General features: G+C 42.9%; 1 protein-coding gene across 1 annotated transcript; it reads right to left on the reverse strand.

The window, feature by feature from the left end:
• Positions 1-18,961: 18,961 nt before the first annotated feature.
• LOC136620203 (hormonally up-regulated neu tumor-associated kinase-like) lies at positions 18,962-55,222 on the reverse strand. Its single transcript, XM_066594909.1, has 10 exons — positions 55,101-55,222; positions 51,784-51,932; positions 32,311-32,378; positions 29,795-30,087; positions 28,877-28,932; positions 28,566-28,704; positions 28,351-28,464; positions 28,169-28,293; positions 19,259-19,454; positions 18,962-19,118 (listed from the first exon to the last, which is right to left on the reverse strand). Exons 1-10 carry the CDS (start codon positions 55,220-55,222, stop codon positions 18,962-18,964), a joined length of 1,419 nt encoding a protein of 472 aa, XP_066451006.1.
• Between the last annotated feature and the right edge of the window lie 16,867 nt (positions 55,223-72,089).

The following is a 72,089-nucleotide window of genomic DNA, read 5'->3' on the forward strand; positions in this document are numbered from 1 at the left end:
ATCGGCATACAATCTGCCTACTTACTGCTTGTAATCTGTCTGTAATCCATCCTACAATCTGCCTACAATCTGCATACAATCTGCCTATAATCTGCCTACAATCTGCCTACTTACTGCTTGTAATCTGTCTGTAATCCATCCTACAATCCGCCTACAATCTGCCTGCAATCAGCCTATTACTGCTTGTAATCTGTCTACAATCTGCATACAATGTGCCTGCAATCTGCCTGTAATCCGTCAAACGATCTGCATACAATATGCATACAATCTGCCTACTTACTGCTTGTAATCTGACTGTAATCCATCCTACAATCTGCCTACAATCTGCATACAATTTGCCTGCAATATGCCTACTTACTGCTTGTAATCTGTCTGCAATCTGCATACAATCTGCCTACTTACTGCTTCTAATCTGTCTGTAATCCATCCTACAATCTGCCTACAATCTGCATACAATCTGCCTGCAATGTGCCTGTAATCTGCCTGCAATGTGCCTGTAATGTGCCTGCAATCCGTCAAACGATCTGCCTACTTACTGCTTGTAATCTGTCTGTAATCCATTCTACAATCTGCCTACAATCTGCCTACTTACTGCTTGTAATCTGTCTGTAATCCATCCTACAATCTGCATACAATCTGTCTGCAATCTGCCTACTTACTGCTTGTAATCTGCCTACAATCTGCCTACTTACTGCTTGCAATCTGTCTGTAATCCATCCTACAATCTGCATACAATCTGCCTATTTACTGCTTGTAATCTGCCTACAATCTGCATACAATCTGCCTACTTACTGCTTGGAATCTGTCTGTAATCCATCCTACAATCTGCATAAAATCTGCATACAATCTGTCTACTTACTGATTGTAATCTGTCTACAATTTGCATACAATCTGCCTGCAATCTGCCTACTTACTGCTTGTAATCTGCCTACAATCTGCATACAATCTGCCTGCAATCTGCCTACTTACTGCTTGGAATCTGTCTGTAATCCATCCTACAATCTGCATACAATCTGCCTGCAATCTGCCTACTTACTGATTGTAATCTGTCTACAATCTGCTTACAATCTGCAAACAATCAGCCTACTTACTGCTTGTAATCTGTCTGTAATCCATCCTACAATCTGCCTACTTACTGCTTGTAATCTGTCTGTAATCCATCCTACAATCTGCCTACTTACTGCTTGTAATCTGTCTGTTTTACATCCAACAATCTACCTGCAATCTGCCTGCAATTTGCCTACAATATACATATGTAAAATCACAGAGGTAAGGAAAAAGAAAAAAACAAACACATTATTCACTGAAAAAGTCAAAAATACAATACCTGAAGGTCTGCAAAGCAGACACGGTCGCCATAGGCACGATCGCCATAAGGCAGGCACAATCGCCGTAGGGCAGGCACAATGGCCTTAAGCCCTGAAGATATGCAGTCAGCCAGACAATAAAGTGGAGGAGCAGCTTGTTCCTGGCAGGCTAATATGCAGTCACCCACTCAACCCAGCCCAAATTGGGGAGGAGTGACTGCATAGACTAATAGCCTGCGCATGTGAACGATACCAAAGATGTCAGCCATAGATGGGTGGTGACCCACCATACAGGATATCAACCCTGGCTGATATGACAGCGGGTTGCCCTGTATCTCTAAGGTGGGCCACACTGGCTGACATCTTGGGCTCCCCCACCAACTAGCAAACTACATACAAAAGTACTAATGCATACTGATAAAATGCGGGTGTTGGTACTGCATTTTGGCCAAAACGCATATGCTGACGGACCGCGTCGAGGTCACACCGCTTCCGTCAGTACCTATGCTAACTCACGATAAATTACATAAAATCACAGAGGTAAGGAAAAAGAAAAAAACAAACACATTATTCACTGAAAAAGCCAAAAATACAATGCCTGAAGGTCTGCAAAGCAGACACGGTCGCCATAGGCACGATCGCCATAAGGCAGGCACAATCGCCGTAGGGCAGGCACAATGGCCTTAAGCCCTGAAGATATGCAGTCAGCCAGACAATAAAGTGGAGGAGCAGCTTGTTCCTGGCAGGCTAATATGCAGTCACCCACTCAACCCAGCCCAAATTGGGGAGGAGTGACTGCATAGACTAATAGCCTGCGCATGTGAACGATACCAAAGATGTCAGCCATAGATGGGTGGTGACCCACCATACAGGATATCAACCCTGGCTGATATGACAGCGGGTTGCCCTGTACCTCTAAGGTGGGCCACACTATACATATGTAAGATGGGAATGGGAAATAGTTACATTTTCCATAACTGTTATAGCACTGCAATTAATTATTTGTACTTTGATTTTGTTTATTTAGTCAAAATCACACGCCACCATGTCCCACCTGGAGGAAGACCTTGAATTTGAAATTGAATCTTCATCCGATTCTGTTGGAGAGGTAAGACTTTGCTGCAAATAGAATTTGTTTAGTAATATGGCTTTGCAGCAAAGCATGCCAAAAAACATAATGAAACTAATGTTGATCTTTTTTTCGCAGGAATACATTTCTGATTCCGATGAAAATGAGGATGTTCCAGAAAGGCGGCAGTATTCTGAGGTAGGTGTTATAATTTTAAAAATTCTGATGGGTTTGTAATAGAGATGAGCGAACCTACTGGTTTCGAGTAATTACTCGATCGAGCACCACGATTTTCGAGTACTTCGGGGGGTGCCGGGTGGTTCGACGGAGCGGGGTGTAGCAGCGGGGAACAGGGGGGAGCCCAAGTGTGTATGTCTATATACAGTCACACGTACTTACGTGTGTGTGTGTGTGTGTGCATATATACACACGCACGTTTGTACGTGTTTATGCATACACACGTACGCACATGTGAATATGCATACACACACGTACGCACGTGTGTATGTGTTTATACAGTATTCTTCATATGTAATCCCTTCTTAGGTTCAACAACAACTGGCAGACTCCCTATATGCTCAGGCGGACATAAGCAGTGTCCAGTGCTTTCAAAATGATCCGCAGGGAGCAACAGAAGAGGGTGCGTCGGGATCCACTCAAGATCCATATGGCAGGCTTGCCAATACAGAGTGGTGTCACTGCGGGCAGTGCATTAGGATGCCCACAGTGGCAGAGTGTGTCTGCTGCAGAGAACACGATGTTGTCCTCCAAATGTTACCAGACACACAAGGCAATGCAAGTATAATTTTTAAAAAGGAAAAAGTTTATTGAAAAAAAAAAAAGTTTACTTATTGAAAAAGGCAACATAGAAAAACATAAGATATTATCAATGCACCATCCTTTTTCTCAGCAGAAAGTACTGTAATGCCTGTAATTCACTGTCCACAGCAATGTTGTGTTTATAGGTTTTTCACCTAAATATATATATGTGTGTATAAATGCGTGTACACACACATATATATAGTATACGTGTGTACGCGTACGAGTTTACGCTTGCGTGTATACGCGTATATGTATTCGTGTATACGTGTGTGTATATACACACACGTGTGTGTATATACATATATATATATATATACATATATACGCGTGTGTATATATATATATATATATATATACATTTATACACACGTGTGTGTCTATATATATATATATATATATATATATATATATATACACACACATATATACACACACGTGTGTGTAATATATATATATATATATATAAACACACGTGTGTGTGTGTATATATATATATATATACACACACACACACACACATATACATATATACACACGTGTGTGTGTGTATATATTATATATATATATATATATTTACATCACAAAAAAAAATTGCAATGAGGTATTGGTTAATAAAATGACCAAATTAACAATTTTTTTGCAAAAACATTTAAAAAATATTATTGCTATACATTTAAATACATGTGTCATTAATTTGGTCATTTTACCGTAAGCTCGCAATCCACGACAAGGATCCTCATTCTCTTGCGAGACCTATCTAAAAAAATTAAAAAGTCCCTAACTAAAAATTTTACTATAAAAGGACGAAAAAATGTTGGAGTAAAAATTTAAAAATAGTTAAAAACACTGGCGAAAATATGCGTAGGATTTATGGGATGAGACGGGGAACATTTCACATTGTACCAGTTATATATTCTATTAAAAAAAAAGGCATGTTATGGAGATTATTGCAAAGAGGAAAAAGGGATGTAAGGCCCCCATTTCAGGGTTAATCATGGTAACATTACAGATTTTACCATTTTTATAATCTATTCCAAAAATGCTTGTGCTAGAGATGAATGCAGAGCGGAAAAAGTGATGTAAATGAAATTTACAAAAGGGGCTGTAGCGCTGGGAGAAAAAAAAAGGAGGAGTAAGCACAAATTTAAATAAATAAAATCATACACACATGGAAATAAGACTGCAACGCACATGCAAACCACACAAAAGCAAACGTAAATAATAGAGACGCATAGAGAAAAGACAGACGTACAGTAAAAAAGTACAGATGATTTTTAGATAATTTTTTACACTTTTGTATAGACCAGCTAAAATTTTTTATTTACCTTGGAAATCTACTTTTGAATTTCTGAAGCAATTCCTGTTCACTTGGCCGCACAACTGGTGCAATATTTCTGGGCAATTCTGTGGCCATTGAATGCCATGAGATAGCCATCTCACCTTTAGCGAACTGCATGATTTCACGAATGATGTCACTTAGAAATTCCATGGATTTCGGTTCATAAAGAGCTTTCTAAATCCACTCCTTTCGTGCTTTTGAGTACTCTACTCGGTACCGCATCTGGTCTTCGCTCCCATCTTCTGATCCCGTTGATCTTCTGATCGACTGAATTCTACCAACGTTGTGATTGTGGTCTAGAACAGCAAGTTGCGTTCTAGCCACCATTCCATCATAAAAAAAATGTACACGTTTTGGTTTGTATTTCAGTACACTGGCGTGAAAAATCTCCAAATCACCAGTGTGACAAAAATGTGATAGGTGCCGGATGTCTTTCAGTAAGTTCTTATTTAGAACAACGGATTTCACTTTGACGTGGGCTGTACTGTTAGGGGCTAACCAAGCAGTGCCTGGTTCCAGAAGTGCGTGAGTGCAGCAGTGATATTGGGTATTGTTCTCCCACTCGTGCACGTCTATTATATGGCTTGTTAACGACTTCCATTTCTCGACCAGTAAATCGGGATTTTCTTTACTGGTATGCGAACTCCACCATAGATGATTTTTGATGCTGGATATCCATGGGGCTATGTTTGCACAGTGACCGGTTTTTGAAGCCCCAAGCAATTTCTTGCCTACTGCTTTGGCCACATGCCATACGTCAAGTTCGTGAATTATTTCGGGGAACTCCTCTCGCATAACTTTCCGGATGGAGACATGCCTATTGGTTGCCACAATTAGCACGTTGACTCCCTCGGCGATTTATTCACGGAGTGTTTTATTGGAATGCAGTAGTTTCCAGCGAAACAGATGTAGCTGGTGGAACAACTTGTTCCACCGTAAAGCCCCAAATTTTTTTGCTTCTAACCTCCAAAAATGTGTATACGGTGTACTTTGCAGAAAATCCTGGGCTATCAGATTGCCCGTCGCCAGCTATACACACGTGTGAGGATTTCATCTGTGCAATTAGATTTGCCCTATGCTGCATCCAATGCTTATCTATCACTGGGAATAATAAATTGTGTTGGTGCCGGTAAAAAGTCGCTTTCGAGATGCCAAGGAGTTTTAAAATCTGAGGCATATTTCTTACTTTTGCAAAATTGGAACCACTCAGAAGTATACTTGACGCCAGTAAAATATTCCCCGCCGGACAGTTGTGGATTAGGGGTTGACTTTGCCACAAATTGCAGGTGTGACCTCTTTGACAAAAAGATTTGACAATAACCATTGATCCCTTAGGAAAAATCCTGATGTGGGTTAGTTTCAGAAAGCATTGCTTTCTGTATGGGCAAGGGATCATGGCAAATAAAGCCATCAAGGAGCTTTTAAAGACCATGTATTTATCTTCTGCCGAAGGATCCATGTCTGTGGGTGCTAAGCTTTCAAATTCTGGTAAAGGGTTGGTTAAGGGGTTATCTGAATCTGACGGAATGGTAACATCTTCACTGCCAGAACTCTCCGATGCTTGTGAGAATCTAAAGCTCCTGTCGTTGGGATCATCGGAAATACAGATTGATACGCTTTCATCCAAAGTAGAATCAATATTGCTACTGGAAGGTTGCATATTGATTCTATCTCCATCATTTACAATTTTAAAAATTGGTCTTTCTCCGGGGTTCTCTAGGAAGGCAATATTACCGATATGTTGATATTGATTTTTATGGTGTTGAAGAGCATGGAGTACCCAGTGGAATTTTAAATAAACCGGGATTCTGGTGTATACTGGCTTCCATCGCATCGCATTGAATGCCAATACTTCTTGACTGTATTTGTGTCGTAGTTCAAGATTTATTTGAAGCTGCTTGGCAGGACTTGCATTTACCCCTCTCTGCATTGCTTGCTTCTGGGTCCGTTCTTCTTTCTTCTACATTTCTTTTAATATTGAGGATTAATTTTATTTCTACAGCAGAACCGTCGATGAAAATTGAAATAGGAATTTCTAGCTGGGTTTCTTAACCTTGTAAATATACGTCGGCAGTTGTTTCTGACACTGCGCGAGCTTCTTCATGGAAAGTTTCTGCCCGCGAAGTTTCTGCCGCTGAACTTTCCCGTTGCTGTGTCACAACACTTCTTCGACGTTTTCAAGAAGGTTCCCCTTTCTTCGTTAACTGGTTGGCTCGTGTCTCAATTTCCAACGTTGTTGGGAAAATGCTTGGCACAGCATTGGGCTTCAATTTCTTTACGGTTGCCAACTTGTATGTAGCAATCCTCCTTGAAATGTTTGCTGCATAACCGGGAAGCATCGGCACCTTTTTGTGCGGTAATCTTTGTAACCCACTCTTCGATGTCACCGAAGATGTGAGGAGCCTGAAGTAGCCAGAGTCTCGTTTTTTCCAAATTGATTGGAAACACATGTAGACTAACACTTTCACCTCCCTTCTTCCAGTAGGTGGTGCAGGTAGGAACCACACAGTTTGGCATTGTGCTGTTGTGTTTTAAAGAAGCTGTGATCTGCTGTGTGTGGGAATAAGAAGATGTGGTGCAAATACTCACCCTCTTGCAGTGACTTTGGAAGAAGATCACGAGTGTGAACCCGGGAAATCGACACTGGTCACCGCTGCGCTACGTCGTATAAGCTCTGCATTTTAAAATACAAGAAGAATTAGAATTACCTAGATGCTAAGCTATAACACCCACCCACCCACTGATAGCCACACAAACACAGACAAATTCATCCATCCATGCACAAATATACATGCATCCATTCATTCCTCCACACACACATATACACGCATCCATACACACACCCTCATCCATCCTGCCTCGCCCATACACGCGCCCGCCCATTCTTTCATCCATTCATCCTGCCTCATCCATCCATCCATCCATACATGCATCCCCGCAAACTTATACAAGCATACATACACACACACCCATGCACACCCCAAAAAAATTCAAAATTTTGGCAGTGTATATATAATAGTAAAAAAGGAACTGTCATCATGGATTACAAGCAACATGTAATACTGCTAGTGAACCAACTAATAGAGATGGACAAATAGAGAAAGAGAGAGACAGATAGAAAGAGAAATAGTTAGAGACAGATAGAAAGAGAGAAAGAGATACAGACAGATAGAAAGAGAAAGAGATAGAGACACAAAGAGAGAGAAAGAGACACAAAGAGAGAGACACACAAAACGAGAGAGACAAAGAGAGTGAGAGAGACCGATAGAGAAAAAGAGAGAGACAGTTTTATAGATAAAGAGAGACAGATAGAGAAAAAGAGAGAGACAGAGAGAGAAAGAGAGAGACAGAGAGAGAGAGAAAGAGAGAGACAGAGAGAGAGAAATATATATATATATATAGAGAGAAAAAGAGACAGATAGAGAGAGAAAGAGATAGAGACAGATAGAGACACAAAGAGAGAGAAAGAGACACAAAGAGAGAGAGACACAAAACGAGAGAGACAAAGAGAGTGAGAGAGACCGATAGAGAAAAAGAGAGACAGTTTTATAGATAGAGAAAGAGAGAGACAGATAGAGAAAAAGAGAGAGAAAGAGAGAGACAGAGAGAGAGAAATAGATAGAGAGAGAGAGAGAGAGACAGATAGAAAGAGAAAAATATAGAGACAGATAGAAAGAGAAAGAGATAGAGACACAAAGAGAGAGAAAGAGACACAAAGAGAGAGAGAGAGACAAAGAGAGTGAGAGAGACCGATAGAGAAAAAGAGAGAGACAGTTTTATAGATAGAGAAAGAGAGACAGATAGAGAAAAAGTTAGAGACATAGAGAGAGAAAGAGAGAGACAGAGAGAGAGAAATAGATAGAGAGCTGTATCGCGCGAGCACGCTGAAGCGGCTCGTCCTCAGAGCAGAAGACCCGTCTAAAAAAGCCAGAAGACACCAAAATTAGACGGAGCCATGGAGACGGGGACGCCAGCAACGGAGTGGGTAAGTGAATAACTTCTGTATGGCTCATATTTAATGCACGATGTATATTACAAAGTGCATTAATATGGCCATACAGAAGTGCTTAACCCCACTTGCTTTCGCGAGACAACCCCTTTAAGAACTGTCTTTTGTCATGTAAAGTCCATCTCTAGAGACAGAGACACTAAGATGGATTGCAAGTAATGGTGGTGGGGGGTCTTTGCTTGATGTCACCTTTTGCTGCCCACAGAAGTCTATAAGGAGGGGGAGGGAAAGAGAAACGTATACAGAGATGCAGCTGCAGATTTTAGTAAGTGTTTTCAATCTCACCCCAAAGCTGGATTCACATCTGCACTGCTCAGTACTGCTGTGTAATGTCATCCATGATGCTGTTACCTATGAGGATGTGCTACAGAGATGGACAAGAAGATATCCTGCTCAAAGTCACCAAACTCACCGTGTAGTCCCAGCCTTAAAGGAGATGTCTCGAGGCAGGAGTGGATTTTTTTTTATTGCCCAGTCCCCCTAATTAAGCATACATTACTAAGCCCCCCTGTAAATGACTTTTCTAGCTGGTTTGTACTTACCGTTCCAGCGTTTCAGCAACTTATAAAAATTTTCCCAAGATGGCCGCCGGCTCTTTTCCCGTCGCTTGCTGTAGCCCGACGTGCGCGCTCCCGAGACGCTACCAGCTGTGTCTCCATTACAACCAGACGACCCCTGGAGTGAACACGGCCGACCAGTCACCCACCGCCAGGCAGCAGGTAACCGGCGCAGCCCCCCCCATCGCAGCGACAGCCCCCCCATCGCAGCGACAGCCCCCCCATCACAGCGGCAGCCCCCCCCGGCACAGCGACAGCCCCCCATCGCAGCGACAGCCCCCCCATCACAGCGGCAGCCCCCCCCATCACAGCGGCAGCCCCCCCATCACAGCGGCAGCCCCCCCATCACAGCGGCAACCCCCCCATCACAGCGGCAGCCCATCTAGTCTGATCCCACCAAAGAGCTATTCTAGTGCAAATTGTTGAAAGAGTTACTGTGGGCTGTAAGAAAAAGGTGTTGAACATACACAAAAAAGACTGTATTATTTTCCAATGGACTCTCATGCTGTACTTGCATTTGGTTAAAAATGTATTCAATATAATAATACATTTCATTAAAAATTCTGTTTAATGAGAAGATCAGTATGGAAGTGTGTTATATGCATGAGGAAAAAACATTTACAGGCTTCCTGTGCAAAGTATTTCTCTGCCTCGCCCCAGAAGAACACACTCTGCCAAATGCATCAAATAGACTCATTCTTTAAAAACGATGTTCTACTTAAAATTGACACAGTACTGTGCCTAATGCAGCACTGAGCCCAGAAAAACATATATATTAAACATTAGTGCTGCACAAACTAAACATTTGAACCGTTTCAGCAAAAAGTTCAGTTAGGTAAGAACCTGAACCTCGGGTGATTCGTCTTGGCTGCACCCACTAAAAGAAACAAAAAAATCAAAAAAATGAGGAGAACGAAGGAAAAAGGATGGAATCTTTTTTGCTTTCTTTCTCTTTTTTTCCTTTGTTTCTTTCTCTCGACTAACTTTGCCTTAAAAGCAGCTCAAAAGTATTAGATATACAGCTGCTTTAGTAGTATTGGTGAAATTTGGGTTCAGTTAAACTAATTTGGACTGAACCAAACCGTTTGCTTAAATTCGGTGAACTAGCAAATGCGAACTGTACAAAAGTTCGGTCATGACGTACATTTTCTTTTAATACAGTGTAGTAGACATGATAATTAATTAGTATAAAATGTCTATCGATTTGCACTAAACTAGACGCATTATGTGTGTTTTGTGACTTCAGCCTAATGTGAAACTCTGCTGCATAAGGAAAGAGTTAAATCACAGTGTTATATGTTATTGCTTGAGGGTCTTCCCGGTCCTCCCCATCCCCCACACAGAATCTTCTTGAACAAAGAGATATCTACTTTCAGTTTCAGATTCGAGCACATGTTTGTGAGACAAAGACTTGCTTATACATTGGACTTGAGAGAAGGTGGGCAGGAAGGAGGGGGGATTCTATATGATCCGACAAATGAGAATCATAAATGTTACTGATGTAATCTGTTAAACGCCCATAAAGGGCAGGTGTTATCCTTTTCAATAAAAGGCCCTGTCTGGCTGTTTCTAGGCAGAGAGCCATTTTGAGCATGAGACTGATACCTCGTGTTTGACCTGGTCAGTGTGCGCATACTGCTTCTACACAATTAGGAAGCTACAAAATACCCCGAAACCTGCTGGAGAAAACCGTAATCCAGATCAGTGACGTCTCTGGGTGGACCGAGTTAGAGATTTTGATTTCTTTCATTCTGGAAACATACAGAGATCGGCAGATGGCACGCAGAACTCAGGGGCCCGAAAATCTACAGAACACGGTAAGATTGCTTTATGTAATTCTACCGATGTGATCTGGGTTCTGACTGCTTTTCTGCCTGTTTCTGATCCAGAGCGATAAATCAATGAAAGGCAGGTAATATAGTTCTTTCTTACTCGGAAAAAAGACCACCGTTTTAACCTGCTTAAGGGGTATTTTGTATGCTGTGGCTGCTATGTCTGAGACGGTTAAAAATTGTGTATACAAGACCAAGAGATAAATTCTGTGAGGGTTAATTTGTCGGAAGGGCGGACTCGGCTGTTTAGGTCTGAGGGAACACGCCAGACACTTGCTCCTAGGTAAACTAGTGTGAGGTTAGGAAAATTTATGATACGTATATTTACCTTTTATGATTGAGCGTGTTATGTTCTCATATGTGAAAAGGTATATACGTGTGAAGTATAGCCTGCTTTGTGACGGCTGACTCCAGAAACTCTTGGTCATTGAAAATAATCGTCAGTCTCTGTGTATAGCTAAAATGTCCTGTCCAGACGGATTACTAGTAGGGTTGATATAAAGGTAGATGAGATATATACCTTGAGCCGTTGTGGGTATTCTCCAGTAATCCCGTCTGTTTGGTATTATAGAAAGAATGTGCAGTGTTTATTATTGGGGGGGAGGGTGCTGATAAGAGAGTGGACTGAAGTTAAGCCACTGAGAGCATTTCTCAATTAACCCTTTCTGTTTCCTTTGTCTTTCCCTGTGTTTTGTAGAATTAATGTGCATTGTAATGTGAGTGGGAAAGAGAGGTTATATTGGAAGGATTTGAAGAAAGCAGATTTTACAAGAGAAACACTACTGTGTCCAGAAACTTTGAATAGGATAGAATGAGAAGGTTAGGCATAGACGCAGGTTGTTTAGAGAATAGAGTTGAGCAGAGTTTACTGAACAATGGGAAAGGACCAGGAAAAGTTGCAGAAAGAAATGTCAGGTCATGGACAGATAAGCAGAAATGAATATGGTAAGATAGATTGTAGAAGGTTTTCAGAAGATGAGCAGGAAGCCTAGCAGAAAGAAAGGCGTTTTTAGCTAGTTTTTTGGTATAACGTAGTTAAGAGATTCAAGAGGAGAAAGCATGTAGGGGGGTATGTGTATTGCTTATGAACAATGTAATGCCTTTGTGTTGACTACAGCCCCTCCCTGTAATGGCGGCCGCACTTGCAGTGTTTACAACCCCACATAGTGTGACTCTGCAGTAAATGTAGTGAGGCCTGCCCCCACCCTGAAGTTACTTCCCCCCATGTTCTCACTTTCAGGGTGTGTGATGTTACTTCCGGTCCCTCCCCATCCGGGACAGGACCTGGCCCCGCCCCTTCCTCCTCCAGCGGCCATTTTGCCTCACCTGGAAGTGCTGCTGCCCCTGGCCCCGCCCCTTCTTCCGGCAGCCATTTTGCCTCACCTGGGAGATCTGTAGCCCCGCCCCTTTTCTGCCTCTGGCGGCCATTTTGCTGCACTTGGGAGGCCTATATTCCCCAATGCCACTGTATCCAGTGCTAACATCATGATTGTCTGAAGTAATGTTTTGTTTGACCAGACTTTGTTACGCTCCAAGATGTGGCCACTTTGGATGCGTGATAAGTTCAGGGAAACAAACCTTTGTGAAGATGCAGCTTGGGACATAGTAGATGACTAAGCTGATTTATAGTGTATGGAAGATTGGAGTTGATGCATGGGGGGGCAGAGGCCGGGAATACATGACAGGGGACGCTCTCTCATGTTCCCAGGGGCTCTGTTTTCCACTGCCCCCTTCTCCAATGGATACTCAGACCGATGATGTTATGGAAGGCTCCTACAGATGAAATAATTTCCCTATAGCCACCCAGCAAACTTTTTCACGCAATTTGGTGAAGTAATTTTACTTTTTATGTGAAGAAAGAGGGACTGAATTGCCCAGAGTAGGATGTTAATTCATCCGTATTCTTTAGTTTTTCTTTAAGTCTTTTGTATATTCTAGTGTCAGTCTACACTGAAGCTATAATTATATTCCGACAGGAGAGTAAAAGCTAAACGCTGGCCATACCCTGAAATACTATTACACTGGGTGACGTAAAATTTGACTTGTGTTGCGCCCCCTTGTGTTAAAAAATGCTAACTGCGACCTGAAAAGAAAAAATTTTTTTTTTTTTGTAAGGAGATTTTCGCTCAGACTTCGCTGCATACAATGTCACCTTGACCTACAAAGTGTTTGTTTTTGTGCCTCTTGGTTTACTAGTTTGAACGCAATTACTCTTTTTTTTCCATTGAGTATTCCGGTTCAAAAGGGGGGAGGCATAGATGATCTGGGTCATAGATGATCTAGGTGTTGTAGATCAGCTGTTGGGTTTTTAAAAAAATAAATGGAATAAGATAACAAGATTCCGAGCCATGTGAAATAGAACATCAGCACGATTATTTAGTACTAATTCAGTAAGAAACTGCAGGTATGCAAACAGTTATCAGAACCTCTGTTGATAATGCATATGTTGAGCTTTTTGCAGATGGTACCAGGGTGAGGATTGATGACTCCACATCGGATATGCAGTGGTCACACAACAAGATGTCCTAGAAGCAGAAGCTCTGCCTCCGCATGTCTCAGCACAAGAAGCGGAATTGAAGGCCCTCACTGAGGCGAGTAGAGTGGCGAGAGGTAAGACCGGCAACCCTTTACAGTGACTCCTGGTATGCATTTGGCATAGCTCATGATTACGGCCCAATATGGAAGGCCAGACAGTTTTTTACCTTAGCAGGACAACCAATTGAGAATGGTGCAGCGGTACAGAGTCGCATGGAGGCCCTACTGCTACCTGACAAAGTTGAGAGTTCGCACCGATTCCTACACTGGAGAGGTGAGAGACGACACCCTCGCTGACAGCGCAGCAAAGGCAGCGGCCCTTAAGCCGTGGAAGAAAGAAGAAAAAGATACTGACGGCATGAGTCAGTGGTAAAAACTTTGGACATTGACAAAAATTTGGACTTTGATATGCTAAAGACTTTTACAGTTACAAGCCAGCAAGGAAGGAAAGGATAAATGGACTAATATGGGAGCAGCAGAAACAGGACAGCGTGTGGTGAACAGTCAACAGCACTTGCCTACCACAGTTCCTGTATCCCATGATGGCCCAGCTGATGGACGGAAAGACCCACCTAGTAAAGCAGCAATGACGACGACGCTTGAAAGAGGTTGGGCGACTTCTAGGTTCTCTGTAGCTGCTGCATCATTTGTTCGGTTTAGCATGATCTATGCCATGGGTGAGTCAGGGCAGAAGTAAATTTGCCACATCACACTTGCCTAGACCACTCTACTCATTTCAGGGATTGCAAATTGACTACGTTCAGCTCCCACTTGTTGGGAAGTATGAATACGTGCTTGTTGTTGTTGATGTCTTTGCAGGTTAGAGGCTGACCCTGTTACCAAGGCGTACAAGTAGGTAACCCCAAAGAAGCTCATGAACGAGGTAAACTGTGAATATGGGGTACCAGAAGTGATTCAGAGTCAGACAGAGGTACAAACTTCGCAGGTGAATGTAACATGTCATGTCTGCTCTGGGTGTATCCCAGGCCTTTTACATACTGTACCATCTTTAGAGTAATGGAAAGGTGGAGAGACATAGTGGCACGCAAAAAGTAAGATACTTAAAAATGACGCCACTTTGGAAAGACTGTCATCCAATAGCCTTATACAGTGTTAGATATGAACCCAGGGGGGATTATACATTATCTCCCTATGAGATTGTTTGGGCTAGCCCCAAGGCTAGGTCGTTACTATCCTCAGTAGTTACAATTACAATCTGATGTGTTGACTGAGTATGTGATTTCCGTTGTTAAAGAACTAACCAAAGCCTATGCACAGGTGTTCTCTTCCAGACTCAGAGGCAGACACTGGGACACATATCTTGCAGCCTGGGGATTGGGTGTGCGTCAAGAAGTTCCTCAGGAAGCACCCTCTTGAGCCCCGATTTAATGGCCCCTACCAGGTGCTTCTGACTACTGCCACAGCTGTGAAACTAGCCGAAAGACTTACATGGATCCATGCTTCATACTGTAAGAAAGCTTCAGATCCGGGAGACCAGTCTTAGTTGTGACAAAGACATTACTCTGGTTAGGGCTAGTGAGAGAGGGGGGTGGCAACTGGAATCCTTAGTCGGAAGAATATGAGGGTATGGTTACCTTCTAGTATAACTCGTCCAATGCTCAAGTAGCTGCATATTCCTTCGACTATTGTACTGTGGTCCCGTGTCTAGGCGCAAGATCCCACCGCAGGCCAGATTTAGCTCAGTCCAGCTGGTTATAGGACTTATATACCCGGGGAATACAATATGTTTGCGCCACTGATAACGCCTGGGGAGAAGACTGCCGTTATCGGGGATTAGTGGGATGTAACGCAGGAATAGACTGGTCCTATAAACCGCAAAGTGCCTTAAATAAGAAAGACAAGAGCGGGAAATCCCTAATTAGTCGTATAATCCTCCTTGAGAATAATAAGGACAGCGGGTATTGGAAGGCTGAACTTAGTATGCTGCTTGGTTTTAATGCGGTTTTTACACTAACCATGGGAGATCCAAGCCCGGGGGACGGAGGGACTTATAGTCTGTGGACATACCGGTACGGGAGGACAGATCCCTTAGGGAAGTTTAAAATAAGGGGTATGGTAGATGCACCCGAATGGAAGCCTTCACTTAGTCCCGTGCCCATAATTAACCCCCTCCGCCGTAAGATAAAGACCTTGACGAACATGATGATCATAGCTGACCCTACCTTTAGTGGACACCTTGACAGTAGCGACTGGCTACTCTGACCAGAATCTCTAGTTGGAGTTGATGAGGTACAATGCTAACAGGAGCAACAAGTCTAACTGTTGCGTGTGCGGTAGTGCCCGACTACACTCGGGGATGGTCCCCCTAAATCTCCCTGTAGATGCTGAAGAGTGGTTTATTAGTCTCTTCACGAACATTTCCGCTAATTACACTGTCCGTGAGAAATAGAAGAAGGAATACTCTATAACTACTTAAGTGTTTTGTACCGGAGAGAGTATTACTGACTACCCTGGAAACTACACCTGCCAGGCAAATAGGCAGGGTGGAGGGAGATTTTTTTTGGGGGAACTCACCAACGGGTATTGCTCCTCCTACAGTACGATAGGAGGGGAATGGATGCAGAATCAGGTCCAGTCCTTAGGAGACGTTTACTGGCTTTGTGGAGACATGAGGTAGAGGACCCGCCTGGAGGGTAATTGGACAGGGGAGTGTGCCTTAGTAAAGCCCTTATGCTCCTCCACATCCTGTCAGACAGCATTGAGGATAATGAGGTTACCCCCAATAGTTAATTTATCTTGATCCAACTCAGTCTGTGTTCTGTGGTTATCCTGTCATGTTGGTCTATCCTTGTTTTCCGCATAGGTACGGCGGTTCCTTCCAGTCTTGTCACTAGCTAGTGTAGGGTCAGGGTGAGGCGACCTGGACGTGTTCACCATTAGGACTATCTCCAGGAGGGACATTGGTGTGGGTGAAGATTAGGGAGTCCCACACCGTGCGTACCTGTGCACACTACTAGTATTGTAACATTATACTAGAGCGAGAAGAGAGACCCCTGGTGGTAGTTTTGATCTACACGTATACATTGACGTCATAGGATAGCCAAGGGGGGTACCTGACAAATTTTAAAAATTAGAGACGAAGTTAAAACTAGATTCAAGTCCATTTTCCTGATCATTATGGTAAATAAATGTTGACTGGATTAATTATGTTTTATTATAATTAGCAGTGGTTTATAAATTATACTAGAGATGCCTTATAGGGACTAGTCAACCAATAGGACCTACCTCGACTATGACTTTTAAAAAAAATTAGAATGGCCTTAGATATGACTTTAGCTAAAAAGGGGAGTGTCTGTAAGATGATAGGGGAGACTTGTGGTACCTACATCCTAGACGACACGTGACCCGCGGGTAAAGACGCAGTTGCCATTAAGAAGCTGACCGCGCTAACTAAAAAGAGCTAACTTTTGGGACCAGCACTCGCCATGGATGAGCGGGTGGTAAAGGATCCTGGCACAGACGGGCGTCGCTGTTGTATGTGAACTGATAATTACCTTTTCTGTTCTAGTCTGCTGTGTTATCCCCTGTGTCAGAGAGACCTGTGAAACTGATGCTGGAAAAGCCGCTCCCACCATGAGTTTGCTGGATGCATCCCCAGAAGGAGTGGACAAGTCCTACACCCCCTTGAAGACTCTAAAACGAACCTTCAACGCGCTCCAGTTATAGGCTTACGCGCAGAGAACTGTGAAAATCAGATAGAGAGTTAAAGGATAGACATTTTAAGGGGGGATTGTAGTAGACATGATAATTAATTAGTATAAAATGTCTATCGATTTGCACTAGACGTATTATGTGTGTTTTGTGACTTCAGCCTAATGTGAAACTCTGCTGCATAAGGAAAGAGTTAAATCACAGTGTTATGTTATTGCTTCAGTGTCTTCCCAGTCCTCCCCATCCCCCACACAGAATCTTCTTGAACAAAGAGATATCTACTTTCAGTTTCAGATTCGAGCACATGTTTGTGAGACAAAGACTTGCTTATACATTGGACTTGAGAGAAGGTGGGCAGGAAGGAGGGGGGATTCTATATGATCCGACAAATGAGAATCATAAATGTTACTGATGTAATCTGTTAAACGCCCATAAAGGGCAGGTGTTATCCTTTTCAATAAAAGGCCCTGTCTGGCTGTTTCTAGGCAGAGAGCCATTTTGAGCATGAGACTGATACCTCGTGTTTGACCTGGTCAGTGTGCGCATACTGCTTCTACACAATTAGGAAGCTACAAAATACCCCGAAACCTGCTGGAGAAAACCGTAATCCAGATCAATAGTAGTCTGTGGGTGATGGATGACACAGAGCGTGATCCGTGAGCAATTTATCGCTGGGAGATCATTGCCCGTGGACAGACAGACTAAATGAGAAAATATAGGCTTCTACCTCATTGATTTTTTTTTTTGGCTTCCTCTGGATGGACATTGGGGGAAAATAAGCTGAAGTGGTTGGACATGCATCTTTTGGCCTTACACACTATGTTGTTATTTTCCTTTTGCACATGAAGCTGTTAGAACAAGCAGGGGCGTAACTATAGAGGATGCGGTTGCACCCAGGCCCAGGAGCCTTGGGGGGCCCATAACTACTCTCTTCTCCATATAGGGAGCCCAGTACTATGAATAAAGCATGATAGGTGGGGGCCCTGTTACAGGTTTTGCATTGGGGCCCAGGAACTTCAAGTTACGCCTCTGAGAACAAGTGTGATAGAGCCACCCTTATTGTGGCAAATAGGACACAGCGAGTCTTCCTGTTCTCTGGGTCTCTGGCAATTCTGTCCCTAAAGCTACTCACATACCTTAAATTAGCTGTCAACTCAATTAGTCAACAATAGAGATGAGCAAGTATACTCGCTAAAGGCAATTGCTCGAGCGAGCATTGCCTTTAGTGAGTACCTGCCCGCTCGAGACGGAAGGTTCGGGTGCCGGCAGCGGGCAGGGAACTGTGGGGGAGAGCGGGGCGGAACGGAGAGGAGATCTCTCTCTCCCTCTCCCCCCCCCCCCCCCCCCCCCCGCTCCCTCCTGCTGACCGCTCCTTCGCGCCGGCACCTGAACCTTCCGTCTCGAGCGGTGAGATACTCGCTAAAGGCAATGCTCGCTCGAGCAATTGCCTTTAGCGAGTAAACTCGCTCATCTTTAGTCAACACCTATTAACCCTGACTTCCCCACACGAGTTAAGCATGCATGTATTCTCATTGGGCTTATCACCCTTGAGAACAATGTTCCCCATCCTTCTTTGAGTGACAGTGAATATTGGGAAGAGTTGGACATTACTGTACACAACTTGATGGGTTCATTTAACTTTTTTCTAATATGCTTTCTTCATCTTTCATTTTTAGATGATCTCTACTAAATCATAGAAGCAAGCTGATTGGTTACTTTTCAGCAGTGAGACGCCCACCAATAAGCAAGTTATCCTCTATCCTGTGGAACTTGTGATTCTGGTACAACCTCTTTAAAAGAAACTAGGTCTGGAATGTGACTAGTCATCTCGCTCAGATTTCACCTTCTTGTTCTCAGGGTTTTTTTGAGCCCATTCCAGCAGGCTATGATACACATTCCCATCATACATCCCAAGAGCCGATAACAACTGTTCATCTGTGAAATCAAAAGCATCAACCAGTAGAACTGCATCTTTCCTACAAATAGAAAAAGAAAATGTTTTAGAGTTGAGTAAATTTAAGTTTCTCCTAAATTTCAGTCTATTAATATCAATAGGATGCAACTCTAGTCACTGCACTTCAGGTGCCAACCTGCACCAAACCTCATGGTTACCCACCAGAGCTCAGCCAGGAGGCTCAGGTAAGCTGTAGTGACCACGTCCAGCTGTTTCCCTGATAGGTACCCATGTTGTAAGAAGTCACCAGCACTTGTGACTATTCCATGTAAAGCATACAGGTCACAGAGCCGCTTCAGAACGGCTTTAACATCAGGCTGATCGGTGAGTGAATTCAGAGCCGAGATGAAAACCTTCACTGATAAAAAGTGTGAATGAGCCTAAAAGACATATAACCCCATTGACTGGATGCACTCAATGGGAAACCTAATGTATTGTGTTCACCGTATATACATAACTCACTAATGCTGGGTTTACATTAGCATTTTTAGGTTTCTTAAATCTCATCTACATGGCTTGTAGTGTAAATGCTGCAGATTTTCCATCTGGAAATTCTGCAGCATTTCCATCCTGTGTGAAAATCCCCCTAGGGCAGTCTTGGAGACTGGAGAAAAAAAATTAATTTCACATTCTCTGTATACATTGCAAAAACACGTACCGTACATTCATTTCTAAAAGACTTCTAACTGAGGTTAAAGGGAAAGGGTAACTAGGGTTACCTTACAGTTCTTCTTACTCATGATGCCACCGTTCCTCCCTGTGTGGTGAACCTTGAGACGGAAATAAAGTAGTCCATGCACATGGATAACTTTCTGAGGAAAATGGGGACAGTCTGTAATGCCTGTTTACTTAAGTCCAACAAAGTTCCAACAACAACAGTGACAATCCAGAAGAAGAATACTTTACATTTTCAGAAGGTGATGTGACAAGGAGGACTCTTGAGGTAATCCAATCAATCCACAGTCTCAGTTATCTGTGAGATTCTGCTCCAGGCAACACTCTCTCTCTCCTCTCGTACTCTCTATCAGTCATACAGCAAAAGTGGAGTGATTTACCACAGGATACCATACAGAACCTGTATGCCTCCATGCCCTCCTGTATCACATCTTACATCCAAGCTAGAAGCAGTACAATAGGGTACGAGAGCCACCATGGCCGCCTATATCACATCTTGTATCCAAGCTAAAGGCGGCTCAACAGGGTACTAGAGCCTCCATGCCCTCCTGTATCACATCTTGCATCCAAGCTAGAGGCAGCCCCACAGGTTACTAGAGCCTCCATGCCCACCCGTATCACATCTTGCATCCAAACTAGAGACACTACAACATGGTACTGCAGCCTACATGCCTGCCCATATCACATCTTGCATCCAAGCTAGAGATGGCCCAACAGGGTACTAGAGCCTACATGCCCACCCATATCACATCTTGCATCCAAGCTAGAGGTGGTACAACGGGGTACTAGAGCCTCCCTTCAAATGTTCGGATTCCATAATAAGTTATCCCTTTGCTCTGATATTGTAATCACTTACTTATATCGATATTACAATCACACAGAGAAAGTTACATTCGATTCTGACAACTCCTTCTAGGTGTGTGTTTTTTTTACAATGAGTGTATGTTAATCAGAGCTGGCACTCGATTAACCATTGAATGACATAATTGAATGGCTGTGATTGGTTCATTGAGCGCCGCTTCTGATTGGCTGACATGGCGCTCGATGAACCAATCAGAGCAATCGCTTGCTGAAGGCGGGGTATTCCATCCCCGCTACCAGAAAGAGAATACTTTGTAGGCGTTCAGGAGTACACGGAAGCCTGCAGTAGAACCACAGCCCAGCACGAAGGATCCAAACACAGTTTTTCAATGTAGTTTTGCTAGGGCTTATTTTTGGGGGAGGGCTTATATTTTTACTATCGGGGAAACACAGTATGAAGCTCAGCCAAGAGACTAAACTTCATAGGCCACCGTAGCTGGCAGACCCAGAGGCTGTATTCAACCAACCCATCAGGACCTCACGATCACATCAGGGTGGTCTGATGAGTGACAGAGGGAACCTTTTAAATGCCGCAATCACACTGACCATGACGTGTGAGGGGGTTAAACACCTGAAATCGGAGGTTTCTTCGATACTCGGTGTTACAAGTACCAGGCTGTTATCCAAGCACCCGCTCCCCCTGGCACAAGAGCCCAGCCAAGCTTCTGATGCAGCTGCCATCAAAAGATGTAAGGGCGGTTATTAAGGGGTTACAGCGACAATTCTGCTAAATTAGGCAAAAGAATAGGGCACATGCTTTTACAGAAAGAAATTGCATGCACAGCAATTCCTTAATTACCTAGTGATAAAATCTATTTCCCGCTGTCCTCTTATGTGAAGGAGCTCCAGTCAGAAGTACTGCAATGCATTACCATAGCGATCAGAGTTTTCGCAGCGTCCGAGGAGCGCGTCTTGGCCTAGGAGACAGCGGGGTTTAGGTTAGGGCCTCGTCACGGTGGCACTACCATCTCCCACCTGGAGGGTAACCCGCTTGCATTGACCCCCCAAAAATATCAACAATACAACAATTAAATTAAACCGTACCCCCTTACACAGTCACTTATGCCCCATTTACATGGGACAATTATCATGCAAATTTCATTTAATCAAATTGTATCTAAATGCAAACCATCATTTACTATTCGTTTGTTTCTCACTTTCAGCCAGCATAAAAATCCTCGCTGTTTCGTTCACTTATCGCCGCGTCTAAACGCTCCCCGCTCAATGTGTCACATAGAATGGGAAGCACTGAGCAAGGAGTTACCAACAAGTGAGCGATTCTCAATGATGATCTACCTGTCTAAACGTTCTGCAGGAGTGCGAACAACTAGCGGTGACGTCACCCGCTCCTGCAGAACATGTAGCTGACAGTTGTCCAATGTTAATGGGTCTTTAGAAACACGGATGTAGTTTGGGTAAGAGCATAAGTAGTGTGCAGCAGCTATATGTTTCTATAGGGCGCTCTTGTACAAAGACAACTAAACCAATTGAGATACAAGAGGTCTTGTAAAAAGCGTTCAGGGTGTCCAAAGCAAGTGCAGTGAGCTACCTAGAAGGGAGGGGGACACAGTTGTCACTTATCACGTTAGTTCTACCATTTCCTTCCCTGTAAGGGTAGCATGGGACCTGTCCAAGTTACTACTAGGGGGAGGTCACGGGAAACCGCGGTTTTAACCTACAGTTTGTTGCCACAGGTGACGCCACCGTTCCTTCCTCTGCGGTGAATCCGGATGATGGAATAATAGTCCACACACACAGGGGGTCGTTTGAAACAAAGCCAAGAAAGGATGGCAGTGTTACTTTACCTGTAAATCCAAACAGAACAGTTCAACAGGTAGATAGGTCAAAACAAGTCACTGGTGCAGATGCAGTTTATGGTGCAACAGGGAGGAAATCACAGGATGAATATCGGGCCCACAGTCTCAGTTATGTGTATGACTCCGCTCCTGGCCAAAACACTGACTGACTTGCACATCATCTTTGCAATCACATATATGAAGCATGGTCACCTGACTTCCAAACTCACAACATAAAATGATACATTTGCAGACAGAGACAGCTCATTTGCAGACACTAACCTTTTCATTCCTGCAAACTGTAATACACATTCTGCTGATTCATTTCCCATTCCAAGACAATGTACAAGACAATACAGACAATATACAGCAGACATTTTATAGGGGTCCTATTAATTCTTTGCCACTACACAATCAGATCTCGCAACTTATTTCCATAGTACCAGATACAAAATCAGAACTTTGGTCATCACAGCCTGCATAGTCACTTCTCTTTATCTAAGCTCTTTTGATACATGAAGTCTGTTATAAAATTCTATATCATTCCAAATACTGACATTGACAGCTCTAAAATGGTTGTCATTTTGCTCATATTAATAGCTTAGTTAATTATAGCTTAGTTAAACACAAATCATCCTTCCCATGCACAACGGAGGAACGGTACATGGTAAATGGTATTTAGGGACCAAACCCCCTGAAGAAATGCAAACCCCAGAACAGACCCCTATATGACTTCCCAGCCCAGATTCTCTCAGTAATGGCGGCATCACACGAACGTTTGTGCTGCGTAATTGTACATGAACGAGGTTTGAGTAGGATCATAATCAGCGTGTTGCTTGCGCTTCTGCACATATTACTGTAATTTTTGTGCACACAAGGCCCATTCACACACACTCTTGAATTTAATGGCTGTTTAAGCCTTATGAGGTTCAGCTAGGATGAGGTTCTGGGGTCGGTGTGAGGGTTCTTTCTCCTCAAGACATTGCATTGTGTATTTGTGCTACAAAGTTCCAGTTTTGTCTTCTCTTTCCATAGAACATTTTCCCAGAACCATTGTGGAGCATCCAGGTGTCTCAGGAAAGCTAGATGAGTAACAATGTTTTTTTGGATAACAGTGGCTTCCCTCATGGTGTCCTTCCATGAATACCATTTGTGTTCACTTGGTTTTCTATTAGTGGACACATGGACAGAGTTTATTTAGCATTTTCTGGAATCTTCTGTAGGCCTTTTGCTGTTACTCTTGGCTTCTTTGTCACCACTTTTAGGATTACCCATTGTGCTCTTGGAGAAATCTTAACAGGACACCCACCCCTAACATTATATTCACACTGCAGATATTTGCAGCGGATTTGACATCGAATTTACATCAAATCTGCAACAAATCCAAAATGCTCCATTGCTGTCATTGAAGTCACATTTTTTTATGCCGGCTGATATGAATTTTCTTCATTTGTAGATAATTTCTCTAACCATGGATTGATGTACACCAAGATACTTCGCAATTTCTGTAGCTTTTTCCAACCTTATGTGTCTCTGTATTATGCATTGTGAGGTCTTCTGAAAGTTGTTTGCATGAACCAGTCTTTCTTGAAAAGACTTTGTGTGCTTTTAATTAATGGGCAAGGCACCTGTTTAACCCACGCTTCCATCTCATTTCCTTAAAGGGGTTTTCTCATAAAAAAATAAATAAATCCTATACTCACCTATTCCTCCACAGGCGGTCTTCTTACAGCATCTTCTCCTTGCTCATCTTCTGCAGTCACCAGGGTCACGTCTCCTCCTGCCGTGCCGGTTTGTTATGAAGCCGGCATTGCTCACATTCTTCAGTGAAGGTCACATGACCATGACATAGCCTTCACTGACTAGGAAGGAATCCCAATCTATTGCCGAGATTACATGCATGAGTAGTCTTTGCAGAAGCTCGGCATTTCCCCTGCTGGCCTGTGAACTGTGACGTAGTGTACATTGGCTGTCAGGAAGGAGACTGCCTGTGAATGTACGCTTTGACACAGGAAGTAGAGGAATCAGCCAGCTGGAGGGGAGGTGACTCCCCTGTACTGCAGGAGACAGGAGAAGATCAGGGAGGTGAAGATCTGGTAAGTATACTGACAGGGAACGAATAGGTAAGTACTGAATTTTTTCTTTTTAATGACAGAACCCCTTTAATTGAAACTCTTTTTGCCAATTAGCTCTTGCAGAAGTCACAGAGGCTCGCTTAAGGGCCATTTACACGGAAAGATAATTTTTCAAACGTTTGAAATTTTTAGCGATCTTTATGCATAGAGTGTTAATGGACACTAATGTCCATTAACACTTTATAATCTTGATTTGCAGGTAAAGGGGCCTCCAGGAGCTGTTTGCAAAGTCCAGCATGTGATTACTCACACACCCAGCTGTGCACACAGCTGTACTGCTCTCATCAGGGCTGCCAGTAGAATACAATGTAATCTCTGGCTCCTGTGGAGAACACAGCATGCAGTCTGTTGAGAGATTCTTTTTCTCTCTCACCTTATAATCATTGTTTAGACAAAAAGTGCATGATGGCAGTATTTACATGTAGCGATTATCACTCATTTTCAGTTGTTTGAACAAATTTTGAGTGATAATATTGCATGTAAATGGGTGTTTTCTTTTTCTCTCAGCACGGTGAATATTTAGTTAAAGGGGTTCTGTCACTAGAAAAAAAAACAATGCTTACCTATTCCTCCCCAGGCAGCCTACTTACCACATCTTCTCCTCACTGATCTTTTCTTGGCTCTTGCAGTTTCCCATCGATCCACAGTCAGTGGGGAAGCTGGAAAGGTGCACGCTTGTTGTCCAGACTCCGACTCCAAAGAATTAACCAGTAATCATCAAGACAAGTAGAGAGCATGCAGTACTCAGGAAACTTCTTGGTAGAAAATCATATGTGCAGATGTATTTTTATTCGGTCCACTAAGCCACGTTTTGACCAACTTGAATGGTCTTTATCAAGCTTGAGTGCTGCCTTCTCTCTACTAGTCTAACCGATTCTTCGCTGTCTTGTCGCGCAAGTTTCTATACTTTTGCAGAGAAACAGAGAGCATGCACAGTCTCTGCAATAGCTCGGCATTCCCTGCTAGGCAGTTAACGTTACGTCACTACTGAAGTAGCGAACATTGCCCAGCAGGAAGAAGAATGCTGGCAAAGGACACATCATAACAAGATGAAGAGGATCTGGACGGTTTGCAGTGAGGTGACCCAGGGACTGTAGGAGATGCTGTAAGAAGATGGCCTGCGGAGGAATAGACAAGTTTTTTTTTCTTTTTTAATAACAAGACCCATATAATGTGCTTCACCCTGTGCCAGCACTGTATTGATGCCTCCACCCTGTACCAGTCATTGTTCTGGTTGCCATCCACTGTAGGTTACAATATAAACTCCTTGCTCTCATCCATAAAACTCTCCACAGCGCTGCACCACCCTATATCTTCTCCATATCTATCACCCTACCCTGCTTTGCAACTTGCTAATGATTGTACTCCAAGGGTGCCTTTACATGGGCCAACTGTCATTCTAATAGCAGCTGGAAACAGTCACTTGTGTATGGTTTTAGCATAAGAATAACTATTGTTTTTGCGCTTTTACACAGAACAAATGTTCTTGATTTGTTCATTTTGCGGGTGCTGAAGCGCGTCTCTCTGCAAAATTATTGGCTCGTTGTTGGAAGACGAATGATTAACCGCTTATACCAGATGATAAGCAACCAATCAGGGACTATTTTTAGGTGAGCTGAAACCAAGTGACCAGTGAACAAATTCTATCTCATCATCCTGCTGGTGGTCTTGTTTATACGGCGCAATGATTACTTACATTCACTGTTTTGAGATATTATTTGAAAGACAGTTGTCCTTTGTAAAGACGCCCTAAACTCATCAGACAGAGAACAGAAGAATTGGAAGAAACACAAACTAAGGATTTGTTTTAAGTAGAGGAACTCTTTTTTAATTTTTCAATTTTTTTAATTATTAATATATCAATGGTAAAAGGGGGAAAGGGTAGGAAGAAAGGGTAAAGGGTAAAGAAAGGGTAAAGGGAAGTTAGGAAGTAGAACGAAATGTTCCGCTGTTTTCTTTTTCAAGATGACTGTGTTTTCCTCTTGGGATCATCAGGCCAGTTTCAGGTGTAGACTGGACCCTAGAAGAACAATGAAACATGAGAATACCTGAGTAGATGCAAGTAACAAAGCCATCTGTTATATCATCACGATAACATTATAATAAGCCACCCTTATAAAAGAGATACCCGTGTGAAGGTACTCTCAGAGGGAGAAAATCGTGCGAGTTTTGTGCATTGTAAAACGCACAAAATATCCTCGAAAATACAGCCCGTTATTTCTGATGGGTATATTTACATTGGAGATTTTTCTCTGGCAGCGATGCTGTAAGACGGAAAAATCACAGCATGTTCTATTCTCATGCAGATGTGCATCTCCTGCTCGGCACACAGACAACGGGGAGTCCGTGTGTTGTGCGATGCGACTTCTGTCCGAGAATGTTGGGTGGAACACGCTCTCGCCCATGTGAATTCAGAGCTCTTCACAATAAATCATGTGGCACATAAGTAGATTTGGTTTTGCTAAAAGATTTTTAAAGTTTTATCAGTCTTCATCCAACTGAAAACAGCAAACTACAAGTTCAAGTTTGTACAAGTATATTAAACTCCTGCTCCCTCTCCACCCCTCTCTGGCTGTCAGCAAGGTAGAAGGCAGGAGGGGGCGGGCGCTAGTGTGCTAATTTCCTGCCCCCTCCCCTTGCTGGAAGCCGGCAAGGGGAGGAGAGGGGGAGAGAAGAGGGAGGGAGTTTAGCAGAGCCTCTGATAAAGTCCCTCCCACCTCCCTTTTTTTAGCAGCTCCCATAGAAGTCTGAGGGACTGGCTGCCTTATTCTGGCTGGAAGATAGTTCCAGAACTGTCGTTTTTGACCGGTGTAAAAATAGCCGGCCAGAATGCACACTATATGCTCAATTTTTTGTGGCCGGCCTTTTTTACAGACAGGAGAATCATCCATCTGAACTGATGCATTGGGATTCAGTGCATCAGATGGTCGCATATATCGGCCAGTCGGGAAAACTTGGCAGAAATACGCTGCCGTGGAGAAAAGAGAAAGGGAGAGATTTGAGCGATGACGATATCTGTATAGCTGCAAAATATGATAAAGATATAAAAACAACAGGAACAAATGATTACCTTTATTTAGATGGAACGCTTGTCATTCAGCCATTTGTCTTTGAGGAGTGTCTTCAGAGTAGGTCTTTTTCGCGGGTCTGGCTGCAGGAGTTTCCTTATAAAGTTTACAGCTCCTGATTTAAAATTACATTTACAAAATAAATCTGAGTATATATTCTTGTTCTAGACTATAGATGAGCGAGCATTGCCTTTAGCGAGTATCTCCCCCGCTCGAGACGGAAGGTTCGGGTGGCGGCAGCGGGCACGGAGCTGCGGGAGAGAGCGGGGTGGAAAGGAGGGGAGATTTCTCTCTCCCTCTCTCCCCCCCGCTTCCTCCTGCTGACAGCCGCCACTCACCGCTCCCACGCGCTGGCACCCGAACCTTCTGTCTCGAGCTGGGGAGATACTCGCTAAAAGCAATGCTCACTCGAACAATTGCCTTTAGCGAGTATACTCACTCATCTCTATTCTAGACACTACAGAGACAAGTTCTGAAGGCAATGCTTTATGTCCCATGTTTGATGGTAACAGCCCCCTGTCATACACTGAATGTTACCTTTAGACAGTTCTGTTGGGAATACTATTTGCCTGTCTTTCAGTTGGTTGACAAAGTTATTTCCGATGTTTAGCTCTGAATTATAAGGGAACTGGCCAGTCAGCATTGCGTAGACGGTGACTCCACTGAAATAGAGAATACAAATCAAAGAGGTAAGTTAGAAATTATCCATATTGTTGTACTTGTACAATTGGGCTAAATGGAAGCTTTTAATAGAATCCATCATCAGTTTTCTGCTGCCGAAGGACGGTACTGGCTTCTTCTTGCCCGGATCATCTACTCTGCCAGGTCTCTCCCTGTTTGTGCATAGAAAGAGACATGTCCGTCTAGGCGAACTGGGCAGGGAGAAGCCTGCGGGGCCTGAGGAGTCCTTATAAAACCAGCTAAGTCTACTTACATTGACCAGACGTCAACTTTCGCATCGTACGGTTTGCCCATAAGTAGTTCTGGGGCCGCATAAGCTCTTGTCCCGCACTGGGTTCTAAGAGGCTGGGGGCATAAGCCATAATAGCTGATGGTGTTGCTTAGGCCAAAATCTGTAAATTATAAATAAATATTCATAAGAAGTGATTCCTAATTCTATATAGATTCACATCCTACACAAATCTAGAAGGAATTGTATCTAATTTATCTACAATTCTGCTCTTTCTATGCCTAGGAGTCTTCACTGAAGGCGTTGTGCGGGGCATCAGCAGGAAAGTTACTTACCCACAAGTTTGATTTGATTATCCTCATCCAGCAAGATATTTTCCAATTTGATGTCTCTATGAATAACAAAGGAAATCGTAAATCAGTTCAGTAGTAATAAATTACAAGCTAAGTACAAGGTAATGGAAATGATCTTTAGGGCGGCTGCACATGAGTGTTTGCAAAAACTGCTCGCTGCAGCGCATGAACGAGGTGTGTCTGCGCAGAGTGCTGAACTTTTTGGGCATGCAGGGCCATTTCACACACGACACACCCTTTTCATGGATTAAAAGTCCAGATGTGTTCTTTTCCTTTTACGCAGTGTTTCACAATTACCCCTTTCGTATTTGCACACCTGACGTAGGCCGCTATTGGATCTTTGTTGTGCAGAATACAGGAAAATAGAGCAGGTCCTACTTTTTAACGGGCGTGCAAAACACAAACCTATTGATATCAATTGGTTCTATTCTATGCTTTTTGCTGTGCAAATACGGTCGTGTGGAGAAGCCCCTACTTTATTATATGTATGGCATTTTCAATTCGCCATGAAGTAACTGCATTGCATTATGTATCCGGCTCTAGTCCTGAATTTTACAACCCAGAGCCGCAGTCACAGTTTTGCTGGTTTATGTTGGAAACCGACAAGAATCTTGCTGGCGGACTCCTCCATAACAGCTTAGCTGAGTCCCTATATAACGCAGTGAGGCGGTTATGCTTCATAGACCAGATCATTGCAATAACGCCACTTTCCAAAATGTCAATCACTGGAGGAAGCTTTGAAAGAACATTGACTTAGTGAAAAATGTCAGGAGGTTTCAGCTCTGAAGCCTCCAGAAATGTAAAGCTAGAATCGTAGAATTCAGTATCAGAGCACAATAAGTAATGCAATGTATATAGAATGTGAATGTATGTAATATACAGTGCATAAAGATGTTTTACCTGTGCACAATCCCCTTTCTATGGAGATGCTCTACGGCGGTGACAATTTGCCTGATGTAACTTTTGGCTTCCCGTTCTTCAATTTTATTTTTTTCAGATAACTTATCAAGGAGGTCACCGCCCTCGCAGAGCTCCATTACCAGATAATATGAACTGCCGGTCTCATAAGCTTCATATAAAGGCACGATGTTTGGGTGCTGAATCATTTTCTGGATCTTGATCTCCCGCTGCAAGTTCTTTATGGCAGTCGGGGTCTTCAGGGTATTGGCCTTATTAATGATTTTTACTGCGACCTATATTACAGACAGGATACATGATGTGCAGTTAGCAAGCGGAAATGAACCCAAACATTATATATTAACTATACTAGGATATAGCAGAGGTGAATTTATCATTATAGCCATTCAGTTCTTCACCTTGATCACTCAGATAACTGAGAGGGTTTACATGCCGTCCTATGAACTTCAGAGATACCATCTAGCAATATGATGGCACATGTTGGCACACTGACGCATGATTAACAGCTCTTCTGCATTAAAACAATTCAGCTCTGCTATACCTGTGTGTGTATTGGTCTGCGTCGTTCATTATAATGTAATGTAGGTGATGAATGATGCTACAATAGTCTTCTTATAATAGATAGAAATAAAAACTGTACCTTGTGGCCGGTTGGATAGTGCAGGCCTTCAGCTACTTTCCCGAAGGAACCTTGGTTTATGGTTTTTCCGATATAATATTCCCCCACACGCAGCCTATGGGGGTAGTGTGGCAGACTGGGCTGCCCACCTCTTGTGCCGTCCTTGACAGGCATGTTTCTGCTAAAGAAGAAAAGATTTCTTTGCATGTTAGTCCCAAAAAACATAGGGTTTTAATGAGGCAATAATGCCTGTCCTGAGTTATAAGCCTATACATATGCCCATATAACCATATCATTCAGTGCCTAATTAACTATAGCATACAGGCTGGTGCACAAATAACACCTATACATTGACCAAACATTACACTTCTAATGTTTATCCGGAGGAAGGCAAAAAAATCAGGTAAAAGCCAATTTTCCCCATTAAAGGGGAAAAAATCACTTGCTGAGCCCAGCCTGGCAATCGGAATAATCCCCGGATCATGACCCTTCTGGAGTAATTAGTGGCTATAACACCTAATATTGTATTGCTCAAAAAAGGCGTCTTGGACCCTCTTGTACTTTTCAGTGATTTCACCATCACCCAGACAGCTGTTTCATGGTTTTTGCCCCTCATTAGTGTACAGTAGGTCAAAAACCCAGAAGCAGCTGTCTGTGTATGGTATTCTGGCTTAGTTAACAATTCCTAGTCATTATTATAAGGCTTGTCTAAAAAGTCTACATTGACTTGCAGGAATGGTGCCTTCCAATAGGGGGCGATGCAGAGGTATTGTTCCATCTCCCATATTTGCAAAATTCCCAGAGGAGCACACGTGGCCTTATAAGTTTTTTCACTAAAATATACCCTTCCTGACCCATGTATTATGGCCGAAAACAGAGCTGAAATCTGGTCCCGGCCAAATGTTGATGTTGCAGCAAATGAGACCATTACTTGCCCACTCAGGAACTGATATCAATTACAAGACAGAAAAAATGTGAATTTTTCCCAGCAAACAGTGCAGATTGTATACATGATGATGGTGGTCTTACCTCAGTATGCAGGTCAGGCACTTTCTCTCTTCCAAAATGGAGGAGGACAATCCGTCCCCTCGCCCCCAAAGGGGGAGCGGAGGTAAAGAAAGCTCTGGAAAGTAAAGAAAGTGGATCATTTACTGAACACAGGCCCCTGGGCACATCTAGTAGCCCCCAGTATCAGCCCTAGGAGCCAAAGTGCTCCTTATCCCCTTCACGCCCCAGGATGGACATTTATGTCCTCTGGGTGTTGGGTCAATATGACGCACGATCGGAAGCCGAGGTCGCTCCATAATATGGATTTTGTGCATATGTGCTGCAAACTTGCAGGTTTCCTGCATATGTCTGGCGCATTTATGCTCTTGCACTGTGCAGAAAATAGGACATGTCACATATTTGTTTGTGCTACCAACATGCCCGTACAAAATACGCATATGGGGACAAACCCGTTGTAATCACTGGGTTCTATTCACTGCGTGTCATGTGCGCTGGTTTTGCGCGCATTATACATAATGCAAATATGACCATGTGAACCCGGCCTAAGTGTCAAGTTGAACTTTGCTACATCTGTACACATCTGGTCACTGAGCTGCCAATAATATGAGGTAAATTATATACGGCAATCTGCTATCATATTACAACCACTGACAGAGGAATTAAATAACATCAACTATCTCATTACACGGACACCATAGTGTTACCTTATAGGAGGGGATACAATTATAACATTGACTTGTACATTCCCACCCCCTAAATAATGCATTTGCCAGCACCCCATATTTTGGACTATGATACAAATGATCTGATAGGTCGGTATTGGCAATTACTCCAGCTTTTGCTTGAGGTCCTTAATAATAAAAGTTCTTACCTGATGAGCTTTTCTCTCAATAAAGGTTTTCACCAGATGAGTTTTTCTCTCAATAAAAGTTTTCAATCCTATGTAGGAAATGTGAAAAGTGCGAGCACAGTGTCACCAAGATGCCACTGCGTCCCACCGTCCACAATGTCTGGCCAGCCAAGCGGCTGCTAGAATGTTAACCGCTGTCTGGATTGTGACATCATCATGGTAGTGATGCCATACAGATCGTGGCATACTGCGTATACAGCACTGATACATGTACTGCTTAGGCTGCCTTTACCATCATGGCATTCATTTATAGTGACTGTAAGACACCATTGTTTTATAATGGCGGCCCTTTAGGTTTCTGCAATGTTTCCATTGTTTGGTGGCATAATATTGCTGCGTGCGGCGCTATTCATTGCAGTCAAATATTAAAATCCGCAGACAAAATCCCCAATACCCTGAAATTTGTGTTGTTTTATTTCTGTACAATATCTGAGTGCGGCTCTAAAACCCCATTCACATGTATTATAGTGTAAGTTCTTCCAGCGTATCGGTGCAGAACCCATGAGACGCCCACCATGGCTGTCTGGTAACTTAACCCCTTAGTCACGGGCCCATTTTATGTCCCAAGGACGATCTGATATGTCAGTTTTTTTCGTTGTGACATTCCTAGAGCCATTACTAGGGCTCATTTTTTGCGGGATAAGTTGTATTTTTTATTACATCATATTGGGGTAGATATAATATGTTGGGGGGTGAGTTTGAGAGAAAAAAAATCACTATTGTTTCTTTAATTTCCTTTTCTCGGCATTCAGCATGCAGAATAAATAATGGGATGACATTATTCTTTGGGTCAGCATGCTTCTGGTGATACGAAGTTTATACAGTTTTTTTTAATTTGCTATTTTTGTAAACTGAAAACACTTTTCTTTATGAATGATTAGTTTTTACATTCGAGGAGCTCTATGAGGCTTGTTTCCTTGCGGGATGAGCTCTAGTCCTCATTTGTTCTATTTTTAGGAGCATTTTTTGTCTTACGGTGTTCACCATGCAGTATCAACAATATGTAAAATTAATTCTGCTGGTCAGTACGATTCCATCAATATGAAACTTATGTAGTTTAAAAAATATTTTACTGCTTTTTTCACCCTTTTTTAAAAATGTTTTTTTGTATAATCGCATTCATAGACCCCCCACATTTATTTTTCTTTGCTCAGCTGTGCAGTTTGAGGCTTTTAATTTTTGCAAGACAAATTCTAATTTTTGTCCGTACCATTTGGTGACTCATATGGCTTTTTGATCACTTTCTATTTAATTTATTCTGAGGCGAGATTTACAAAATTAGCTATTTTTGCCATGTTTTTTGTGCGGGCAAAATAATGTACTAACTTTTCTTTGTGTGTTATTACAAACGCGGCATCACAAGATTTGTAATGATATATATTTATAAATATATATTATTTTTGTACATAATGAAGTGGGAAAGGTGAAGTTTTAACATTTTTATTTTCCTTTTCTCTTTAATATTTTTTTACTTTTTAATCTTTGTTCCATAATCGGACTTCAATATCTCTACATTTGATGTTAAAATACATTAAAGAGGTTTTCTGAGATTCATTTTTTTGCACATACGTACTTATACAAGTTTAAAAATAAGCAACTCAGCTATATATTTTCATTATTGGTTTGTCTTTCGCTGCTGAATGCAGACGGCTGGGTCAGATCCTGCTGCGAGAACTCCCACAGCGGGATGCGACCCGTGCTCCTGCAGTGATCCGTGGCTCACGTGGCGCACTACTATGTGCGGCTGGCGCATAGCGCACATAACAGAGCAGAGCCAGCGCGTCACCAGTGATGTTTCTGTGCAGGCCTCTGCGAGGCTCACACAGAAATAGGGCATGCCGCAATTTGTTTACCACGCGACTTTTCACAAGGTCAGATTGCGGCTGCCCGCATAGGATTGCAGGATTGTGTGCATGTATGCAATACTATGCCAGAGTGCACGGGTGGAAATTCTGCGGAAAATATCGCTGCGGAATTTCCGCCTGTCTGCATTCACCCTTAGTTAAAATACTGCGTTTACATGCAAACAATATTTCCAAGATCCAGCAGCTTGTGCCATGTGCTGAAGTGCCTGCTTTGTGAAGGTGCATTTAGACACAACGATGATCGCTCAAAAGATGGCTTTTGATTGATCATTTTGCATAATCTACTAATTGGTACTAATGCCTATTAGTGCCCATTAGTAGCGTGTGTGCCACTGGGAGTTGAATTTATTTAGGGGACCGCACACTGTTCTCTGAATAAATTCTCTTTGTTCTGCAGGGCTGACAGCTGAGAACAGTTGAGACAATGTAATCAGCTGTTATCAGCACTCACCAGCAGAGCACAGCGTGCGGTCCGTCTTATCAGCTGTTCTGCTGAACTACGGATTTCAAGCCAAACTGAAATCCATCGTCCAACAGAAAACTGAAAGATGGGCACATTTACATGCAACAATTAGAGCTCAAAAGTTGTCTTTTGAGCATATTTTCAGCAATAATCGTGTCTAAATGGGGCTTAAAACCCTGGACTACGCAGCCACTTCAAAAAGAAAGTGGGCACTAAATAGAAAAACATTCAACTCCAATTTATACCATAATCTTTATTAGTGGCAAAGACACAAAGATTTTAGGAAAAAAATCAAGATGAAAAAAGTCTATTTTACATTATCAAGTTGTTTATTAGTGGAAAAAATTAAAACATACAATAAAAAAAGTACAGAATTGGACTCTGGATCTGTAATGACCTAAACATTAACCGTTTTAGGCTATTTGTTCCACATAGTGAATACCATAGAAGCGAAAAACAAAAAAACAGGAAAACAATACCAGAATAGCTGTTTTTTAGTCACTTTGCTTCCTAAATATGGAAAACTGTGTGATCAAAAAGTTGCATCTACCCAAAAATGGTATCAATGGAAACCTCAACTCATCCCTCCCTCAAACAAAATCTCTCACTCAGCTCCACTGATAACAGAATAATGAGACTTCAAAATATGTTGACAAATCAGTTTCTTTTTGTTAAATTTCATCCACTGACTGGGGGGTCAGTGTTGTGTTCTTTAGCTTCCATGAAATAGTGGAGTAGAAGACGCACCAGAGTGCCTCTGTTAACACAACACTGGGCACAACACCGCACCTGGGCTTGTTAAGTTGCTAACTGAACCCTAGAAGACTGGCAACATATCATGGCCCAATGAGTCATAGAATCATGGAATGGTAGAGTTGGAAGGGACCTCCAGGGACATTGGGTCCGACCCCCTGCTCAATGAAGGATCACTAAATCATCCCAGACAGATGTCTGACCAGCCTCTGTTTGAAGACTTCCATTGAAGGAGAACTCACCACCTTGATCACCATCACTATCAAAAAGTTTTTTCTAATATCTAATCTGTGTCTCCTCCCTTTCCGTTTCATCCCTTGTGCAAATGAGAATAGGGCTGATCCCTCTGCACTGTGACAGCTCTTCAGATATTTGTAGACTGCTATTAAGTCTCCTCTTAGCCTTCTTTTTTGCAAGCTAAACATTACCGGATCCTACAACTGTTCTTCACAGGACAATTTGCAGACCACTCATCATCCTGGTAGCTCTTCTCTGATCTGTTTGTCTATGTCTTCTTTTAATTCTGGGTGCCCACAACTGGACACAGTATTCCAAATAAGTTCTTGCTAAGGAAGACTAGAGGGGGATAATTACCTCATATGATCTAGACTTTAGGCTTCTCTTAATACATCCCAGAATTTTGTTTGCCTTTTTTTTGCTGCTGCAATACGCTGTTGACTCATATTCAGTCTATGCTCTATTAGTATACCCAAGTCTTTTTCACATGTGCTGCTTAGTTCAATTCCTCCTGCAGCATCCGAGGAGTGGATCCACAGGCGAAAAGATAGCGGGGAAGAGTTAGTCCCTGTCAATTGGCTCTAACATCTCCTCCCCTGGGGGTAGCATGGGGCCCATCTAAGTTACCGCTGGGGAAACTTTCACGGGGGTAAACCAAAAGTAGATTATCTTACGAGTCCTGTCACTTGTGACACCACCGTTCCTTCCTCCGTGGTGAACCCAGATGATTAAATAAATGGTCCAAACACAGGAAAACGTTTAAGGAGCAAAGTCGGGAACAGTCTGCCGTGCTCGTTTTCTTGAGAAATTATTCACAGTCCAAAAACAGTAGATTCACGCGGCAGCAGGGAATGGTGTATAACACAAGGGAGGAAATCACAGGATCACAGAAGAATCCACAGTCCAAAGTTATCTGTGGAATTCTGTTTCCCGTCACTCTTCTTCACTCTAGCTCTCTACCTATCAACACTCACATTTGGAAGCAGAAATCACTCAGCGCTGCTTGGCGGTTTCTCTCTCTTGTTTCACTCACAGTGTTTTAGGGGTAACACTGACATCTCCCGGGTAAAGTAGGCCCAGGGAAGACTGTTGGATATCTCTCAGCCTCTTCCATTCCGGCCCACACAGAACAGATGGTGTCTGTGTGATTCACATGCAGAACTCCACACACTCCTCTCTCTTGCAAGACTAGAAGAGACTCCTTGCAAAACACCTTGCAAACACATATACATAGCACAATCACATGACAAACAACAAGATTCATTTTCCAGACACTTCACATACCAGACAGTTAACCCACTCAGTGCTGCAGCTATGCAATACACATCACATTCATGCAACATATAAGACACTGACAACACATAGACACAAGACAAATGCATACATACATTATGGAGGGGCCCTGTTAACTCCCATTCTGTAGGTGCTTTTATTCTTTTTTTTTGCCTAGATGTAGGACCTTGCATTTCTACTCATTAAATATCATTCTTTTAATCGTTTCCCACTGTTCCTGCTTTTCTAGATCTTTTTGAATCCCCTCTCTCTCTCTTCTATCCAACACAGCTTTGTTTCATCTGCAAATTTGATCAGTTTCCCATCAATCTCCTCTTCCAGATAATTTATAAAAAGGTTGAACAACACTGGGCCCAGGACAGAGCTAGCTTTGTCGTACCCTACTTGACACATTCACCTAATTGAATGAGCAGCTATTTATGACCACTCTCTGAGTATGACCACGCAGCCAGTGGGGAATCCACCTAACATTTGCTTTGTCAATCCTATTATTTGGTCATTTTTATCAATAAGGATGATATGACACATTTTGTCAAATGCTTCACCAAATTCAAGATTTACTATATCCACCACATTTCCAGTCAGTGATTCTGTCATAAAGGAAATTAGATTTGTCTGGCATGACTTGTTTTTTTTACAAATCCATGCTGGCTCTGGTTAATTACTCCATTCTCATCCAAGTACTTGCACATACCCTGTTTAGTAATTTGCTCAAACACCTTACTCAGTATAGAAGTCAGGCTCAAAGGCCTGTAGTTTCCTGGATCCACCTTCTTCCCTTTTTTGAAGACTTACTTCATTTGAAGGAGATATTGCAGTGTTCCTAATAAGAGCGCATGATAACGTTTTTTCATTATCAACCCCTTGTTATCCAAAATTCAAGAATAGCATAATCAATGCCTCCTAAGGTCCCAACCACCCGTACTTCCTCAACCATTTCCTCCCTACCAGTTGTTTCAGGCTAATGGTCAGGTTCGTGTGTGGTGCAGACCCCTTGAAGCAATGGACCCCAGTTGTCAAGAAGTGGTTGCATACTGGTGTACGGTGTGTTCTCATGGCATGGGTTGGGTCCACTGATCCATGTAAACACATCATTGAACAGTGCCTGCTACATTTCCCTGCTTGGTGACCATTTGCAGTCCTTTATGGATTTCATGTAGCCCCAAGATGATAGGATATTTTAGCAGGATAATGCACCATGCCATGAGGCTCAAGTTTTCCAGAATTAGTTTGAGGAGCGCTTGTGAGAGTTCCTATGAATAGAAAGGCCTGCACATGTGCCCATCATGAGCTCAATGGATCATGTATGTGGAGGATAAATCCATTCACACCCTAGATCATGCACAAACAAATATCCAAACAATTATCATAGAGGGTGTCCTATATGATAATAGTTCCTATCCCATGACTTTTGGCATATCAGTAAGATGCCAATAGTATACCTTTAACACAAGTGAGAAACTGGATACTCCAGGATAAAATTTGAGATATTTATTCAAGTTGGATTAAAAACAATGAAAATGGCTAGTAGACCCCAGGTTCGTGAGTGCACATGCATGGACCTGGGTCTGCTATCCATTTGCATTGTTTTTAATCCTTCTTTAATTAATGGAAATGTTCATTCAATGTTTGTCAATATTGTGGACAGATATGCACATCTGTATGTATCGGAATCTCTGTGCTTGTTTATAATGTACTTTATTTCCACTGTGAAAATCAATAAAATTTATATTTTTTTAAATCCTTCTTTAATAAAAATCTTGGATATTTCAGGCACAGAGTAAAAGCCATTATAGTTGCTACTTCCGCTTGCTTCAGCAAGGAATGTATGAACAAGGGCTAATGATGTCATGAGGTGATCACAGGTGAGAAGGACACTTATTCACATCCACAGATATAGGTAACACCAACCAGTATTGACAACAGTCATGAAATATACCAGAGGCTATTAGTTTATTCATTATTTTACTTCTTGAATAGATGCGCTCAGATATATACATACATAAATGGGAATTTATACTATTACGTTGTGCAACAGAAAACAAGGGTTTTGGTAACATTACAGGAGCAGTCCCATGAAAATAACGCATCTCCTATCCACAGTACTGAAGTTAAGTATCTAATTTGTGGAGTACTACTGACACACACAATGGTCACGAGGATGGGAAAGCGCAGTGGCAAATGGCTCAGTTTAAATGGGAAAATATTCCTGATAGCATAGTACTGCTCTATGGGCTTCTATTAGATGGTTTGTCATACTTTAATTATCCAGATATGATATGGGAAAACAAAACCTGTGAATCTCACAAGGGTGATAAATTATTGAGAACAAATAAACATAGCTACTAGAGATGAGCAGTGTAGTGTCTTACGCGAGTACCTACCCGCTCATCTCAGAAGATTCAGGTGCCGGCGGTGGAGTGCAGTGAGTTGCGGGAGTGAGCAGGGGGGAGAGACGGGGGGGGGGGGGGGAGAGTGAGATCTCCCCCCTCCGTTCCTCCCCGCTCTCCGTCGCCGCCCCCCGACGGTACCCGAACCACCAGTTACTCGCATAAGGCACTACTCGCTTGAGTAGTTTGCCTTGGCGAGTACCCTCGCTCATCTCTAATAGCTACCTTACCCAACTTGTATGGGAGCCTGCTAGAGGGAGCGACGCTCTGGATTTATTATTAATAGTTAATTTCCAGCTGTCATTCAATAGGAAGTCTTATCAGGAAGCGACAAAAAAACAAAACTTTAGTAAAGCAAAATTTGATCAGAACTACTATCGGTAACATTAATTGGGACTGCGTCCTCAAAAATAAAAGTACAGACGACAAATTGGAGAAGTTTAAAAACATCCTAAATACCTCATGTGAGCAGTTCATACCCTTTAAGAATAAAAGAACTATAAGTAGAAGGAAACCAATGTGGCTCAACAAGACGGTAAGGGGGGCAATAAGCAGAAAAGAAAACTAAAATTATTAAAACAAGAAGACAGTGAGAAACCGCTAAAAACATACAGGAAGAAAACAAATGATGTAAGGAAAAGATAAAAACTGCAATAAAGGAGGCAGAAAGACTGATTGCAAACAGAGCAAACATAACCCCAAAGTATTTTTCAATTATATAAATGGTAAAAGGATTGGACTGGAAGCACTGGCCCTTTAACAAATAATGCAGGAGAAATCATAGAAGATGAAGGGGAAAGGCAAATCTATTAAATGTTTTTTTTCTCAAGTGTATTCACGAAGGTAAAAGAAATTTCACATGAGATTCAGGAGGATAAAATGTACCCCTCACAAAAAAGAGATGGTTCAAAAAGATTAAAATCGACAAATCGTCAAGCCCAGATGGAATACACCCAAAGGTTCTAAGGGAACTAAGTGACGTCATAGACAGACTGCTATTTCTTATATTTAGGGACACTATTGAGACCTGGGTTGTACCACTCGATAGGTGTATTGTTAATGTGGTTCCATTATACAAAAAGGGGTCAAGAAGAGAGCCTGGTAACTACAGGCCGGTAAGCCTCACTTCAATAATTGGAAAAATATTCAAGGGGTTTCTGAGAGATGCCATCCTGGAACACCTCAAGAAAAACAACTGCATAACTCCTCATCAGCATGGGTTCATGAGGGGTTGATCATGTCAGACCAATTTGATCAGCTTCTACAATGAAGTAAGTTCTAGGCTGGACCAGGGAGACTCTATTGATGTTGCATATCTAATTCCTTCTAAAGCATTTGACACCTGGCTGAATAATAGGCTGGTATATAAAATAAGACAGCTCAGACTGGGCAAAATTGTGTGTAGTTGGATAAAGAACTGGCTCAGTGATAGAAAGCAGAGAGTGATAATAAATGGTTCATACTCTGATTGGGCCACCGTTGCTAGTGGGGTGCCACAGAGTTCAGTAGTAGGCCCCATTCTATTCAATAAATTTATCAATGACCTGATAGAGGAACTGCACAGTAAAATATCGATTTTTGCATACGATACAAAATCATACAATGTGATTAATACAAAGAAGGACATGTACAGCTGCAAATGGACCTAGATAGGGATATACTGCATATGTAATAGTCTGGAGGAACAGAATTTATCTTGTGATAATTTGCCCTGTTCCAGTCTATTCAGTGCAAGCTAATGCCTCCATAGATTCATCTCAGGTTACTTATTGGAGAGTACTGATGCAGTGTGCAAGAAGTGAGCCCACAGCCGAGGAGATGGCAGGGTTGTAACTTGTCATGGTAGTTCTACCATCTCCTCCCCTGTAAAGGTAACACAGGAATCGTCCAAGTTACTACTAAGGGGAGGTCTCGGGAAACCGCAGTGTGGTTTTAACTTGCAGTTCGTTGTCATGGGTGACACTACCATTCCTTCCTCTGAGGTGAATCCGGATGATGGATTAATAGTCCACACACACAGGGGGTGGTTTGAAACAAAGTCAGGAATGGACGGCAGTGTTACTTTACTTGTAAATCCAAACAGAACAGTTCAACAGGTACGTAGGCTAAAACATGTCTCTGGTGCAAATGCAGTTGATGGTACTAGCTGGGAGCAGGGAGATTTTAATTCTCCCAGGCTCCCCTGCCTTCTATGCATGTGCCAAGCATTTAACATGTGGGACATCAAGGAGGACGGAGGTGAGTGGGTTTTAGCACCCCTCATTGATCCAATCCATGAGGGGAGTTGAAACTTTAGCTTTATTTCACTTTTTGTTTACTTTTATGTGATCACTGTTATCCATTGGATAAATCAGTTTTAGCTTAGTGTCTGAAGGAGGCAGACCTCCTGCTTTGCAGGATTTCTATTTTTCATTATTTTTCTCCCTTCTTCTAGCTGGGCATCAGGGACTGGCTAACAAGTGGGGAGAGGTCAAACAGTGCTGCCAGATACACTGTTATCCCCTCCTCCCAGAAGGTAAAGTAGACCAGACATCACTAACGACTCTGCTTCCAATCAGCAATAGGGTCATCTGAGTGTGCCTGACTCCTACCCCCAATTACAGTGACTTCTCAATGCAACATCACTGAAGCAGTGACATTGCTGGTGGCAGAGAGAGCTGAAGGAAAGAGGATTAAGATACGTGAGTAGATGGAAGTAGGTGAATATTGCACCATCGTCCCTCCACTCCTCTTCCCCTTCTCACCTTCCCTCTTAGATCTATCCACCACCGCTCCAATGACTGTAGTTGCTGGCATGCTCCTCCCTCCCCCATCAGTGCAGTGATGATGTACCTTTGCGGGCAGGGGGCAATATCTGGGGTCCCATTAGTATGCAGGGAGGGAGTGCAATTACCCGTCATCCCTGCACTTTCCTTCACCATCTCCTCTCAGTCCGGCCACGTTATGCTCCAGCGAGCCCCTAGCCTCTAGACCCCTAAAGGATGCAACTAGGGGTCTCCCTCTGCCCATGTGGCTATTTGAAGATGGAGACGCCTTTGGCCTAGGCTTAACTCAAGCCTCCAGCTCTAGGCTGGTATACCACAACTGGAGGCAAAACTCCTGACGGATGGGGTGTGGGTGAAAATTGCATGAATCCTCTAGGTATCCAGCCTAGCCCTTGCTCCCAACCATGAGTGCTACTGGCCTCACCTCTAGGCAGGGGGTGGAACCTTCTCTCCATGCATGTCTCGCTTACAGCACTGAAAATTGAGCCCCTTCCCCTCAGCTTCCAGGCCTTTTTAGGCGGCAAGGGAGGGGAGCAGAGTATAGAAAGCCAACAGAACTCTAGCTGCCCGGTGGACAATCATTCGTCATCTGTAAAGCAGGAGACGCATTATAGCTCCTCTGCCTTCATACATTGAGTTGTATTGTGAGTCGGAGTATTTGCGCCCTTTTTTCTGAGGTGCAAATATCCTGTTGATAGACCCCATGTCTGACAGGACATATGGCCTTTCAGTATCTGACATCATAGTTATATACGCAATGGTAAGGGAATCTTCTATAGCCTAAGAATGGTATCCTTCACATAGCAGTATCTTTACTATGCTTAGGCATGGTATGTACGGATAATTAACATTTCCATCCATGGTAGTAAACTTAATCCTGCGGCAGTCTGCATAGCCTCACTTTACATTCCCAGGAGTTTGAGTGGTCAACATCTACCACGGTTTATGACAAAACTTTATTTGTATGTGGTGTGGCAAGTGGAGTTCTTTCGCCTCTGGATCGTCAACCTCTCTGTTAGGAAATGGGCACCACAGGTGTACAAAACAGCTCACGAGACTTCAGATCTCTTTAAATCTGGCACCTGTCAGTTTTATTTTGTGCCAGAGCAAAGTAAATACAACATATCATAAAGTCCGATGCATCACTCTGAATCTCTTCCCTCATCTCGGTCTACTTCCCCTATCTATGCTCTCCACTCTGCTAAGAACTTAAAGTAAATTTCTCTCTAATTCAAACCTCCTACTCCCGCCTCCAAGATTTTGCACGAGCCGCACCAGTTTTCTGGAATGCACTATCCCAGACAATCAGGTTAATTCCCAACATAGTAACATAGTAACATAGTTTGTAAGGTTGAATGAAGACAATGTCCATCTAGTCCAGCCTGTTTATCCTCCTGTTTTGTTGATCCAGAGGAAGGCAAAAAAAAAACCACGAGCAGAAGCCAATTAGCCCTTTTGGGGAAAAAATTCCTTCCCGACTCCCTAATGGCAATTAGACTAATCCCTGGATCAACCCCTAATAGTTCCTACCTGCCTGTATACCCGGATTAACAATTAACCTAAGATTTATATCCTGTAATATCCTTCCGCTCCAGAAAGACATCAAGTCCTCTTTTAAACTCCTCTATGGATTTTGCCATCACCACTTCCTCAGACAGAGAGTTCCACAGTCTAACTGCTCTTACAGTAAAGAACCCCTTTCTGTGTTGGTGATGAAACCTGCTTTCCTCTAAACGTAGCAGATGCCCTCTCGTTACCGTCGCAGTCCTGGGTATAAACAGATCATGGGAGAGATCCTTGTATAGTCCCCTCATGTATTTATACATAGTTATTTGATCACCCCTTAGCCGTCTTTTTTCTAGAGTAAATAATCCCAATTTGGATAGTCTTTCTGGGTATTCCAGTCCCTTCATTCCATGTATTAGTTTAGTTGCTCATCTTTGAACCCCCTCCAGTACTGTAACATCTTTCCTGAGCACCGGTGACCAGAACTATGCGCAGTATTCCATATGGGGCCTGATAAATGCCTTATATAGTAGAAGGATAATGTTCTCGTCCTTCACCCCTATACCTCTTTTAATGCACCCCAAGACTTTATTAGCTTTTGCAGCAGCTGACTGGCATTGGTTACTCCAGTTTAGTCTACAGTCCACTAGTACCCCCAGGTTTTTTTCCATATCACTTTTCCCTAGCGGTACCCCATTTAGTGTATATTGGTGACATCCGTTTTTGCTGCCCATGTGCATAACCTTTCATTTTTCAACATTGAACTTCATTTGCCATTTTTCTGCCCAAGCCCCCAGCTTTTCCAGGTCTGTTTGTAGCCGTACCTTGTCCTCCGTTGCATTCATTATATTGTATTATTTTGTGTCATCTGCAAATATTGATATTTTACTGTGCAGCCCCGCTATCAGGTTGTTAATAAATATATTAAACAGAATGGGGCCTAATACTGAACCCTGTGTCATACCCCGCTAGCAACGGTGGCCCAATCAGAGTACAAACCATTTAGTACCACCCTCTGCTTTCTATCATTGAGCCAATTCTTTACGCAAATACACACGTTTTCACCCAATCCGAGCTGTCTCATTTTATATATTAGCCTATTATGCGACACAGTGTCAAATGCTTTAGAAAAGTCCAGATATACGAGATCAATAGACTCTCCCAGGTCCAGCCTAGAGCTTACTTCATTGTAGAAGCTAATCAGATTTGTCTGACATGATCGACCCTTCATGAATCCATGCTGGTGAGGAGTTATTCCCTTGTTCTTCTTGAGGTATTCTTCAATGGCGTCTCTCAGAAACCCTTTGACTATTTTTCCCGTTATTGAAGTGACACTTACCAGTCTGTAGTTTCCAGGCTCACTTTTGGTCCCCTTTTTGTAAATTGGAACCACGTTGGCAATGCGCCAATCCAATGGTACAACCCCAGTCTTGATAGTATCCAGAAATATTAGATATAGCGGCCTAGCTATCTCATCACTTAGCTTTCTTAGTACCCTTGGGTGTATTCCATCTGGGCCTAGCGATTTATCGATTTTAATCTTCTTTAACCTGTTCCGCACTTCCTCCTGCGTTAGGTATGAGATATTTTGTGAGGGGTTTATTTTATTCCCCTGCATCTCATGAGGCATTTCCTTTTCGTTTGAGAATACACATGAAAAGAAACTATTCAATAGATTTGCCTTCCCTTCATCATCTTCAAAGATTTCTCCTGCATTATTTGTTAAAGGGCCAGTGCTCTCGGTGCAAATCCTCTTGCTGTTAATATAGTTGAAAAATAGTTTCAGATTGTTTTTGCTCTCTTTGGCGATCAGTCTTTCTGCCTCCTCCTTAGCAATTTTCATCCTATCTTTGCATATTTTGTTTTTTTCCCAGTACGATTTTAGTGCTTCTCCGCTGCCTTCTTGCTTTAGTAGTTTGAACGCTTTCTTTTTTTCATTTATTGCCCCCTTACCGTCTTGTCGAGCCACATTGGTTTCCTTTTAGTCAAAGTTCTTTTATTTTTAAAGGGACAGCTTTAAGCATGCCCTAGAAACACATCTTTTTATGGAGGCCTACCATATTTCCTAAGCTAAACTCTTCTTAATCTACACTGCCTCTACACTCTCCCTTGAAAACCTGTGACCGTTCTTCCCATTGCATCCCCCACACACCACATCCATGCATTATTCATCCATGCAGATTTATTCATAAACACGCTGGTGATCCACTCACACAGATTTATGTATGTATAGTATCCTATGTGTATACTTCTTTATAGTCTGCAAGCTCTTGCGAGCAGGGCCCTCACACCGATGGTTCAAGATGTTCATTGGTTTAATACTGGATGTTATGACCTTTTTGTTAAGGTTTTCCCCAATTAATAAAGTGCAACAAATTATATTATCCCTATATAAATAAAGATTATTATTATTACTCCAAATAGCCAATGGAAGCCAGGAAGGGGAGTAGGTGATAGACACACTACTTTTCTCTACATTACAGTCTATAAGAGGTAACTGAAAATAGCCAACATGATATGGGTTTTCTCATCATAGACATTGGTGGCACATCTGGATTAGTGGAGTCCAACGTGTGTGCTCCCAGCCAATCACTGTAAATCAGCTGTGCTTCAGACCTCTTCTAGTTGGACCCAAGAATTGGCTAATTTACAACAGCTATAGTTAGCAGTTTGGGATCTATAATTGTCACCAATCTTTGTGGTTTTCAAAGAATAATGTGCTCCCCTTGACCTATCCACTTAAATTCAATAAAGTGCCTGTCCTATGGAAATTTGAAAGTGAAAATCTAGAAGAATCAATTCAGATGTAAAAGGGGTTTTCCAGGGAAATATTATTGGTGACCTATTTTCAGTTGATCGACTAGATTCTGCTGCTTAGGACTCATTGGATGCTCGCTAGCAGCACAACACACAGGTGTATGGAACGTAAGCTGCTGCTCTGACCCCTGTATAGTGGAGAACACTTGCAATTGGAAGTGAATTTCCCATTGATGTTAATGAGAGCAGTGCCTGCAATTAAGTAGTAAAAGTCATCAGAGCAGCAACTTCCACTTCATACCCCTGTGTATTGATGCGCTGACAGTAGGCACCTAATCATAAAATCATAGAATCGTAGAGTTGGAAGGGACCTCCAGGGTCATCGGGCCCAACCCCCTGCTAAGTGCAGGATTCACTAAATCCTCCCAGACAGATATTTGTCCAGCCTTTGTTTGAACACTTCCATTGAAGGAGAACTCGCCACCTCCCGTGGTAACCTGTTCCACTCATTGATCACCCTCACTATCAGAAAGTTTTTTCTAATATCTAATTGTGTCTCCTCACTTTCAGTTTCATCCCATTGCGTCAAGTCTTTCCTTGTGCAAATGAGAATAGGGCTGATCCCTATGCTGTGTGACAACCCTTCAGATATTTGTAGCAGGGATTGCAGTCAGTAGGTCAGGGAGCATGTTGTCAGGTGGCATACGGAGGAGTTTGTTTAGGGAATGCGGTATGCCTTCCTGAAGAGGTATGTTTTTAGAGCACGCCTGAAGTTTTTCGAGTCCTGGATTGCCCGGGTAGCCTTTGGTAATCCGTTCCACAGGATCGGTGCTGCTCTGGAGAAGTCTTGGAGGCGGGAGTGAGAAGTTCAAATTAGAGGAGTCTAGTTTCCTTAGCAGAGCGGAGAGCCCGGGCTGGGTGATGGATTGGGATGAGGGAGGCAATATAGGGGGGTGCTGCACTGTGGAGGGCTTTGTGGATGAAGGTAGTAAGTTTAAATTAAATTCCAAATTTAACGGGCAACCCATGCAGTGACCGGCACAGCGCAGAGGCATCTGAGTAGCGGCTGGACAGGAATATGAGCCTGGCTGCTGCATTCAGGATGGATTGAAGAGGGTAGAGTCTGGTGCAGGGGAGGCCGATCAGCAACGAGTTGCAGTAATCGAGCCGTGAGTGTAACAATAAGAGTTTTAGCGTGTCTACAGTGAGAAAAGAGCAGACTCTTACGATGTTCTTGAGGTGCAGCTGACATGTTCGGGCAAGAGATTGGATGTATGGGGTAAATGAGAGATCGGAGTCAAATATGGATGAGGTCAGTTAGTGGAGGATGGAAATACCAGTAAGTCAGTTTTAGAGAGGTTTAGTTTTAGGTAGAGAGAGGACATAGTGTTAGAGACAGCGGACAGACAGTCAGTGATGCTTTGGACAAAAGGTGCAGAGATGTCATGGGAAGAGGTGTATAGCTGGGTGTCGTCAGCATAGAGGTGGTATTGGAGGCCAAATCTCATGATGGTTTGTCCAACAGGGGCTGTGTAGATAGAGAAATGGAGGGGGCCGAGGACCGAGCCTTGGGGGACACCAATAGCAAGGGGAAGAGAAGGAGAGGTAGAGCCAGCAAAGGAGACGCTGAAAGAGCGGTCAGATAGGTAGGAGGAGAACCAGGAGAGAGCAGTGTCTTTGAGGACGATGGAGCGAAGCATACTGAGAAGGAGTTTGTGGTTGACAGTGTCAAATGCTGCAGAGAGCTCAAGGAGGATCAGTAGGGAGTAATTGCCCCTCGATTTGGCTGTCAGTAGGTTGTGTGATACCCTTGTAAGGGCAGTTTCTGTTGAGTGTTGGAGTCGGAAGCCAAACTATAGGGGGTCGAGGAGAGAGTTCTCTGATAGATAGCTTACAAGGTGGGAGTAAACCAGGCGTTCTAGTAGTTTGGAGATGAAGGGAAGGTTTGAGATGGGTCGGTAGTTGGCAGCATCAGTCGCATCAAGAGTCGGCTTCTTTAGTGGGGATATGATGGCGTGTTTGAAAGAAGAGGGAAAGAAACCAGAGGTCAGAGAGAGGTTGAATATAGTGGTGAGATGGGAGATGACCACTGGGGAGAGGGATCGGAGGAGGTGTGAGGGGAGAGGGTCGTTAGCGCAGGTGGTGGGGCGAGCAGAGAAGAGCAATTTGGAGACTTCTTCCTCTGTCATGGGTCTGAGTACAGACAGTGAGCAGGTGCTAGATGCAGTGCTGACAAGACTAGGGTCAGGGCTAGTCTGGGATTGGGAAGTTATTTCTTGACGGATGTCATCAATTTTCTTTTTGAAGTAGGCAGCAAACTTTACAGCACAGAGATCTGTCACAGGGGGCTGTGGTTTAGGGCTGAGAAGGGAGTGAAAGTATCAAAGAGCCATTTAGGGTTGTGGGATAATGAGGAAATGAGAGAGGTGAAGTAGACTTGTTTAGCATGATGGAGGGCAAGGTTGTAGGTTTTGAGCATGAATTTGTAGTGGAGAACGTCCACGAACGTTTTCAACTTCCTCCACAGCCGTTCAGCACTTCTAGAGCACCGCTGGATGAAGCAAGTTTGAGGCGTGAACCAGGATTGCCGTGTTCTACATTGATGGCTTGGATCCTGGGGGGCGCCGCTTTATCCAGGGCATGGGTTTGTTTGTTACAAACCCATGCTGGCTCTAGTTACTTGCTCTATTTTCATCCAAGTACTTGCATACATGCTGTTTAATAATTTGTTCAAATATCTTACCCAGTATAGAAGTCAGGCTCACAGGCCTGTAGTTTCCTGGATCCATCTTCTTCCCTTTTTTGAAGATAGTGACAACATTTGCCGTTTTACAATCTTTTGGGCCTTCACCTGATCTTCAGGAATTTTCAAAGATTATGGCGAGAGGTTCAGCAATTACCTCCACTGCTTCCTTTAGTATCCCAGGATGTAATTCATCTAGACCTTGAGACTTGAATTAATTTAAATTAGCTAAGTGTTCCCTCACCATCTCTCTGCTTACAGATAGGCTGCATTCTTTTATTCCCCCAATAGCACAGGGAAGATCAGTTGATGTTCCATACACTTTCTGAGAGAAAACACATACAAAATAGGTATTTAAAAGTTCGTCCTTCTCAACATAATTTTTAACCTATTCACCATTTTCATCTATAAGCATCCAATAGCATCTTTGACTTTTCTTCTGCTTTTGACATACCCCCCAAATCCTTTTTTTATTGCTTTTGGCTTCTGTTGCAAGCCTCAATTCATTATTAGCTTTAACTTTTCTGACACATGCCCTACAGTTTCTACAGACCGCATTATGTTCTTCTTTAGATATTTCCCCCTCTTTCCATCTGCTAAACATTTTTTTCTTCCTTTTTAACGTGTGCAAGTTCTGTGTTCGTCCATCCTGCTTCCTATTCTTCCTTCTTTTAGGGATTGTTAACGATTGTGCTTTGAAAATCTCATTTCGCAGTATTTCCCAACCTTCTTGGACATTTACCTCCTTAAGAACATCCAGCCATTGGATTCTTCCTATCCTCTTTCTGAGTACATTGGATGATGTGCCTATGTCATCAACAAGCGGCTCCAGATCTCACTGGAGTGCGCAAGACCTGAGAATGGCGCTTGTACAGAGAAAAAAACAACTGTACATACTCCTGTTCCAAAAACAAAATAGAGGAATATTAAAATATCAATAAATTTGTAGATAATTGACAGAAAAGCTATAGCATTAGAAATACGAGTCCACAATCAGGAGAAGGCATGCTGATTGCCGGAGATATGAAATCCAAAAAACAAGGTTGGAATTTCTTTTTTTTTCAATCCCCCCCAAAAAAACTATTAAAAAATTATACAATAAACTATTTGTACCCCAAAATTATGTAATTAAAAAATACAACTTGTCCCGCATGAAAGAAGCCATCATACAGCTGTGTCAATTGAAAAATGTAAAAGTTATAGCTCTAGAAATTTAGCAATTAAAAAAACTGAAAAAGTGTTTGGCCATTAGGGCCTAACATTAGAGGGTTATTGCCCCTCTGCCACTAATATGTGTGTTGTGTGGTTGTGATTCTTTGTTCCTATTTTGTCTTTTGTGCTAAAGATTGCATAGTACCTATTTTATTTGATAGTCAATTAAAGTTATATTTCAGTGATAATGCCCTTAAGTGATAGTTTACCCGTGACACTGCATGTAGATCCAGTTAAAGTTATATTTCAGTGATAATGCCCTTTAGTGATAGTTTACCTGTGACACCGCATGTAGATCCGGTTTTGATCTATGGGGATTTTTTCAGTTACCATTAATTATGCATCTGTCATGTTAACATTTTTGCTTTTCCCAGCTTTAGACGTTAGCCTGCGAAATTCATTAATTTTGATCATAAAATGGAAATAGTTTTTATCATGTATAATTTGTACAATGTTACATTCCTCAATTCACAGTGTCCCTGTGTGCATTGGGAATATACCATAGAACGCATTACCACCCGCAATGGACAACGCAGTGGCTGCCCATGGGTGCCTAATGTTTGTAACCAGTGGCGTCTGGCTAGAATTGTCAGTGCGAACATATAATTGACCCCATCAGAAATCACATCCACATTCAATGCAGGATGGTCCACAGGCATATCCCGCAGGTCAGTGCAGAGTTCTTTAGCTTCCATGGGATATGGGAGCTGAAGAGACACCAGTACCTATTGATTCAGGCTGATGGTAGGGTTCATGTGTGGCACAAAACCCATGAAGCCATGGACCCTAGTTGTCAACAAGGCATTGTGCAGGCTAGTGGTGGTTCCTTTCTGATGTGGGGTGTGTTTAAGACATGGATTAAGTCCACTGGTCCACCTAAACACATGATTGAATGGTGCCCACAACATTTCACTGCTTGGTGAACATTTGCAGCCCTTTTTGAACTTCATGTACCCCCACAATGATGGGATATTCCAGCAGGACAATGCACCATACCATCGGGCTCAAGTTGTCCAGAATTGGTTTGAGGCACATTCTGGAGAGTTCCTACAAATGTTGTGGCTTGCATGTTTGCCCGACATGAGCCCAATCAACGACTTATGGGATGTGATACAGATGTGCATTTGGACCTGAGATCCTGCACCTACAAATACCATGGCTATCTAGATGACTCAACATATCTCCAGACGATTTTTGTCCACTTCAGGAATCTATGCCACGTCAAATTACTGCACTTTGCCAGGCAAAGAGGAGGTCCTACATGATATTAGCACTTATCCCATGACTTTTGGCACATCAGTGTCATTTTTTTCGGAGCACATGGCAGCTTCTGCTCCACCACATCAATCTGATCATAGATTGTAGGCATAACTGTCATATTCAAACACACCAATAATGAGTCTTATTTCTAAGGCATGCTTTATGTCACTTCAGGATAGAATGGACTTACCATGTCCTAGTTCAGTCTGTGCATAAATTCCTAGGATCTTATAATCCATTGCAAGGCTCATCCACTTGGCAATCTGCTCCTCCGTGCCCAGGACATTGATCATTTTCATAAAGACATTGTGTACAACATCAGTTTCTCCATTTAGCGCCCTAAAATCGAAAGAACTGAATAGAAAAACAAAGTAACACGGCTGGAAACTCTGATATCGAGAGACCTCGTACCAACACAGTAGTGTTCTCATAGTAAAGCTATGGAAATCAGTAGATGAAATGGTATCAAATAACTCAAAGTCAGTAGAAAAAAAAATTAAAGTACTTACATATTTATTTCATATTTTTTATGTAAAGCATAAAACATAGTGAGGTAATTTAGAGAACGTTAAAGACAAACATGGAGACACGGCCCTTCCGTTATAATCCGATTATCCACAAATTCTCATTACAAATGGATCAGCGCAGCTTTTGATAATTGGTGAAAGTCATCCCAGCCGTATTACTGAACTCCCAATTTAATATCTTTGTTTTATAATGCGGTTATTAATGGCCTTGAGGTTTTCTTATATTAAAACCCCATCACCTATTTATTTGAAAACTATGTGTGTTAAGTGATATAATCTCCCCTATCTACATGGACTCCAGGCTAACTATTGTATTTTTCCAATCTTCAAATATTCAAACATGTTAGAAGCTCAAATTTTTGGTGGCACAGAATCTACGATTCCAACATGACTTGAAGAAATAGTTTCTCATACTTCAAGAGTAAAGCTATAGAGCAGTAATGACGAACCTTTTAGAGACCGAGTGCCCAAACTGCAACCCAAAACCCACTTATTTATTGCAAAGTGCCAACACATCAGGGGGCGGGGCTAATCACGACGTATGATTTTACCCCCATCATTCTGAAAAAGGACAGGACCGCTTCAAAAATAGACAGGGTGTGGATTTGCACTTCTTTTTAGATGAGGAAATGCTGCAGAATGTCCTCAGAGGAAATTTCTGTGGAAAATTCTGCAGCATTTCCGCATCCAAAAAGCAGTCAAAATCTGCATGCTGTCTATTTTAAAACAGCCCTGCCCATTTCTGCCACATGTAAGCATACCCCAGCGGTAATAGTGATCCCCCACAGCTGCCCCCAGTATAGTAGTGACACCCCACAGCCACCCCCACGTAATAGTGACACCCCCCAGCGCCCCCCCGCATAATAGGCACACCCCACAGCGGTCCCCTGCGTAATAGTGACAGACCACAGGGCTCCCCCACGCAATACTGACACCCCACAGCGCACCGCCGCGTAATACTGACACCCCACAGTGCCACCCAGCGTAATAGTGACACCCCACAGCGCACCCCCGCGTAATAGTGACACCCCACAGCGTACCCCCGCGTAATAAGCGAAACCCCACAGCGCACCCCCGCGTAATAGTGACACCCCACAGCGGCCCCAGTAGTAATAGCGACACCCCACAGCAGCCCCCCGCATAATAGCGACACACCACAGTGGCCCCCCACATAATAGCGACACCCCAAAGTGGCCCCACGCATAATAGCGACACACCACAACGAGCCCCCGAGTAATAGCAACACCCCACAATGGCTCCCCGCATAATAGTGACACCCCACAGCAGCCCCCCCGCATAATAGTGACACCCCACAGCGTCCCCCAAAGTAATATCGACACCCCACAGCATACCCCCGGTCTGTGCTGCAGCCGCTCTGTGTCCTGCTCTCCAGCTGCCACCGCCGCTCCCTCCACTGGCAATGGCTGTGCTTATGCCGCCGGTACTCTGTCTCCTGCTGCCGACGCCGCTCCCTTCAGCGTCCCTGCTGCTCTCTCTGCTCGGTCCGCCGCTGCTCTCTCTGCTCGGTCTGCCGCTGCTCTCTCTGCTCGGTCCGCCGCTGCTCCCTCTGCTCAGTCTGCCACTGCTCCCTCTGCTCCGTCCGCTGCCGATGCTTCCCCTGGTAAGGCCACACACGCCCCCAGCCTATCAAAAGCTGTGGGGGTTACACCATTTCAAACCCCTGTATTATGTCGCCACCCCTAACTTCTGGTGGCGATATAATACAAGATTACTGGGCAGCCATGGCCCCTGCTGGTACTCACAAGTGGTGAGCCGCCATTGGCAGCGCGTGCCAGCAGTGAGGACTCTGCGTGCCACCTCTGGCACAAGTGCCATAGGTTCGCCACCACTGCTATAGGGGGTGTAGAGGTGGCAATCAAATCCAAACTTTGCCACATAGGAAGAAATTAGTATTAGAAATGGCATATAAGTTTTGCCTTGGGGCCCAGGACTTTCAGGTGGCTGGTGCCTCGTTATGGGGCCATCATCAGTTTTCACACAATTCAAGGCTTTGGACTCTTAGGACAGGCCTTGGAGCATAGTGCCATAATATAAGAATGGTAACAGCCAGCTGTGAGTTTATTCATTGGCCAGTGTTTTTGGGTGAAAAAGGTGGCAACCCCAAGTCTAAGAGTACTTTTAGATGGGACAACTGCTGGGCGCTTAAGTGCCTGACAGTGGTCAGTACCACTATCGCTTCTGTGCATTCACACTGTAGTTATAGTCGTTCATTGAATGAAGGTAGAGCGCACCATAGATTTCTTACCTCCATTCACTGTGATCAGGCAGTCACTCAAAGATGAATGATTGACCATTTACAAGTGGGAACCTGCTCACTGTCTATATATATTTTTTAACGTGATTGTCAATGGGACTTTCTAATGTTAAAAACGCATCGCACAAAAATTGCAAAGCACCAACTTGCAATGCGTTTTTAACATTAGAAAGTCCCATTGAAAATCATGATAAAAAAACACTGCGATATCACAGCATTAAAAGAACTTAAATGGGTAGGAGCCCTAAGAGGGATCTTCTGATCTACTGGGAATGGACTTCATGCAAAAAAAAATGTTCAAGCAAATGTGTTGTGAGACGTTTTTGTTTTTTTAAAGCAAAATGTGAAAAATGCAGCAAGTTTGCAACATAATCAATGGGAAAATTCACATGAAGAAGTTGCCAAAGTTTTATACCAGAATCAGAAGGTCAGACATGGTGTATATTTTCTGCCTTCTGCGTCTGGTATGAAACTCTGGCAAAATCCTCACTTATCGCTTTCCTTGACCCAACAATGAGTAGACCCAGCAAGGTCACTTTATTGCTGGCAGTGGCCAAGACTCCACTGACTGCCTACGAAGCTCGGTACTTGATTAGATTGGAGGATTAGCTGCTTAATAATTACAATATTAATATCCATGTTCCCTTTTAGTTACTGCATCAGCCATCCCTTTAACATCATGACACATGGATGTGGGTAAATAACCTGTAAATATATTTAACCTCTCGGCCATTTTCATCCCATCCCATTTCTTTGATTTTCTTCTGCATGTGTAAACTGTTCCTAATGGCTCCTTCATATCTCTGGGAGCGGGTCTTGAAGTACATGTATTCTCGGCTGAAGACAGGGTCCTTGATTACGAGCTGTACTTTAGGCTGCTTTTACACCTGTGAGGGGGTTCCATTTTTCTGCTCCATTCGCGGAGCCGGAAAGAGGAATCCCCTGGCCGAACAAATCCGTGTCAGGCTGTCATTCAATAGCTGAGAGCAGCCTCTGATTGGTCCCTGCGCTGAGCCAATCAGAGGCAGCACTCACTTACCCATTCATGAATTCATGAATGGGTGAGTGAGAGCTGCCTCTGATTGGTGAGGGCTGTGACCAATCAGAGGCAGCTCATTCAGCAGGCGGGGATTTTAAATCCTCGCCTGCTGAATACTACTCACATCAGTTCAGGAGAACTGCCAGCCGGCCGCGGCTGAACTCCGTCTGCCGGGACAAGGTGAGTATATATATTTTTTTACTTTTTACACATTTTTGGATGATTTTCAGGGAAGGGCTTATATTTTTAAGCCCTTCCCGAAAATTCATCCTGAGATCGCCCGCAGCCCCATTGCTTTCAATGGAGCCGGCTATATTGTCGGCTCCATTGAATTCAATGGGCTGGACAGCTCTCCACTGCTCGGACCTGTTTCAAAGGAAACGCAGCTAGAAGCAGATTTTTCGGCCCCGGTCACGCGATTTGCGGATACGCATCCATCATGCGATCCGCAAATCGCGGCAAAAAGCGCCCGTGTGACCGAGGCCTTATAATGAAAAAAAATCAAAATAAAAAAAGCATATTTGGTATTGCTGCATCTGTAAAAGTCCAGTTTATCAAAGTAACACATTATTTGGACCGCATAATGAACATCCTCAGAAAAAAATACAAAAGTCAAACTTGTGCTTTTCTGGTCACCCTGTCTCCAGGAGAAAATTTAATAAAAAGCAATCAAAATGTTGTATGTACTCCAAATTGGTATTAATAGAAACCACAGGACACAAAAAACAAGCCCTCCCACCACTATGTCGATAAGAAAATAAAAAAGCTACGGTTGCAAAAATAATTTCATTTTTCTAAAGATATTTAATTTTTAAAAGTGGTACAGCAAAGAAAGAAAAATAAAGACATTTTATACAGTCACAATCATACTAACCCGTAGAAGAAACCATCTTGTCATTTTTGCCTGCAGTGTGTACACTGTAGAAACAAGACCCCCCAAAATGTGGCAAAATTGTGTTTTTCTTCCATTTCACTCCACTTAGAATTTTTAAATAGTTTTTCAGTACATTATATGGCACCTTAAATAGTACCATTAAAATATATAATTTGACAGCAAAACAACAAGCCCTGAGACAGCTATGTTGATGGATAAATAAAAGAGTTAGGACTTTTTGAAACTGGGGAAGAAAAAACAAAAATGAAAAAAAAAGGCAGCGTTCTTAAGGGGTTAAGATCACAATTAATTGCATGCGGTGTTGTTGCATTGTGTTATATTGGAGACGGTGAGGCATGTGGTGGTTATTATATAATTTTCAGTTCTTTGTACTTTGTTCTGGAGCTTTAAAACACATTTACAGCCTGTAGCTCAGAAACATCAAATATTCACGTTTCCTAGAGAGGTTTACTGCCACCGGCTTCTATCAACCTTCACAATAATTCATTCAGAGCATTCTGTAGTGGCCCAGAGTTAACGGGGCCCCTCCATAATGGTATGTTTGTCATGTGCAATGGTATTGTCAGTGTCTTCTATGTTGTATGCATTTGATGTTTATTGCACCTCTGCAGCACTGAATGAGTTAACATCTAGGTTAGCGCTGTGGAATATGTTGGTGCTATACAAATAAAGTTTATTATTATTATTTCTAAGGAATGTATCTTGTGTTATGTCATGTGACTATGTCTTATATATGTGATTGCAAGGTGGAATGCAAGCTAGTTAGTTAGTCTAGAAGAGTCTTGAAAAGTCTGCAAATGAGTGAGCCACACAGACACTGTCTGGTCTGTTTGTTCCAGAATGGAAGAGGCAAAAAATTATCCATCAGCTTGACCTGGGACTGCTTCAACCAGGATGCGGAAGTGCTACCACTAAGCACTGGGAACGAGAGAGAGGAAAGCAGGAAAGCACCTGAAGTGCGAGTGGTGAGTCGCAGGAGGAGGATCACACAGATAACTGGGACTGTGGTTTGTCCGGATTTTTCCGAGAAAGCCTACTTGACACGCCATCCTCTGAGAGTGTAAATTGTGTCAAACTGTTATTGTTGTATTGGAACTTTATTGGAGTTAAGTAAAAGGACATTACGGACAAAAAGTTATCCCTGTGCGCGGACTACTTTATACTCACTTCAAGATTCACCGCAGAGAATGGAACGGTGGTGTAACGACTAACGAGTGACAACAGACTTTAAGGTAACCGCTAGTTACCCTTTCCCTGAGACCTCCCCCAGCAGTAATTTGGACGGGTCCCAAGCTACCCTCAGGAGAGGAGATGGTAGAGCCACCGTGACAGAAGCCTTTATCTACCCCGCCATCTCCTCGGCTGTGTACCCGCTCCTCGGATGCTGCAATTTTATAACTGTGACCAACCAACAATATGCAAACAAACAGATCTGTCCAATGATCCAGCAGCAAGAAAATAAAGGATCTGTATTGCAGAGTATGAACACACGAGTATAGAGCAAAGCTTACAGTTTCTCTTCTATGTGACTTGTTTGTACGTCATGATAATGCTAAGGTAATGCAGTACTTATAGGCTTCCTTCACACTGGCATAGTTATAGATGCAAAATGTGCGTACACAATACGCAGAGAATAGAGCCCACTGATATCAATGGGTTCATACACATTTTCCATTTTTGTGTGCGCGTATCTCGTGCGTGCAATAAAATAGGAGTTAGTCTATTTTGTGCGCATTTGTGCACCAAAGTCCCCCAAAGAAGTGTATGGGAGATGCGAGAATGTGCTTACAATAAACGGTACAATTTCATGAAAAAATAACACATCTGGGTACTTGTGGGTTATCTGTCACCACTTTTTGGAGTCGACCCATTCGATGCTATCTTGCAGGCTATTGCCGCGTTTATACCACCTGAATAATATTATAAATATTTATGTTTTGGAGAAGAGTTTAAGAAATAAATAGTGTTTTTGTAAGACATATGTATTTGTGAACAATTTGTGAAATTAATTAAAAACGTGGTGACAGATAACCCACAAGTACCCACATCTGGAACTCATTAGGCGGGTTTGTCTGCTGTATGCAAATGAATGCTCTGCGTGCACAAAAATACAGTAAAATATGCCAGTATGCACACAAACCAACCTCATTCATAGCACAAATACGTTGTGCTGCATAGTGGCCATATGCCCGTGAGAACCCTTCACTGGGTAGAATCCTTAAAGTGTAACTTTTATTTATATGCAACTTAAAAATATGTATATTGGTCTGAGAGCAAACACACATACATATAAAAAAGGCTGTGTTCTCCACCAATGAGGGTGTGATCAAGAATAGTCCAGACAAAAAGAGGCAGACTGAGAAAATGTCTTGCCTGTTTGTATAACTGCCCCCCTAATACTAAGAAGAGAGAAGTTACATAAATGTAGGTCGACCACCTATCAAATGAATTTAGGTCTTTTATTAGATATACTCACTGAGCTATCATACACCCATATGATGATTACTGTATCACTACAGATGGATATTCAGTTAGCAACAACCACAAAGTAGCTACTTCCTAGACCGTTATGAAACATATCGATATTAAAGATGAGCGAACGTGTTCGGCTCCGCCCCTTTTCGCCCGAACACCGAACTTTGCGAGCAATTCCGTGCTCGGGCGAAAAAAGTTCGGGGGTCGCCGTGGCAGCGCGGGGGGGGGGGGTGCGGCGGGGAGTGGGGGGGAGAGGGAGAGAGAGAGGGCTCCCCCCTGTTCCCCGCTGCTGCCGCCCGCGCCGCCGCGCCTCTCCCCGCCCCCCGGCGCCCCCCGAATCTTTACGCGCGGACACTGAAGTCCTCGGTAAAGCCGGTGTCCGGGTGCGTAAGTGTTCGTTAAGAACACGTTCGCTCATCTCTAATCGATATACTAGAGGTTCAAGTCCTTACAGCCAAGATCAGTCTAATATAGGCCGCCTGCGCACGTCCAGGTCGGATTCCACATGCTGGATCTTGCAGGGGCATCCGACCCTGTGCCCAGCCGGTGATTCTGTACTGTGGATGTGCTGCGGTCGCACCAGTGCACATGAGCAGTACAGATTATACTGCGCCGTCACTAGGTGATTTTTGCTCATGGGCAGGGAAATCTGCTTTTCCATAGCCTGCTATGTAAGGTATTTGCTGCATAATCTGGTTTACGCAATGCAAATCCGGTCGTATGCAGTCTGCCATACCGGAAGAACAATACTCCAATAAATAAAATTTTTTTCTAGTTACTAGACTGACCATTATATCATAATACAGGAGTAGCATTGCTCGGTTGACTGATCCTTAATCCTATGTCCGGTAAAAGAGATCAGACAAATTAAATAGTAGGTGTACTTTCCTGTTAGGCTTAGATTGAATGGGGTTCTAGTGTATAATTGATGTATTAGAGGTTTACAAGGTCCATGGTTTGACACATTTCTTTTGATTACTCAAATCATCAGGAAGCTTATAGCTGAGTTTGTTATGAGAGGATCACAATTATGGTCCCCTATCCCTTGATCCAATGGAACACATATCCTGTTGGATATCCATGAGGAGCAACCTTTTGGGGTCAAAAGGTCTCCCTATCTTTTCCAATATTAGAGTTCTAGGTTTTATCGAGTAATTGCACAAAGCAAAAATAAGAATAAGGGCTCACACCCACTGGCGGTTTTTTTTCTTGCGCTGCGAGAGTGAGTGAAAACACTCACCTCACAGTGCGATGTCACCACTGTTTTCAATGGGGCCAGCGGCAGCAGCGCTAGCCCAATTGAAAACATAAGGAGAATATCGCTGCCTGCAATTGGCTGAGTGCTCAGCCAATCAGCACATCCCTTTCAGGAGGTGGGGCTTTTTAAATCCCCACCTGCTGAAAGTGCTGGACAGCAGTGCAGGGGAGCCAGCCAGAGGACACGTCTGAGCGGCGGAGAGGTGAGCAAAGATTTTTTTTTTTAACCAGCTAGGGATGACTTTCAGGGAAGGGCTTATATTTCAAGCCCTTCCCCAAAAATCATGCTGCGGGGGTTGCCACAAAACCACTGCTTTCAATGGGGCCGGCAGCGCAACAATGACTTCCAGATCAGATCTTACCTACTGCTTTCCTGATGCGAGTCTCCTCCTTACCTCCATTAAAATATTAGTAAGGGTCTTCACATTAAAGGAAGGTCTTTCCCTTTCACTGGCAAGGTCAGGGTTAAGGTGTCTCCTTGCAGCGCTCACTTTCCTCCAGGCCATTGTATAATGTATACAGGGAGCGAGGGCCTTCCTTGCAGGGTGGCTGTCTGGATGGTAACTTCACAGATATAACATCCCCAGATAGTAGAGTCAGGACTCGATTGTCAGAGACAACACAAACCAATATAAGAAGTTGTCCTATGTTTTTTTTTATTAAGTACCAGGCAAATAGGAGGGGAAGATATACAAGTGTTGTCATGAGCCTGTAGAGGGAAGGCTTGTAGATGATAGATAGATACAAAGGAGGAAGCATTGTAATTAAAGACGATGAATTTTATGATTTAGAGGCTTTTGTAATTCTTAAAGATATAAACTACCCAAAAAAATTAGACAATAAACCTACAGGAGAAATCACTATCACTTTACATGAACTGGCAGAGGAAGCTTTATTATATGAGTGCTTGACAAAATACATTTCTTTACTCCAATATACCAGATATGAAGGGGATCGAGGCAATATGCCTCTTTTAGATTCAGATGCTTTGATGCCAAATCATCCGAAGTTGTTTTAAAATCTATTCATTTCATTTTACGCAATAATCTACAATAAACAATTTTATCTTCAAACGAAAAGAACAGCCAAGGGGACTAAATTTGCCCCAAGTTATGCAAATTTGTATATGGGTGCTTTTGAGTTGGAAATACATGACCGCCGTATAATATTTTACAAGATTCATTGATGATGTTCTGATCATTTGGGATGCGGGTGAGATCGATCGTCTGACTTTGCACATTCCCTAAACCAAAACTCATGGGGGCTTGAGTTCACTGGGACTTTTAATAGAGACAGAATTACCTCTTTAGACTTGGCAATTTATATCAAAAATGGTTCCATTTTAACTAGGGCACTTTTTTTAAACCAGTAGACTCAAACACCTACTTGGATTTTACGCTAAAGAATGGAAAGTAAATATCCTGTATGAACAATTTAGAAGAATACGCAGAAATTGTATGACTGCTGAATATTCTAAAGATCAATCTGAAGTTCTAATTAGACGTTTTAGGGAAAAAGGGTATCCCAATACTCTGGTCGAGTCTGTCTATAGTACGGTTTTGAGCCAAAATTGGACCAGTATATTCACAGAGGAGGCAGTCGAAAAAGTCTCCAAAATTATATATAACGCCCTATCACAGAGGGGACTTAAAATAAAAGAATGAATTTTATTAGGAAAATTGTTAAAATTGGAACACACTGGGGCACAACAAATAACAAACACAAAGAAAAACGTAGTGTGGTGGGATATAGGACACATATAACACGATCCCTGGGGATAATTTGTCAGCCAACGCAGATCTTGGTCCGATGCGAGAGTATCGGTTGCAACTTTTTGGACCACAACGTCCAATGCGTAATGGCCTGACAAATAAACCCTTAATTGGAATCCACAAAGGTCTTGTCAATAATAGTTGGATGAATAGAAGACTATTGTGGTTTCGAATTAAATGGAGGAAATAAATATTTCCAGCTGCTAATTAGTCTCAGGAAAGTTAGTGGTGTTCAACAGCCTAGACACCGTCACCGAGTCTAATGCATGCAAACTTGTTAAAAAAATTTTTTTCTCTTCACAATTGATGGGTGTTTTTTTAGTTTCGGTATTCCGAATCTCTGAGTGTCAGAGTCGGAATTGAACCAAAAGTGATAGAGTTATGGAGATTTGGTACTGTTGTTTCTGCCAAATCCCTTTTTAACCAAAAAGTCTCACAAAGAAATATGAGACTCGGTGTATTCTTGAGGGTCAACTAACTCAGATTTTGGTTCAAGACCCGTGGCTCCAAATTCCTCTATTTTATTACTCTGTTACTTGACGCGTTTCACCACAAAATTACGTGGATCATCAGGAGCATACTGGAGTTAGAAAAAAGTTTTTTCCATCATGTGGAGAAAGTTAAAAAGTCTAAATAGACTTGAATGAAGAAAAATGAGTGTCCTAACGGACAGGGACAACTGTTTTAGCAGGAGATTCTGAAGGTAAGCATAATACGGAGAAGGTCTCTGTTCCTGGTCCTTTAAAGTGAAGAGGGACCAATCTTCAAATTTACGATAGTAGGAACACGCGGCCAAAACTGCTAAAACAGTTGTCCCTGTCCGTTAGGTCTTCATACTCACCTGCTGAAGATGGCCGCCGGGATCCTCTGTCTTCATGGACCGCAGGGCTTCTGTGCGGTCCATTGCCGATTCCAGCCTCCTGATTGGCTGGAATCGGCACGTGACGGGGCGGAGCTACACGGAGCTACACGGAGCCCCATAGAGAAGAGGAGAAGACCCGGACTGCGCAAGCGCGGCTAATTTGGCCATCGGAGGGCGAAAATTAGTCGGCACCATGGAGACGAGGACGCCAGCAACGGAGCAGGTAAGTATAAAACTTTTTATAACTTCTGTATGGCTCATAATTAATGCACAATGTACATTACAAAGTGCATTATTATGGCCATGCAGAAGTGTATAGACCCACTTGCTGCCTCGGGACAACCCCTTTAAATACTAAATTCAAACAGGGGGTTCATTATTTCATTCAGGGGTTCATTATTTCATTCAGGGGTTCATTATTTCATTCGCACATATTTGTTTATTGTTTATGGTAGTATGTTTTTTTCTATCATGGTTTGTGATTTTTTTGCTTTATATGGTTTATAAGTTCATGACATTGTCATGCATTCTGTGTTCATTTTAATTGTATACTTTTCTTTAAATATCCATGTTTTTTCTCATACATATTATTGATTAATCAAATAAGAACATTCTTTGTCCTTCTCTTCTTGTACAATAATTGGTAACATTATACACCGCACAACATCTTGTTTCCTTGTAGTTCATTAAACACCGATGTCTTTTGGTGCTTAGGCCTTAGTCACACGGGCGTTTTTTCACGCGATTTGCCGATCGCATGACGAATGCGCATCCGCAAATCACGTGACTGGTGCGCGCAAGTCGCCCGCAAATCGCCCGAAAATCTGCTCCTAGCCGTGTTTCATTAGAAACGGGCCGGAGCTGTCCAGCGCATTGCATTCAATGGAGACGGCAATAGAGCCAGCTCCATTTAAAGCAATGCGCTGCGGGCGAGCCCGGGATGAATTGTCGGGAAGGGCTTAAATATATAAGCCCTTCCCTGCAATTCATCCTAAAATGTGTAAAAATAAAAAATATATATATACTCACCTTCTCCCGGCAGCCGGAGCTCCGCGCGGCCGTCCTGCAGTAGGTGTGAAGGGGGTGTGAGTCAGACCTGCCCCCTGATTGGCTCAGAGCTGAGCCAATCAGAGGCATGTCTCACTCACACCCATTCATGAATTCATGAATGGATGTGAGTCAGACCTGCCCCTGATTGGCTCAGCACTGAGAGGCAGCAGTCACTCACCCATTCATGAATTCATGAATGGGTGTGTGAGTGAAACCTGCCTCTGATTGGTCAGGGCTGTGACCAATCAGAGGCAGATCATTCAGCAGGCGGGGATTTAAAAGCCCCGCCGGCTGAATAGTGCCGAGAAGCAGTTCAGGAGAACTGACAGCGGCCGCGGCTGGACTCCGGCTGCAGCGGAAAGGTGAGTATCCAATTTTTTTTTATTTTAACACATTTTAGGATGAATTGCAGGGAAGGGCTTATATATTTAAGCCCTTCCCGACAATTCACCCCGCGCACGCCGGCAGCCCATTGCTTTCAATGGAGCGGCTGTATTGCCGGCTCCATTGAATTCAATGGGCAAAAATCGTTCTTCTCTGCCACAGCTGTTACAGCTGTGGCAGAGAAGAATGATTTGTCTTCTATATGTTCTCAATGGGGTCGGCGCTGCTGCCGCCGGCCCCATTGAGCGCATATAGAGAAGAGAACAGGAATCGCAGATCGCAGATAGGTGCGATCTGCGATTTCTGTTCTATAATTTATCGGATGAGCGCATAAAAAGCGCTCATGTGTCCGATACCATTGCAAAGCAATGGTTTTATAAAATCGACGGACGCATGCGCATGCGCAAATCGCGGCTAAAAATGCCCGTCTGACTAAGGCCTCAGAATGCACATTAAGCGCCGACCCCATTGAGAACATATAGAAGACAAATCATTCCTCTCTGCCACAGCTGTAACAGCTGTGACAGAGAAGAACGATGTTTGCCCATTGAATTCAATGGAGCCGGCAATACAGCCGCTCCATTGAAAGCAATGGGCTGCCGGCGTGCGCCGGGTGAATTGTCGGGAAGGGCTTAAATATATAAGCCCTTCCCTGCAATTCATCCTAAAATGTGTTAAAATAAAAAAAATTGTATACTCACCTTTCTGCTGCAAGCTTTAAAATCCCCGCCTGCTGAATGATCTGCCTCTGATTGGTCACAGCCCTGACCAATCAGAGGCAGGTTTCACTCACACACCCATTCATGAATTCATGAATGGGTGAGTGACTGCTGCCTCTCAGCGCTGAGCCAATCAGGGGCAGGTCTGACTCACATCCATTCATGAATTCATGAATGGGTGTGAGTGAGACATGCCTCTGATTGGCTCAGCGCTGAGCCAATCAGGGGGCAGGTCTGACTCACACCCCCTTCACACCCACTGCAGGACGGCCGCGCGGAACTCCGGCTGCCGGGAGCAGGTGAGTATGTATATATTTTTTATTTTAACACTTTTCTGGATGAATTGCAGGGAAGGGCTTATATATTTAAGCCCTTCCCGACAATTCATCCCACACTCGCCCGCAGTGCATTGTTTTCAATGGAGCGGGCTGTATTGCCGGCTCCATTGAATGCAATGCACTGGACAGCTCCGGCCCGTTTCTAATGAAACGCGGCTAGGAGCAGATTTTCGGACGATTTTCGGGCACCCGGTCACTTGATTTGCGGATGCGCATCCGCCATGCGATCCGCAAATCGCGCGAAAAAACGCCCGTCTGACTAAGGCCTAACACAGATAAGGAGATATTTGTTCATAGCCCTGTTCGGCCACTTACAGTATTCACATGTGTCAGTTGGGAAGAATGAAAAGAATGTGCATGTTCCAGGTGGAATTATGCGTGTCATTTGGGCCCCTCGTCTGTGTTTGCGGTATCTCTGTCCATGAGTCCAGTTCACAGTTTTCTGTGTTCTGTCTGAGTTCCTGAGTTCTTGTGTTAGCTGGACTTCACAGAATGCACACGTATTGAGGAAGGAGTGACTAGATTACAGGAAGCAGAATAGTGAAGGATGAATTGTTATACAAAGAAAAGAAAGTAAAGGAAACAGTTTAACAACGGATCTCTGTGTGTGTTGTTTGTGTTCTGTTCCTCTCCTTGTCTGTCACACATGTGTATCTGTATTAGGCCTGTATGGATAAGTCCTACGTGTCATTCTGTCAATCTGGCTTATGTCTGTTTTCTGTCCTATGTCAAATCCACCGGTCCACTGGTTGTTGGACTCCTGGTTCTTGTTTGTTTATTCTACCCGTCTGTTAGTGAATGGCCACCCGAGCCTGTTCCTGATCCCTTCATCCTTTGGTAGGCTTATGCTAGGATTTTGATTGTTCGTTTATCAGTAATTTTTGTATGTCTGCTCGTGTGATATAAGCAGACATACAAAATCTGCATGTAGGTATGATACCTTTTTATGACTAACAAAAATACATGATGTTACAGCAAGCTTTCAAGTTCTTCTATCGACCCTTCATCAGGCTAATGAAACTGGTTTGGACGGGGCACAAATATAGCATAGAAATGCAGAAGGGAGGGGACACACACACAGAAATCAACTTTTTGGACACCACCATAAAAATTTCAAACAACTCAATTTAGGCATCCCTATACTGCAAACCAATTTATCGACCCACATACCTCCTAACTTGCTCTTAACTTGATATCACTTGTTACATCATTAGTTCCATTTTGTGGGTTTGACCTCTAAGTGCAGGAGAACCTTTTTTTATTTAGTTCTGATAGATAGATATCAAAATAGGTGCTTCTCCCAGACAGCTTGAATTCATCTATTGTTGATTTTTCAACCACATCTGCTAGAAGTTTGTTCCAAGAATTGACTACACTTTCAGTAAAATTATATTTCTTGATGTTGCTTCTGATTTTTCTCCAATCTGTCTCGGATTGCACTCCCTTGTTCTACTGCTTAGCTTCACACAAGATGGAAATTTTCCCCAAGACCATTGGTGCAGATTTTATTGAGTTTTTAACAGCGTTCTGCAGAACCTCTCGTTGAATTTATTGCTTTTTTTTCCTACAAAATTTTATTGCAGAATTAAATCTTTTGTACATTAGACGTCCGCAACAACGATTCCACAAGACGTCCTTAATTCCACAGCAGAAAGCTTTTCCACTGCAAAATAAAATGAAATAAATCTTGTTATTTGTATAGCGCCAACTTATTCCGCAGCGCTTTCAGGTAATTTTTTTATTTATTACCCCCCACCAAATTGGGTACTCATTTTACCGACCTCGGAAGGATGGAAGGCTGAGTCGACCTTGAGCCGGCTACCTGAACCAAGCGGGGATTGAAGTTGCAACCTTCAGGTTGTGAGCGAGAGCAGTTTTAAAGCAAAGAAACACAGATTTTAACAGGTTGAGAATTCAAGCCCCATAGGGACAACATTGTAACATAGAAATCTCCACGCAGACTAATTCTGTCCCGTGGGAAAGGTCCCAATAAAAGCACTTCCCTCGTAAACCTTAGCATGGCAGAAAGCACTCAAAGACAATCGTCATACAGTAATCAGAAGTGGGAAGAGTAAAGTAGAATACTTACTCTACCAAGGAGGTGCATAGGTCCCGGATGAACCTCCGTCAGCACCCCATATCCGGAAATACAGTGATCCACATGGGTACTCCAGAGTTGGTACATGCAGTATAAAGAGACTATTGTTGATAGGGTTTATTGGGGATAAATAACAATTAATCACTTCGTTATACCTTTAGCATATATAGTATAAGTTTTCCATCATGTCCCCCCTCTCCCTTCTCTTTTCCTGTAACATATAAAGGTTTCCATCATGTCACCCTCTTCCTTTATGTTCTCCTGTAACATATATAAGGGTTTTCATCACATTCCCCCTCTCCCATCTTCTTTCTGGAACATATATAAAGGTTTCCATCATGCCCCCCTATCCCTTCTTCTTCCTGTAACATATATAAAGATTTGCATCATGTCCCCCTCTCCCTTCTTCTTCCTGTAACATATATAAAGGTTTCCATCATGTCTCCTCTCTCTTCTTCTTCCTGTAACATATATAAAGATTTGCATCATGTCTCCTCTCTTTTCTTCTTCCTGTAACATATATAAAGGTTTCCATCATGTCTCCTCTCTCTTCTTCTTCCTGGAACATATATAAAGATTTGCATCATGTCCCCCTCTCCCTTCTTCTTCCTGTAACATATATAAAGGTTTCCATCATGTCTCCTCTCTCTTCTTCTTCCTGTAACATATATAAAGGTTTCCACCATGTCTCCTGTCTCTTCTTATTCCTGTAACATATATAAAGGTTTCCATCATATTCCCCCTCTCCCTTCTCTCGTTCTGTAACATATATAATGGTTTTCATCATGTCCCCCTCTCCCTTCTTCTTCCTGTAACATATATAAAGGTTTCCATCATGTCTCCTCTCTCTTCTTCTTCCTGTAACATATATAAAGGTTTCCACCATGTCTCCTCTCTCTTCTTATTCCTGTAACATATATAAAGGCTTCCATCATATTCCCCCTCTCCCTTCTCTTGTTCTGTAACATATATAATGGTTTTCATCATGTCCTCCTCTCCCTTCTTTGCTTCTATCTATATAAAGGTGAAAGCCTTCACTAACTGACTGACTCACCACTAATTCTATGAAATGTGGCATAACCATTCTTCAGGTCTCAAATAGGAAAGATAAAGGGGTCACAACTCGATTATTCAATGCTCAGTGCAAAAGTCTTGACACACCTGTGTAATGTACAAAATCTAATTCTCTAACTTTCCAATGTCGTACAAACATGAAATTTGGCATGACCATTCTTTACGTTCTAAATAGGAAAGTAAAGTGATCACAACTCGTTTACTCAATGCTAAGTGCAAAAGTATTGGCACCCCTATGTAATGTACCAAATCTAATTCTCTAACTTCCGGATGCAGTACAAACATGAAATTTGGCACACGCATTCTTCAGGTCCTAAATAGGAAATATACGGTCCTAAATAGGAAAAGTAAGTGGGTCACAACTCGATTTCTATGGCATACAGACTGCTACAAAAATGACATGATAACTTTATTCTATGGATATAGGGTTTTTTATCCTATACTACTTTTTTCCAAAGATAGTTAATGTTTTTTAATTATTTTATTCTGCCATCTTCTGACAGCCAGAACTTTTTTATTTTCCGTCAGCGTTGTTTTGTTAGGGCTCATTTTTTTGCGGGACTTGCTGTAGTTTCTATTCGTACCATATTGGAGTAAATACGAATTTTTGATCGCTTTATTACATATTTTCTTAGAGAAAGAGCAACCAAAAAAGCGCAATTCTGGCGTTATTTTCTTTTCTGATGACATTCACCGTGCAAGGTAAATAATCTGTGATCGCTGTTCATCCATACCCCGAATCTGCAGGACATAACTATACACCCTGTATTGTTAAGGGATTAATATTCTCTCTGGTCTGCTTCGCTAGAATGCATTATCTTTGTATGTTTAGCAGCTTGTTGTTGCTCAGTACAGTTCTTTCCTATTTTGACACTTTGCAATCACCTCCATTACTGCATTAATTACTTTATTCATACAGCAGTCAGTGTGTGTATATATATATATATATATATATATATATATATATATATGTATATAATTTTTTTTTATTGCATTCATGATCGATTCTGTGTGTATTCTACTCGTGTGACAGCTGTCAGATGTCATTACGCTATCACGAGTGTCTGATAATCCTGGCTCTTTAAATGTGTTTATTAACTTTAAGTTTTCTGTGAATGGCCAGAGGAGGGTGCTGATGCAGCACTGAAATGCCTTGCCCAGCCAATAAAGATTCCAATTTCCTTGAAGAACTGTGTCCTCCTGGATATCATGCCTGACATACCCATTCTTCTCCTCCCCTTGTCCAGTCTGAGGGGGTCAGTCATAATGAAGACAACCTGGTCACTGCTGCTGCAGCGATACTGATAAGGCGGTCTTTGGCTAGGGGAAGGGCATATGGCAAATGGCAACACTGTTTTGTCCTGTAAAATGCCTGACGGCCAAATGGAAGCTGTATGGACCCCGTTGTAGTTAATGAAGTCCATTAAAGGGGTTGTCCCGAGGCAGAAGTGAAATTTTTTTTTTGCCCAGTCCTCCTTCTAAAGCAAACATTACTATGCACAAGTGTAAATGACTTTTAATGATGGTTTCTACTCACCGTTCCAGCGTTTCAGCAACTTATAAAATTTCTTCCAAAGATGGCCGCCGGTCCTTTCCCAAGGTGCACCGCGGTTTTCTCCCATGGTGCACCGCGCTTGATGGAGCCCAACGTGTGCGCTCCCGAGACACCAGTCACGTGATTCAGTCGATGATGTCATCGCGGGAGGCGGGGAACTCTACTGCTTGTAATGCCTATTCCAGCCACCCCATTGGTTGGACGGCACGACCAGCAGTAGGGAGGTGGAGAGATTTGAGAGGCCGTGCAAGGGAGGATTCAGCCAGCACATGTTTCTCACTGCCATTTTCCATAAAGAAGCCTAGGTAAGAGCACCCGACCCGCTCCCCGCAGCAAATAACCCCCTCCATCCAGCCCTCTATATAGTCCCCGTTGATGCACTGTCTCAGCACCTCCTATATACTGCCTATATACTGACAATAATCTGCCTGCAACCTGCCTACTTACTGCTTGTAATCTGTCTGTAATCCATCCAACAATCTGCATACAATCTGCATACAATCTGCCTGCAATCTGCCTGCAATCTGCCTGCAATGTGCCTGTAATCTGCCTGCAATCTGCCTGCAATGTGCCTATAATCTGCCTGCAATCTGCCTGTAATCCGTCAAACGATCGGCATACAATCTGCCTACTTACTGCTTGTAATCTGTCTGTAATCCATCCTACAATCTGCCTACAATCTGCATACAATCTGTCTATAATCTGCCTACAATCTGCCTACTTACTGCTTGTAATCTGTCTGTAATCCATCCTACAATCCGCCTACAATCTGCCTGCAATCAGCCTATTACTGCTTGTAATCTGTCTACAATCTGCATACAATGTGCCTGCAATCTGCCTGTAATCCGTCAAACGATCTGCATACAATATGCATACAATCTGCCTACTTACTGCTTGTAATCTGACTGTAATCCATCCTACAATCTGCCTACAATCTGCATACAATTTGCCTGCAATATGCCTACTTACTGCTTGTAATCTGTCTGCAATCTGCATACAATCTGCCTACTTACTGCTTCTAATCTGTCTGTAATCCATCCTACAATCTGCCTACAATCTGCATACAATCTGCCTGCAATGTGCCTGTAATCAGCCTGCAATGTGCCTGTAATGTGCCTGCAATCCGTCAAACGATCTGCCTACTTACTGCTTGTAATCTGTCTGTAATCCATTCTACAATCTGCCTACAATCTGCCTACTTACTGCTTGTAATCTGTCTGTAATCCATCCTACAATCTGCATACAATCTGTCTGCAATCTGCCTACTTACTGCTTGTAATCTGCCTACAATCTGCCTACTTACTGCTTGCAATCTGTCTGTAATCCATCCTACAATCTGCATACAATCTGCCTATTTACTGCTTGTAATCTGCCTACAATCTGCATACAATCTGCCTACTTACTGCTTGGAATCTGTCTGTAATCCATCCTACAATCTGCATAAAATCTGCATACAATCTGTCTACTTACTGATTGTAATCTGTCTACAATTTGCATACAATCTGCCTGCAATCTGCCTACTTACTGCTTGTAATCTGCCTACAATCTGCATACAATCTGCCTGCAATCTGCCTACTTACTGCTTGGAATCTGTCTGTAATCCATCCTACAATCTGCATACAATCTGCCTGCAATCTGCCTACTTACTGATTGTAATCTGTCTACAATCTGCTTACAATCTGCAAACAATCAGCCTACTTACTGCTTGTAATCTGTCTGTAATCCATCCTACAATCTGCCTACTTACTGCTTGTAATCTGTCTGTAATCCATCCTACAATCTGCCTACTTACTGCTTGTAATCTGTCTGTTTTACATCCAACAATCTACCTGCAATCTGCCTGCAATTTGCCTACAATATACATATGTAAAATCACAGAGGTAAGGAAAAAGAAAAAAACAAACACATTATTCACTGAAAAAGCCAAAAATACAATACCTGAAGGTCTGCAAAGCAGACACGGTCGCCATAGGCACGATCGCCATAAGGCAGGCACAATCGCCGTAGGGCAGGCACAATGGCCTTAAGCCCTGAAGATATGCAGTCAGCCAGACAATAAAGTGGAGGAGCAGCTTGTTCCTGGCAGGCTAATATGCAGTCACCCACTCAACCCAGCCCAAATTGGGGAGGAGTGACTGCATAGACTAATAGCCTGCGCATGTGAACGATACCAAAG

This window comes from Eleutherodactylus coqui, chromosome 3, assembly GCF_035609145.1.
Source record: "Eleutherodactylus coqui strain aEleCoq1 chromosome 3, aEleCoq1.hap1, whole genome shotgun sequence".
Taxonomy (NCBI): Eukaryota; Metazoa; Chordata; class Amphibia; order Anura; family Eleutherodactylidae; genus Eleutherodactylus; species Eleutherodactylus coqui.

Bases quoted from the DNA above. Each gene is read 5' to 3' on its own strand.
- LOC136620203 (XM_066594909.1), bottom strand. From the start codon at position 55,222: ATGTACTTCAAGACCCGCTCCCAGAGATATGAAGGAGCCATTAGGAAC. The intron at 30,088-32,310 runs GTAAGAACTTTT...TCTGTAATATAG, and splicing joins TTGAGAGAAAAGCTCATCAG to GTCGCAGTAAAAATCATTAA. The intron at 19,455-28,168 runs GTAACATTCAGT...ACTTTTTATCAG, and splicing joins CCCAACAGAACTGTCTAAAG to TGAAGGTTTTCATCTCGGCT.